We start from the raw sequence: 72,089 nt of genomic DNA on the forward strand, positions 1-72,089 counted from the left end.
GGAGCCCAGGAAGAAGTGGAGGACGAACTGATGGAAGACTCATCAGATGAGGGAGACCTTGATCACATTTCTGTTGTGCGAGGTTGGGGGGAGAGGACAGAGGAAGGAAGCATGATTGCTACCTCGCCACCAACACAACAGGGACTTGGTGCTCCTGGATGCGCAACACACATGAGTGCCTTCTTGCTGCACTACCTGCAACATGACCCTCGAATTGTGAGAATTAGAAATAATCCTGACTACTGGGTTGCCACACTGTTAGATCCCCGGTACAAAAGTAAATTTGCAGAAATTATTCCTGCCATAGAAAGGGATGCACGCATGCAGGAGTATCAGCAGAGACTGTTGCAGAATCTTACATGTGCTTTTCCACAAAATACCAGTGGTGCACGTAGTGAATCTCACAGTTCCAACTTGCCAACCGTGGGACTGTCAAGTGTTCAGCACTCAAACCGTAACAGAACCACAGTATCTGCTGGTAACATCAATTTTGCGGAATCATTTCACCACTTTTTTAGCCCATCCTTTGCAAGGCCACAGGAGACAAGAAGTCTGACACATAGTCAACGCCTAGAGACGATGGTACAGGAGTATCTCCAAGTAAACATTGAAGCCACGACTGTGTCACTGGACCCTTGCTCTTTTTGGGCTTCCAATCTGGATAAATGGCCGGAGCTAGCCACTTACGCCTTGGAGATCTTGTCATGCCCCACAGCCAGCGTTCTGTCTGAACGTGTGTTCAGCGCTGCTGGTGGTGTGCTGACAGATAAGCGCACGCGGCTCTCCACTGATAATGTAGACAGACTCACGTTCATAAAGATGAACAAATCATGGATCCGAAACGACTTTTCTACCCCTGTGTCATCCTGGGGAGAGTAAAAGCTTGATGATTGGTTAAAATCACCCTACCAACCGTTTTAAGCTTTCAAATTACTAATCATGTTTATCTGTATCTTGACTGGAAAATAATTTGGGCTTTGTAGCAGTGTGCAGCACTGATCCTATTAGGCCATCTATAATAAGCTTCACCAGATTTAAAATTAAAAATAATTTTTAGCTGCATCTAGCCCGGAAAATAATTTTGGGGCTCCGAGATGCGCAAAACACATAAGTGCCTTCTTGCTGCACTACCTGCAGCATGACCCTCATATTGTCAGAATTCGAAGTAATCATGACTACTGGGTTGCCACACTCTTAGATCCCCCAAACTTTTCGATCAACCTTTTCATTTTAATAAAGACCAAAAAAATGGTCATTTTTGAAATTATAAGCATTAGCAGGTTGTTAGAAACTGAAATCAAACAGTTTTCAACTCAAAACTTTATTCTAGGTGATGTTACATTTTCACATAGGACCCCTTGTTCGAAAGGAGCTTCTGAACTCTCTCGTCCATTGAATTTGTCAGGTTTTGGATGGTTTCTGCTTCAATTGTTTTGCATGAGGACAGAATACCCTCCCAGAGCTGTTGCTTAGATGTGAACTGCCTCCCGCCATCATAGACACTCCTTTTAATGATGCTCCAAAGGTTCTGAATGGGGTAGAGGTCAGGGGAGCATGGGGGTCACACCATAAGTTTGTCCCCTTTTATGCCCATATCAGCCAGAGATGCAGATGTTTTATGTGCAGCATGAGATGGTGCATTATCATGCAGAAAAATGATCTTGCTGTGAAATAGACGGTTCTTCTTCTTGAACCATGGCAGGAAGTGCTGTTTGAGAAAATCCACATACATTATGGAGTTCATCTTTAGCGCCTTCAGGGATCCTAAAGGGGCCGACAATCTCTCTCCCCATGATTCCAGCCCAAAACATTACTCCACCTCCTCCTTGTTGGCGCTGTAGCCGTGTTTGCGTGGGGTGTCCATCAACCAGCCATCCTCCACTCCATTCATCTGGACCATCGAGCGCTGCACGGCACTCATCCGTGAACAAAACAGTTTTGAAATCAGTCTTCATGTAATGTTTGGCCCACTGGAGCCGTTTCTGCTTGTGTGAAGTGGATAGAGGAGGTCGACAGGATGGCATATGCACAGCTGCAAACCTCTGAAGGACCCTGCATCTTGTTGTTCGGGGGACGTTGGAGGCACAAGCAGCTTCAAAAACTTGTCTGCTGCTATGACAAGGCTTTTTTGCCACGGCTGTTTCAACCTGACGTAATTGCCTGTAGGAAAGAGTCCTCAATTTGCCCTTATCAGCACGCACACGTGTGTACTGTGAATCAGCTACATACTTCTTGATTGCCAAGACACTTCATCCTGATCATCGCACAATGTTGATTGTAGTCATGCCTTGACCTAAACACTCCACAATTTGTTGCTTCTCAGCAGCCGACACATCCTTTTTCTTTCCCATTTTGGCAGAAAATGTAGGCTGCTTAATAATGTGAGAGAGCCTTCTTAAGTAGTCTTGCCTTTCATTGGACACACCTGCCAAACTAATTAGCACAGGTGTCTGCAATTGCTTACAGTGATATAAAGAGCCCTGACACACATCACCATCAATGAGTTTAACTGACAAACAAACAAATTCTTCCCTTATCACTCCTAAACACTTTTTGCATAATAATTTGGAACGCGGTGTACATGTGCTTTTCCACAAAACACCAGTGGTTCACGTAGTGAATCTTACAGTTCTAACTTGCCAACCATGGTCTGTATGGAATTGTTCAATAAAGGGCCCAAAATTAAGATAACATAGATGGGAGAGGTCTCTATGAATAGGAATTCCTAAGTATTTGATACCCTGTGAGGGCCAGGCAAAGGGAAAGTTGGACTGGATGGAATCCTATATGGATTTAGGGAGGGAGACATCGAGGGCCTCAGACTTCGCTGCATTGATTTTAAAATTTTACCATGTAACAAAGTGATCTATTTCAGCCATAACAGCAGGGATGGATATATGTGATTGAGTGATATATACTAGGACATCATCAGCAAATAGAGAGCACTTGTACTCGGTGCCTCCCACCTCAATCCACCTAATATTGGGGTTATGGCGAATTGATGAGAGCAGGTGCTCCGTCACTAGGATGTATAAGAGAGGGGACAGAGGACATCCCTGCCTTGTCCCATTGGTGATTGTGAAAGGTGATGAAAATGTTCTGACGCACCCCCTGGGCCTTGGGACACCCGGAGCCGGACCCTTTTTGGTGGATGCTGGTGGTTGTAGTCTTCGTGGCGGCGATCCGGTTCCGTGGCTCAGGGCGGTCAAACCAGTGGCGGAACTATTTATGTGGTTTTGATGTTTAAATGTCCGACTACGCCACCCGTGGATTGCGGTCAGAGTGAACCGCCGCTACAGGGCAGACCTCTAAGGCTGGTGTTGTGGGTGCAGCAGAGCGTAGCATAACTCCCCACGGGAGGAGTATAGCCTCAGGGCAGTGTATGCGGAGGATGGGGGTGATGGTGCAGGGCAGCAGCAGTAACGACACGGAGTCAGTGATGCAGTTCAGGGCCTTTACTCACAGTTCTTATTATCCAGACCACGTCTGCAGGTAACGGCTGCCCACGTCGTACTGTGCTCACCAGGTGAGGGGCTCAGACAACTCCCAGATAACTTTGGAGCGCTTCACAGGACCCCCTTTGTGTGTCCTTTGTCTGGCCTTTCTTACCAACACTTCTGTCCGGCTGCCTCGGGCCTCCTCTTGGTAAACTTGGCGCCAGTTTCCCTGACCCTATGTGGTGCCTTCCTAGCGGGTGGAGCAAGGGGCTGCGCCACATAAAATGTCAGAGCCTCCGGTTTCTAGCTGAGGGTCGTTTCCTGCCTCCACTAGTTCGGGGACCGGTCTCCCCCTTTGGCCTGACCCCTCCACGCAGGTGGATTCGGGCGTGCGGTGGCGACTCGCCCGTCCGCACCCCTGGGATCCCTTCATTCCTCGTTCCTGGAGCCTTCTCCGCTCCTCTTCCTTCCTTCTCCCTCTTGCAGGCCTGGGCCTCTGTTACTAGGCCCGCCTCCGGAGCAGAGCTCATGCAGAGCCCCTGCTCCCTGCCACTTCTGCTCAGACTTCTCTGCACTGAACTAAGATGGTGCCCACCTTTTATACTCCCTTCTCAATGCACCCAGGAACTGCTTCCTCCCTGCTCCTGCACTGCAGGGTTCCCCTTCCTCAGTGTTCCCTCCCCCCACTCCAGCCAGGGACAGGGACTGTCGTGCCCATCTCAGGGGCATATTGGTCGCCCTGCCCCACGGCAATGTGGTGTAATGCATGCAGGTGTCGGGTCCTGATCCACACTCCATCCTTATCTGAGAGTGAGATATCACACCTCTGGGTGAGGTGCAATACGTCTGTAGCAACCGAGCCCTCGGTGCTACAGTTCCATTTATCTTCAGCCTAGGTGACGTATTGTGATACAGGGCCGTGATTTTGGCTATAAAAGGGTCCCCTAGACCCCTACCCCAAGCTTTTTAAGAGAATCATATATGGCGTGCCAGGATACTCTATGGAATGCTTTCTCAGCATCCAACGAGAGTATCTACTTACAAATTTTTAACTGCATCTAGCCCAGGAAATACTTTGTGCCTAGTAGCAGTGTCTGCTAGTCAGCGGATTATCCCGGCTGTTAAGCAAGCTACACCACCTGTAGTTTGGACACTTAATTTTTTCAAAGGAAATGCTTCGGGACCACGGGATACTTAGTGAAGAGCATCAGGAGGCACCCCAAGGCATAGGGGCTGGGACTGGCACTAGGATGCCTTGCGGTGGACAGCCGAGCTCGATCCTTATAAAAGCTTTTTAACTGCAGCAGCTTTAGTGGACGCTACTGGAGCTGGAATTACGCGGCTGCTGGCATGAGACTTGCAATCCAATAGATCCTTGTAAATGGATTTAAAGTGTATTCATTCAAATTAGAGGGACAATTTAAATTAAAAAGCTTAGAGCTGCCTCCACCACAGGGGGGCTCTCTCGACCCACCAGCGGACAGGCACCAGTATTGGGAGAGGGGGGCTGGCCGTCAGGGTTCACCGCGGCTCTGGCACAAACCCGGCGACACGGAGGTGGCACGGGCAGGAGCGGACTGGCCGTCTCGGCTTCTCACTTTTTGGATTTTAGAAGGGCATGACATGCCTATATCTGTGTCTCCCCCTCCTTTTACTCCTCCACCTCTTTTCTTTTCGCATGACTATATGTACTTGTCACTTTTCCATGTGTTAGTTGTGTCTTCTGAGCAGTTTGTCAGCTTTTGGACACCTTTGAAGGTGTTTTCTATGTGTTTCTATGTGTTTTTGTTTGCCTGCCATTGGTTTTAACGGTGTTCGAAGGTGTTCGACGAACAGTTCGGCGAACACACGGGTGTTCGACGAACCGAACCGAACTCGAACACTACGGGGGTGGCTCAACACTAATCTTGTTAAGGTACTGCGACCTCCACCACTCTTCCAAGGGGCATTGATATTGTCTTTTTAATACCACTGCGACCTCCACCACTTTTCCAAGGGGCATTAAAACCGTCTTGATAAGCTACTGCGACTTCCACCACTTTTCCAAGTGGCATTAAAACCATCTTTTTAAGCTACTGCGCCTTCCACCACTTTTCCACTGGGCATTAAAACCATCTTGTTAAGCTACTGCGACCTCCATCGCTCTTCCAAGGGGCATTAAAACTATCTTATAAGCTACTGCGACCTCCAACACTCTTCTAAAGGGCATTAAAACCGTCTTGCTAAGCCACTGCGACCTCAATCGCTCTTCAAAGGGGCATTAAATCCATCTTGTTAAGCTACAGCGACCTCCACCACTCTTCCAAGGGGCATTAAAACAGTCTTGTTAAGCTACTGCGACCTCCACTGCTCTTCCAAGAGGCATTAAAACAGTCTTGCTAAGCTACTGCGACCTAAAGCACTCTTCCAAGGGGCATTGATATCATCTTTTTTTACCACTGCGACCTCCACCACTTTTCCAAGGGGCATTAAAACCGTATTATTAAGCTTTTGCGACCTCCGCCACTTTTCCAAGGGGCATTAAAACCGTCTTGTTAAGCTACTGCGACCTCCACCACTATTCCAAGGGGCATTAAAACCATCTTGTTAAGCTATTGCGACCACCACTGCTCTTCCAAGGGGCATTTAAACCATCTTGTTAAGCTATTGCGACCTCCACTGCTTTTTCAAGGGACATTAAAACTGTCTTGTTAAGCTACTGCGACCTCCACCGCTCTTCTAAGGGGCATTAAAAGCGTCTTGTTAAGCTACTGCGACCTCCACCGCTCTTTCAAGGGGCATTAAAACCATTTTGTTAAGCTACTGCCACCTCCATTACTCTTCCAAGGGGCATTAAAACCGTCTTGTTAAGCTACTGCGACCTCCACCACTCTTCCAAGGGGCATTGATATTGTCTTTTTATTCCACTGCGACCTCCACCACTTTTTCAAGGGGCATTAAAACCGTCTTGTTAAGCTACTGCGACCTCCACGACTTTTCCAGGGGGCACTTTAATCGGCTGGTTAAGCTACTGTGACCTCCACCGCTCTTCTAAGTTGCATTAAGATCGTCTTGTTTAGCTACTGCGACCTACACCAATCTTCCAAGGGGCATTAAAACCGTCTTGTTAAGCTACTGCGTCCTCCACCGCTCCTCCAAGGGGCATTAAATCCATCTTGTTAAGCTACTGCGACCTCCACCACTCCTCCAAGGGGCATTGAATTGTCTTCTTACTCCACTGCGACCTCCACCACTTTTCCAAGGGGCATTAAAACCGTCTTGTTAAGCGAATGCGACATCCACCACTTTTCCAAGGGGCATGAAAACCGTCTTTTTAAGCTACTGCGACCTCCACCACTTTTGCAAGGGGCATTAAAACCGTCTTGTTTTGCTTCTGCGACGTCCACCACTTTTTCAAGGGGCATTAAAACCGCCTTTTTAAGCTAATGAGACCTCCACCACTCTTCCAAGGGGCATTGATATTGTCTTTTTATTCCACTGCGACCTCCACAACTTTTCCAAGGGGCATTAAAACCATTTTGTTAAGCTACTGCGACCTCCACGACTTTTCCAGGGGGCATTATAACCGGCTTGTTAAGCTACTGTGACCTCCACCGCTCTTCCAAGGAGCATTAAGACGGTCTTGTTTAGCTACTGCGACCTACACCAATCTTCCAAGGGGCATTAAAACCGTCTTGTTAAGCTACTGCGTCCTCCACCGCTCCTCCAAGGGGCTTTAAATACGTCTTGTTAAGCTACTGCGTCCTCCACCACTCCTCCAAGGGGCATTGAATTGTCTTCTTACTCCACTGCGACCTCCACCACTTTTTCAAGGGGCATTAAAACTGTCTTGCTAAGCTACTGCGACATCCACCACTTTTCCAAGGGGCATGAAAACCATCTTGTTAAGCTACTGCGACCTCCACCACTTTTTTCAAGGGGCATTAAAACCATCTTGTTAAGCAGCTGCGACCACAAACGCTCTTCCAAGGGGCATTAAAACTGTCTTGTTAAGCTACTGAGACCTCCACCACTCTTCCAGGGGGCATTAAAACTGTCTTGTTAAGCTACTGCGACCTCCACCACTCTTCCAAGGGGCATTAAAATCATCTTGTTAAGCTATTATGACCTCCACCGCTATTCCAAGAGGCATAAAAACCAACTTGTTAAGCTATTGCGACCTCCACCACTATTCCAAGGTGCATTAAATCCATCTTGTTAAGTAACTGCGACCTCCACAGCTCTTCTAAGGGGCATTAAAACCATCTTGTTAAGCTTCTGCGACCTCCATCGCTCTATCAAGAGGCATTAAAACCATCTTGTTAAGTTACTGCGACTTCCACCACTTTTCCAAGTGGCATTAAAACCATCTTTTTAAGCTACTTCGACTTCCACCACTTTTCCACGGGGCATTAAAACCATCTTGTTAAACTACTGCGACCTCCATCGCTCTTCCAAGGGGCATTAAAACCGTCTTGTTAAGCTACTGCGACCTCAACCACTCTACCAAAGGGCATTAAAACCGTCTTGTTAAGCCACTGCGACCTCAGTCGCTCGTCAAAGGGGTAATAAATCCTTCTTGTTAAGCTACTGCGAATACCACCACTCTTCCAAGGGGCATTAAAACAGTCTTGTTAAGCTACTGCGAACTCCACCACTCTTCCAATGGGCATTAAAACTGTCTTGTTAAGCTACTGAGACCTAAATCACTCTTCCAATGGGCATTGATATTATCTTTTTTTACCACTGCAACCTCCACCACTTTTCCAAGGGGCATTAAAACCATATTATTAAGCTTTTGCGACCTTCACCACTTTTCCAAGGGGCATTAAAACCGTCTTTTTAAGCTACTGCGACATCCACCACTATTCCAAGGTGCATTAAAACCATCTTGTTAAGCTATTGCGACCTCCACCGCTCTTCCAAGGGGCATTTAAACCATCTTGTTAAGCTATTGCGACCTCCACCACTCCTCCAAGGGGCATTGAATTGTCTTCTTACTCCACTGCGAACTCCACCACTTTTCCAAGGGGCATTAAAACCGTCTTGCTAAGCTACTGCGACATCCACCATTTTTCCAAGGGGCATGAAAACCGTCTTGTTAAGCTACTGCGACCTCCACCACTTTTTTCAAGGTGCATTAAAACCGTCTTGTTTTGCTTCTGTGACCTCCACCACTCTTCCAAAGGGCATTAAAACCGCCTTTATAAGCTCATGAGACCTCCACCACTCTTCCAAGGGGCATTGATATTGTCTTATTATTCCACTGCGACCTCCACCTCTCTTTCAAGGGGCATTAAAACCGTCTTGTTAAGCGACGGCGACCTCCACAACTTCCCCAAGGGGCATTAAAACCGTCTTGTTAAGCTACTGCGACCTCCACCACTCTTCCAATGGGCATCAAAACTATCTTATTAAGCTACTGCGACCTCCACCACTCTTTCAAGGAGCATTGAAATTGTCTTTTTTTACCACTGCGACCTCCACCACTTTTCCAAGGGGCATTAAAACCGTATTGTTAAGCTTTTGCGACCTCCACCACTTTTCAATGGGGCATTACAACCGTCTTGTTAAGCTACTGCGACCTCCACCACTTTTCCAAGGGGCATTAAAACCGTCTTTTTAAGCTACTGCGACCTCCATCGCTCTTCCAAGCGGCATTAAAACCGTGTTGTTAAGCTACTGCGACCTCCACCACTTTTCCAAGGGGCATTAAAACCATCTTGTTAGGCTACTGCGACCTCCATCGCTCTTCCAAGGGGCATTAAAACCATCTTGTTAAGCTACTGCGACCTCCACCACTCTTCCAAGGGGCATTAAAACTGTCTTGTTAAGCTACTGCGACCTCCACAGCTCTTCCAAGGGGCATTAAAACCGTCTTGTTAAGCTACTGCGACCTCCACCACTCTTCGAATGGGCATTAAAACTATCTTATTAAGCTACTGCGACCTCCACCACTCTTTCAAGGAGCATTGAAATTGTTTTTTTTTACCACTGCGACCTCCACCACTTTTCCATGGGGCATTAAAACCGTATTGTTAAGCTTTTGCGACCTCCACCACTTTTCCATGGGGCATTACAACCATCTTGTTAAGCTACTGCGACCTCCACCACTATTCCAAGGTGCATTATGACCGACTTGTTAAGCTACTGCAACCTCCACCGCTCTTCCAATTGGCATTAAGACCGTCTTGTTTAGCTACTGCGACCTCACCCATCTTCCAAGGGGTATTAAAACCGTCTTGTTAAGATACTGTGTCCTCCACTGCTCTTCCAAGGGGCATTAAAACAGTCTTGTTAAGCTACTGCGACCTCCACTACTCCTCCAAGGGGCATTGAATTGTCTTCTTATTCCACTGCGACCTCCACCATTTTTCCAAGTGGCATTAAAACAGTCTTGTTAAGCTACTGCGTCCTCCACCACTTTTCCAAGGGGCATTAAATCCGTCATGTTAAGATACTGCGACCTCCACACTTTTCCAAGGGGCATTAAAACCGCCTTGTTTTGCTAATGCGACCTCCACGACTCTTCCAAGGGGCATTAAAACCGCCTTTTTAAGCTAATGAGACCTCCACCACTCTTCCAAAGGGCATTGATATTGTATTTTTATTCCACTGCGACCTCCACCACTCTTCCAAGGGGAATTAAAACTGTCTTGTTAAGCTACTGCGACCTCCACCGCTCTTCCATGGGGCATTAAAACCATCTTGTTAAGCTACTTCAACCTCCATCACTCCTCCAAGGGGCATTTAAACCGTCTTGTTAAGATACTGCCACCTCCACTGCTATTGCATGGGGCATTAAAACCGTCTTGTTAAGCGACGGCGACCTCCACCACTTTCCCAAGGGGCATTAAAACCGTCATGTTAAGCTACTGCGACCTCCACAAGTTTTCCAAGGGGCATTAAAACAGTCTTGTTAAGCTACTGCAACCTCCACCACTCTTTCAAGAGGCATTAAAATCCGTCTCTTAAGCTACTGCAACCTCCACCACTCTTCCAAGGGGTACTAATACCATCTTGTTAAGCTACTGCGACCTCCACCACTCCTCCAAGGGGCATACATATTGTCTTTTTATTCTACTGCAACCTCCACCACTTTTCCAAGGGGCATTAAAACCGTCTTGTTAAGCTACTGCAACCTCCATCTCTCTTCCAAGGGGCATTAAAACCGTGTTGTTAAGATACTGTGACCTCCACCACTTTTCCAAGGGGCATTAAGAACATCTTGTTAAGCTACTGCGACCTCCACCACTCTTCCAAGGGGCATTAAAACCATCTTGTTATGCTACTGCGACCTCAACCGCTCTTCAAAGGGGCATTAAATCAGTCTTGTTAAGCTACTGCGACCTCCACCACTCTTCCAAGGGGCATCAAAACCGTCTTGTTAAGCTACTTCGACCTCCACAGCTCTTCCATGGGGCATTAAAACCATCTTGTTAAGCTACTGCGACCTCCACCACTCTTCCAAGGAGCATTAAAACTGTCTTGATAAGCTACTGCGACCTCCACCACTCTTCCATGGGGCATTAATATTGTCTTTTTTTACCACTGCAACCTCCAACACTTTTACAAGGGGCATTAAAGCCGTATTGTTAAGCTTTTGCGACCTCAACCACTTTTCCAAGGGGCATTAAAACCGTCTTGTTAAGCTACTGCGACCTCCACCACTATTCCAAGGGGCATTAAAACCATATTATTACGCTATTGCGACCTCCACCACTCTTCCAAGGGGCATTAAAACCATCTTGTTAAGCTACTGCGACCTCCTCCACTCTTCCAAGGGGCATCAAAACAATCCTGTTATGCTACTGCGACCTCACCCACTCTTCCAAGGGGCATTAAAACCTTCTTGTTAAGCTACTGCGACCTCTACCACTTTTCCAAGGGGCATTAACACCGTCTTGTTAAGCCACTAAGACATCCACCGCTCTTCCAAGGGGCATTAAAACCTTCTTGTTAAGCTACTGCGACCTCCACCACATTCCCAAGGGGCTTTAAAACCATCTTGTTAAGCTACTGCGACCTCCACAACTTTTCCAAGGGGCATTAAATCCGTCTTGTTAAGCTACTGCGACCTCCACCACTGGTCCAAGGGGAATTAAAACCGTATTGTTAAGCTACTGCGACGCCCACCACTTTTCCAAGGGGCATTAAAACTGTCTTGTTAAGCTACTACGACCTCCATCGCTCTACCCAGGGCCATTAAAACCATCTTGTTAAGCTACTTCTACCTCCACAACTTTTCCAAGGGGCATTAAAACCATCTTGCTAAGCTACTGCGACCTCCACCGCTCTTCCAAGGGGCATTAAAACCATCTTGTTAAGCTAATACGACCTACACCACTCTTCCAACGGGCTTTAAAATCATTTTGTTAAGCTACTGCGACCTCCACCACTCTTCCAGGGGTATTAAAACTGTCTTGTTAAGCTACTGCGACCTTCACCACTCTTCCAAGGGGCATCAAAACCGTCTTGTTAAGCTACTTCGACCTCCACAGCTCTTCCATGGGGCATTAAAAAAATCTTGTTAAGCTACTGCGACCTCCACCACTCTTCCAAGGGGCATTAAAACTGTCTTGTTAAGCTACTGCGACCCACACAACTCTTCCAAGGGGCATTGATATTGTCTTTTTTACAACTGCAACCTCCACCACTTTTCCAAGGGGCATTAAAGCCGTATTGTTAAGCTTTTGCGACCTCCACGATTTTTCCAAGGGGCATTAAAACCGACTTGTTGAGCTACTGCGACCTCCACCACTTTTCCAAGGGACATTAAAACCGTCTTGTTAAGCTACTGCGACCTCCACCACTATTCCAAGGGGCATTAAAACCATATTGTTAAGCTATTGCGACCTCCACCACTCTTCGAAGGGGCATTAAAACCATCTTGTTAAGCTACTGCGACCTCCACCACTCTTCCAAGGGGCATCAAAACCATCCTGTTATGCTACTTTGACCTCCACCACTCTTCCAAGGGGCATTAAAACCACCTTGTTAAGCTACTGCGACCTCTACCACTTTTCCAAGGGGCATTAAAACCGTCTTGTTAAGCCACTGCGACATCCACCGCTCTTCCAAGGGGCATTAAAACCGTCTTGTTAAGCTACTGCGACCTCCACCACATTCCCAAGGGGATTTAAAGCCGACTTGTTAAGCCACTGCGACCTCCACCACTGGTCCAAGGGGAATTAAAACCGTCTTGTTAAGCTACTGCGACGCCCACCACTTTTCCAAGGGGCATTAAAACTGTCTTGTAAAGCTACTATGACCTCCATCGCTCTACCCAGGGGCATTAAAAACATCTTGTTAAGCTACTTCTACATCCACCACTTTTCCAAGGGGCATTAAAACCATCTTGTTACGCTACTGCGACCTCCACAGCTCTTCCAAGGGGCATTAAAACCGTCTTGTAAAGCTGATGCGACCTACACCAATCTTCCAAGGGGCATTAAAACCATCTTGTTAAGCTACTGCGACCTCCATCGCTCTTCCAAGGGGCATTAAACCATCTTGTTAAGCTGCTGTGACCTTCACCGCTCTTCCAAGCGGCATTAAAACCATCTTGATAAGCTACTGCGACCTCCACCACTCTTCCAAGGGGCATTAAAACCATCTTGTTAAGCTACTGCGACCACAACCACTCTTCCAAGGGGCATTAAAACAGTCTTGTTAAGCTACTGCGACCTCCACCACTTTTGCAGGGGGCATTAAAACCATCTTGTTAAGCTACTGCGACCTCCACCACTCTTCCAAGGGGCATTAAAATCATCTTGTTAAGCTATTAAGACCTCCACCGCTCTTCCAAGTGGCATTAAAACCATCTTGTTAAGCTATTGCAACCTCCACCGCTCTTCCAAGGGGTATTAAAACTGTCTTATTAAGCTACTGCGACCTCCATCGCTCTTCTAAGGGGCATTAAAACCATTTTGTTAAGCTACTGCGACCTCAACCACTTTTCAAAGGGTCATTAAAACCGTCTTGTTAAGCTTCTGCGACCTCCACCACTTTTCCAAGGGGCATTAAAACCGTCATGTTAAGCTAATGCGACCTCCACAAGTTTTCCAAGGGGCATTGAAACAGTCTTATTAAGCTACTTCGACCTCCATCACTCCTCCAAGGGGCATTGAAACAGTCTTGTTAAGCTACTTCGACCTCCATCACTCCTCCAAGGGGCATTAAAACTGTCTTGTTAAGATACTGCCACCTCCACTGCTAATGCAAGGGGCATTAAATCCGTCTTGTTAGGCGACGGCGACCTCCACCACTTTCCCAAAGGGCATTTAAACCGTCATGTTAAGCTACTGCGACTTCCCTAAGTTTTCCAAGGGGCATTAAAACAGTCTTGTTAAGCTACTGCGACCTCCACAACTCTTTCAAGTGGCATTAAAACCGTCTTGTTAAGCTACTGCGACCTCCACCACTTTTCCAAGGGGCATTAATACTCTCATGTTAAGCTACTGCGACCACCACAAGTTTTCCAAGGGGCATTAAAACAGTCTTGTTAAGCTACTTCGACCTCCATCACTCCTCCAAGGGGCATTAAAACCATCTTGTTAAGATACTGCCACCTCCACTGCTATTGCAAGGGGCATTAAAACCGTCTTGTTAAGCGACGGAGACCTCCACCACTTTCCCAAGGGGCATTAAAACCGTCATGTTAAGCTACTGCGACCTCCACAAGTTTTCCAAGGGGTATTAAAACAGTCTTGTTAAGCTACTGCGACCTCCACCACTCTTTCAAGAGGCATTAAAATTGTCTTTTTAAGCTACTGCAACCTCCACCACTTTTCCAAGTGGTATTAATACCATCTTGTTAAGCTACTGCGACCTCCATCGCCCTTCCAAGGGGCATTAAAACCATGTTGTTAAGCTACTGTGACCTCCACCACTTTTCCAAGGGGCATTAAGACCATCTTGTTATGCTACTGTGACCTCAACCGCTATTCAAAGGGGTATTAAATACATCTTGTTAAGCTACTGCGACCTCCACCACTCTTCCAAGGGGCATTAAAACCGTCTTGTTAAGCTACTTCGACCTCCACAGCTCTTCCATGGGGCATTAAAACCGTCTTGTTAATCTACTGCGACCTCCACCACTCTTCCAATGGGCATTAAAACCATCTTGTTAAGCTACTGCGACCTCCATCGCTCTTCCAAGGGGCATTAAAACCGTGTTGTTAAGCTACTGTGACCTCCACCACTTTTACAAGGGGCATTAAGACCATCTTATTATGCTACTGCGACCTCAACCGCTCTTCAAAGGGGTATTAAATCCGTCTTGTTAAGCTACTGCGACCTCCACCACTCTTCCAAGGGGCATTAAAACCATCTTGTTAAGCTACTTCGACCTGCACAGCTCTTCCATGGGGCATTAAACCGTCTTGTTAAGCTACTGCGACCTCCACCACTCTTCCAAGGTTCATTAAAACTGTCTTGTTAAGCTACTGCGACCTCCACCACTTTTCCAGGGGGCATTAAAACCATCTTGTTAAGCTACTGCGACCTCCACCACTCTTCCAAGCGGCATTAAAACCATCTTGTTAAGCTATTGCAACCTCCACCGCTCTTCCAAGGGGCATTAAAACTGTCTTATTAAGCTACTGCGACCTCCATCGCTCTTCTAAGGGGCATTAAAACCATTTTGTTAAGCTACTGCGACCTCCACCACTTTTCCAAGGGGCATTAAAACCGTCATGTAAAGCTACTGCGACCTCCACAAGTTTGCCAAGGGGCATTGAAACAGTCTTGTTAAGCTACTTCGACCTCCATCACTCCTCCAAGGGGCATTAAAACCGTCTTGTTAAAATACTGCCACCTCCACTGCTAATGCAAGGGGCATTAAAACCGTCTTGTTAGGCGACGGCGACGGCGACCTCCACCACTTTCCCAAAGGGCATTAAAACCGTCATGTTAAGCTACTGCGACTTCCATAAGTTTTCCAAGGGGCATTAAAACAGTCTTGTTAAGCTACTGCGACCTCCACAACTCTTTCAAGGGGCATTAAAACCGTCTTGTTAAGCTACTGCAACCTCCACCACTCTTCCAAGGGGTGTTAATACCATCTTGTTAAGCTACTGCGACCTCCACCACTCTTCCAAGGGGCACTCATATTGTCTTTTCATACCACTGCGACCTCCACCACTTTTCCAAGGGGCATTAAAACCATCTTGTTAAGCTACTGCGACCTCCATCACTCTTCCAAGGGGCATTAAAACCATGTTGTTAAGCTACTGTGACCTCTACCACTTTTCCATGGGGCATTAAGACCATCTTGTTATGCTACTGCGACCTCAACCGCTCTTCAAGGGGGTATTAAATCCATCTTGTTAAGCTACTGCGACCTCCACCACTCTTCCAAGGGGCATTAAAACCGTCTTGTTAAGGTACTTCGACCTCCACAGCTCTTCCATGGGGCATTAAAACCGTCTTGTTAAGCTACTGCGACCTCCACCACTCTTCCAAGGGGCATTAAAACTGTCTTATTAAGCTACTGCGACCTCCACCACTCTTCCAAGGGGCATTGATATTGTCTTTTTTAACACTGCAACCTCCATCAATTTTCCAAGGGGCATTAAAACCGTATTGTTAAGCTTTTGCGACCTCCACCACTTTTCCAAGGGGCATTAAAACCGTCTTGTTAAGCTACTTCGACTTCCACCACTATTCCAAGGGATATTAAAACCATATTGTAAAGCTATTGCGACCTCCACTGCTCTTCCAAGAGGCATTTAAACCATCTTGTTAAGCTATTGCGACCTCCACCGCTCTTCCAAGGGGCATTAAAACCGTCTTGTTAAGCTACTGCGTCCTCCACCGCTCTTACAAGGGGCATTAAAATCGTCTTGTTAAGCTACTGCGACCTCCACCACTCCTCCAATGGGCATTGAATTGTCTTCTTATTCCACTGTGACCTCCACCACTTTTTAAAGGGGCATTAAAACCGTCTTGTTAAGCTACATCGACATCCACCACTTTTCCAAGGGGCATTAAAACAGTCTTGTTAAGCTACTGCGACCTCCACCACTTTTCCAAGGGGCATTAAAACTGTCTTGATTAGCTACTGCGACATCCACCACTCTTCCAAGGGGCATTAAAACCACATTTTTAAGCTAATGCGACCTCCACCACTCTTCCAAGGGGCATTAATATTGTCTTATTATTCCACTGCGACATCCACCACTCTACCAGGGGGCATTAAAACCATCTTGTTAAACTACTGCGACCTCCACCACTCCTCCGAGGGGCATTAAAACCATCTAGTTAAGATACTGCCACCTACACCGCTATTGCAAGGGGCATGAAAACAGACTTGTTAAGCGACGGCGACCTCCACCACTTCCCCAAGGGGCATTAAAACCATCTTGTTATGCTACTGCGACCTCCACAACTTTTCCAAGGGGCATTAAAACACTCTTGTTAAGCAACTGCGACCTCCACCACTCTTCCAAGGGGCATTAAAACCGTCTTGCTAAGCTACTGCGACCTCCACCACTTTTCCAAGGGGCATTAAAACCATCTTGTTAAGCTACTGCGACCTCCACCACTCTTCCAAGGGGCATCAAAACCATCCTGTTATGCTACTGCGACCTCAACCACTCTTCCAAGGGGCATTAAAACCGTCTTGTTAAGCTACTGCGACCTCTACCACTTTTCCAAGGGGCATTAAGACCGTCTTGTTAATCTATTGCGACCTCCACAAGTCTTCCAAGGGGCATTAAAACCATCTTGTTAAGCCACTGCGACATCCACCACTCTTCCAAGGGGCATTAAAACCATCTTGTTAAGCTACTGTGACCTCCACCACAATCCCAAGGGGCTTTAAAACCGTCTTGTTAAGCTACTGCGACCTCCACAACTTTTCCAAGGGGCATTAAATCCATCTTGTTAAGCTACTGCGACCTCCACCACTGGTCCAAGGGGAATTAAAACCGTCTTGTTAAGCTACTGCGACGCCCACCACTTTTCCAAGGGGCATTAAAGCTTTCTTGTTAAGCTGCTTCTACCTCCACCACTTTTCCAAGGGGCATTAAAACCATCTTGTTAAGCTACTGCGACCTCCACCGCTCTTCCAAGGGGCATTAAAACCGTCTTGTTAAGCTAATTCGACCTACACCACTCTTCCAAGGTGCATTAAACCATCTTGTTATGCTACTGCGACCTCCATCTCTCTTCCAAGGGGCATTAAACCATCTTGTTAAGCTGCTGTGACCTTCACCGCTCTTCCAAGCGGCATTAAAACCATCTTGTTAAGCTACTGCGACCTCCACCACTCTTCCAAGGGTCATTAAAACCATCTGGTTAAGCTACTGCGACCACAACCACTCTTCCAAGGGGCATTAAAACCATCTTGTTAAGCAACTGTGACCTCCACCACTTTTCCAGGGGGCATTAAAACCATCTTGTTAACCTACTGCGACCTCCACCACTCTTCCAAGGGGCATTAAAATCATCTTGTTAAGCTATTACAACCTCCACCGCTCTTCCAAGGGGCAGTAAAACAATCTTGTTAAGCTATTGCAACCTCCACTGCTCTTCCAAGGGGCATTAAAACTGTCTTGTTAAGCTACTGTGACCTCCATCGCTCTTCTAAGGGGCATTAAAAGCATCTTGTTAAGCTACAACGACCTCCACCGCTCTTTCAAGGGGCGTTAAAACCATTTTGTTAAGCTACTGCGACCTCCACCACTCCTCCAAGGGGCATTGAATTTTCTTCTTATTCCACTGCGACCTCCACCACTTTTCAAAGGGTCATTAAAACCATCTTGTTAAGCTACTGCGACCTCCACCACTTTTCCAAGGGGCATTAATACTCTCATGTTAAGCTACTGCGACCACCACAAGTTTTCCAAGGGGCATTAAAACAGTCTTGTTAAGCTACTTCGACCTTCATCACTCCTCCAAGGGGCATTAAAACCATCTTGTTAAGATACTGCCACCTCCACTGCTATTGCAAGGGGCATTAAAACCGTCTTGTTAAGCGACGGAGACCTCCACCACTTTCCCAAGGGGCATTAAAACCGTCATTTTAAGCTACTGCGACCTCCACAAGTTTTCCAAGGGGTATTAAAACAGTCTTGTTAAGCTACTGCGACCTCCACCACTCTTTCAAGAGGCATTAAAACTGTCTTTTTAAGCTACTGCAACCTCCACCACTTTTCCAAGTGGTATTAATACCATCTTGTTAAGCTACTGCAACCTCCATCGCCCTTCAAAGGGGCATTAAAACCATGTTGTTAAGCTACTGCGACCTCCACCACTCTTCCAAGGGGCATTAAAACCGTCTTGTTAAGATACTTCGACCTCCACAGCTCTTCCATGGGGCATTAAAACCGTCTTGTTAAGCTACTGCGACCTCCACCACTCTTCCAATGGGCATTAAAACCATCTTGTTAAGCTACTGCGACCTCCAACACTCTTTCAAGGGGCATTAAAACCGTGTAGTTAAGCTACTGTGACCTCCACCACTTTTACAAGGGGCATTAAGACCATCTTGCTATGCTACTGCGACCTCAACCGCTCTTCAAAGGGGTATTAAATCCGTCTTGTTAAGCTACTGCGACCTCCACCACTCTTCCAAGGGGCATTAAAACCATCTTGTTAAGCTACTTCGACCTCCACAGCTCTTCCATGGGGCATTAAAACCGTCTTGTTAAGCTACTGCGACCTCCACCACTCTTCCAAAGTTCATTAAAACTGTCTTGTTAAGCTACTGCGACCTCCACCACTCTTCCAAGGGGCATTGATATTGTCTTTTTTTACCACTGCAACTTCCACCAATTTTCCAAGGGGCATTAAAACCGTATTGTTAAGCTTTTGCGACCTCCACCACTTTTCCAAGGGGCATTTAAACCATCTTGTTAAGCTATTGCGACCTCCACCGCTCTTCCATGCGGCACTAAAACAGTCTTGTTAAGCTACTGCGACCTCCACCGCTCTTCTAAGGGGCATTAAAAGTGTCTTGTTAAGCAAATTCGAACTCCACCGCTCTTTCAAGGGGCATTAAAACCATTTTGTTAAGCTACTGCGACCTCCACCACTACTCTAAGGGGCATTGAATTGTCTTCTTATTCCACTGCGACCTCCACCACTTTTCAAAGGGTCATTAAAACCATCTTGTTAAGCTACTGCGACCTCCTCCACTTTTGCAAGGGGCATTAAAACCATCTTGTTAAGCTACTGCGACCTCCACCACTTTCCCAAGGGGCATTAAAACTATCTTGTTAAGCTACTGCGACCTCCACGACTTTTCCAGGGGGCATTATAACCATCTTGTTAAGTTACTGCGACCTCCACCGCTCTTCCAAGGGGCATAAAGACCGTCATGTTTAGCTACTGCGACCTCCACCACTCTTCCAAGGGGCATTAAATCAGTCTTATTAAGCTATTGCGACCTCCACTGCTCTTCCAAGGGGCATTAAAACTGTCTTGTTAAGCTACTGTGACCTCCATCGCTCTTCTAAGGGGCATTAAAAGCATCTTGTTAAGCTACAACGACCTCCACCGCTCTTTCAAGGGGCGTTAAAACCATTTTGTTAAGCTACTGCGACCTCCACCACTCCTCCAAGGGGCATTGAATTTTCTTCTTATTCCACTGCGACCTCCACCACTTTTCAAGGGGTCATTAAAACCATCTTGTTAAGCTACTGCGACCTCCACCACTTTTCCAAGGAGCATTAATACTCTCATGTTAAGCTACTGCGACCACCACAAGTTTTCCAAGGTGCATTAAAACAGTCTTGTTAAGCTACTTCGACCTCCATCACTCCTCCAAGGGGCATTAAAACCATCTTGTTAAGATACTGCCACCTCCACTGCTATTGCAAGGGGCATTAAAACCGTCTTGTTAAGGGACGGAGACCTCCACCACTTTCCCAAGGGGCATTAAAACCGTCATGTTAAGCTACTGCGACCTCCACAAGTTTTCCAAGGGGTATTAAAACAGTCTTGTTAAGCTACTGCGACCTCCACCACTCTTTCAAGAGGCATTAAAACTGTCTTTTTAAGCTACTGCGACCTCCACCACTCCTCCAATGGGCATTGAATTGTCTTCTTATTCCACTGTGACCTTCACCACTTTTCCAAGTGGCATTAAAACCGTCTTGTTAAGCTACTGCGACATCCACCACTTTTCCAAGGGGCATTAAAACAGTCTTGTTAAGCTACTGCGACCTCCACCACTTTTCCAAGGGGCATTAAAACTGTCTTGATTAGCTACTGCGACATCCACCACTATTCCAAGGGGCATTAAAACCACATTTTTAAGCTAATGCGATCTCCACCACTCTTCCAAGGGGCATTAATATTGTCTTATTATTCCACTGCGACATCCACCACTCTACCAGGGGGCATTAAAACCGGCTTGTTAAGATACTGCCACCTACACCGCTATTGCAAGGGGGCATGAAAACAGTCTTGTTAAGCGACGGCGACCTCCACAACTTCCCCAAGGGGCATTAAAACCATCTTGTTATGCTACTGCGACCTCCACAACTTTTCCAAGGGGCATTAAAACACTCTTATTAAGCAAGTGCGACCTCCACCACTCTTCCAAGGGGCATTAAAACCGTCTTGTTAAGCCACTGCGACATCCACCGCTCTTCCAAGGTGCATTAAAACCGTCTTGTTAAGCCACTGCGACCTCCACCACTGGTCCAAGGGGAATTAAAACCGTCTTGTTAAGCTACTGCGACGCCCACCACTTTTCCAAGGGGCATTAAAACTGTCTTGTTAAGCTACTACGACCTCCATCGCTCTACCCAGGGGCATTAAAACCATCTTGTTATGCTACTGCGACCTCAACCGCTCTTCAAAGGCGTATTAAATCCGTCTTGTTAAGCTACTGCGACCTCCAGCACTCTTAAAAGGGGCATTAAAACCGTTTTGTTAAGCTACTTCGACCTCCACAGCACTTCCATGGGGCATTATAACCGTCTTGTTAAGCTTCTGCGACCTCCACCACTCTTCCAAGGTTCATTAGAACTGTCTTGTTAAGCTACTGCGACCTCCACCACTCTTCCAAGGGGCATTGATATTGTCTTTTTTTAATACTGCAGCCTCCACCAATTTTCCAAGGGGCATTAAAACCGTATTGTTAAGCTACTGCGACCTCCACCACTATTCCAAGGGTCATTAAAACCATATTGTTAAGCTATTGCGACCTCCACTGCTCTTCCAAGGGGCATTTAAACCATCTTGTTAAGCTATTGCGACCTCCACCGCTCTTCCAAGGGGCATTAAAACTGTCTTGTTAAGCTACTGCAACCTCCACCGCTCTTCAAAGGGGCATTAAAAGTGTCTTGTTAAGCAACTGCGAACTCCACCGCTCTTTCAAGGGGCATTAAAACCATTTTGTTAAGCTACTGCGACCTCCACCACTACTCCAAGGGGCATTGAATTGTCTTCTTATTCCACTGCGACCTCCACCACTTTTCAAAGGGTTATTAAAACCATCTTGTTAAGCTACTGCGTCCACCACCGCTCTTCCAAGGGGCATTAAAATCGTCTTGTTAAGCTACTGCGACCTCCACCACTCCTCCAATGGGCATTGAATTGTCTTCTTATTCCACTGTGACCTCCACCACTTTTCCAGGGGGCATTAAAACCGTCTTGTTAAGCTACTGCGACATCCACCACTTTTCCAAGGGGCATTAAAACTGTCTTGATTAGCTACTGCAACATCCACCACTCTTCCAAGGGGCATTAAAACCTTTTTAAGCTAATGCGACCTCCACCACTCTTCCAAGGGGCATTAATATTGTCTTATTATTCCACTGCGACATCCATCACTCTTCCAGGGGGCATCAAAACCATCTTGTTAAGCTACTGCGACCTCCACCACTCCTCCGAGGGGCATTAAAACCGTCTTGTTTAGATACTGCCACCTCCACCGCTATTGTAAGGGGCATGAAAACCGTCTTGTTAAGCGACGGCGACCTCCACCACTTTCCCAAGGGGCATTAAAACCATCTTGTTATGCTACTGCAACCTCCACAACTTTTCCAAGGGGCATTAAAACCATCTTGTTAAGCAACTGCGACCTCCACCACTCTTCCATGGTGCATTAAGACCGTCTTGTTAAGCTACTGCGACCTCCACCACTTTTCCAAGGGGCATTAAAACCATCTTGCTAAGCTACTGCGACCTCCACCACTCTTCCAATTGGCGTGAAAATCATCCTGTTATGCTACTGCGACCTCCACTACTCTTCCAAGGAGCATTAAAACCGTCTTGTTAAGCTACTGCGACCTCTACCACTTTTCCAAGGGGCATTAAAACTTTCTTGTTAATCTACTGCGACCTCCACCAGTCTTCCAAGGGGCATTAATGCCATCTTGTTAAGCCACTGCGACATCCACCGCACTTCCAAGGGGCATTAAAACCGTCTTGTTAAGCTACTGCGACCTCCACCACATTCCCAAGGGGCTTTAAAACCGTCTTGTTAAGCTACTGCGACCTCCACAACTTTTCCAAGGGGCATTAAATCCATCTTGTTAAGCTACTGCGATCTCCACCACTGGTCCAAGGGGAATTAAAACCGTCTAGTTAAGCTCCTGCAACGCCCACCACTATTCCAAGGGGCATTAAAACTGTCTTGTTAAGCTACTATGACCTCCATCGCTCTACCAGGGGCATTAAAACCGTCTTGTTAAGCTACTTCTACCTCCACCACTTTTCCAAGGGGCATTAAAAGCATCTTGTTAAGCTACTGTGACCTCCACCGCTCTTCCAAGGGGCTTTAAAACCGTCTTGTTAAGCTAATGCGACCTACACCACTCTTACAAGGGGCATTAAAACCATCTTGTTAAGCTACTGCGACCTCCATCGCTCTTCCAAGGGGAATTAAACCATCTTGTTAAGCTGCTGCGACCTTCACCGCTCTTCCAAGGGGCATTAAAACCATCTTGTTAAGCTACTGCGACCTCCACCACTCTTCCAAGGGTCATTAAAACCATCTTGTTAAGCTACTGCGACCACAACCACTCTTCCAAGGGGCATTAAAACCGTCTTGTTAAGCTAATGCGACCTCCACCACTTTTCCAGGGGGCATTAAAGCCTTCTTGTTAAGCTACTGCAACCTCCACCACTGTTCCAAGGGGCAATAAAATCATCTTGTTAAGCTATTAAGGACCTCCATCGCTCTTCCAAGGGGCATTAAAACCATCTTGTTAAGCTATTGCGACCTCCACCACTCTTCCAAGGTGCATTAAAACCGTATTGTTAAGCTACTGCGACCTCCACCGCTCTTCTAACGGTCATTAAAACCATCTTGTTAAGCTTCTGCGACGTCCAACGCTCTTTCAAGAGGCATTAAAACCGTCTTGTTAAGCTACTGCGACCTCCAACACTTTTCCAAGATGCATTAATACCGTCTTCTTAAGCTACTGTGACCTCCACCACTTTTCCAAGGGGCATTGATATTGTCTTTTTATTCCACTGCGACCTCCACCACTTTTCCAAGGGGCATTAAAACCGTCTTGTTAAGCTACTGCAACCTCCACCACTTTTCCAGGGGGCATTATAACCATCTTGTTAAACTACTGCGACCTCCACTGCTCTTCCAAGGGGCATTAAAACTGTCTTGTTAAGCTACTGCAACCTCCACCACTCTTCCAAGGGGCATTAAGACCGTCTCGTTAAGCTACTGCGACCTCCACTGTTCTTCCAATGGGCATTAAAACCGTCTTGTTAAGCTACTGCGACCTCCACCACTTTTCCAAGAGGCATTAAAACCATGTTGTTAAGCTACCGCGACCTCCACCACTCTTCCAAGCGCCATTAAAACCATCTTGTTATGCTACTGCGACCTCCACCACTCTTAAAGGGGGCATTAAAACCGTCTTGTTTAGCTACTGCGACATCCACCACTTTTCCAAGGGGCATTGACATTGTCTTTTTATTTCACTGCGACCTCCACCACTCTTACAAGAGGCATTAAATCCGTATTGTTAAGCTACTGCGAACTCCACCACTTTTCCAAGGGGCATTAAAACTGTCTTGTTAAGCTACTGCGACCTCCATGTCTCTTCCAATGGGCATTAAAACCGTCTTGTCAAGCTACTGCGAACTCCACCACTTTTCCAAGGGGCATTAAATTTGTTTTATAAAGCTACTGCGACCTCCACCGCTTTCCCAAGGGGCACAAAAACCGTCTTGTTAAGCTACTCCGACCAACACCACTCTTCAAAGGGGCATTAAAACCGTCTTGTAAAGCTACTGCGACCTCCACCCCTCTTCCAAAGGGCATTAAAACCATCTTGTTAAGCAACTGCGAACTCCACCACTTTCCCAAGGGGCTTTAAAAACATTTTGTTAAGCTACTGAGACCTCCACCACTCATCCAAGGGGAATTAAAACCGTCTCGTTAAGCTACTGCGACCTCCACCACTCATCCAAAGGGAATTAAAACCGTCTTGTTAAGCTGTTGCGACCTCCACTGCTCTACCTAGGGATATTAAAACCATCTTGTTAAGCTACTGCGACCTACACCACTTGTCCAAGGGGCATTAAAACCAGCTTGCTTAGCAACTGCGACCTCCACCACTTTTCCAAGGGGCATTAAAACCATCTTGTTAAGCTACTGCGACTTCCACCACTCTTCCAAGGGGCATTAAAACCATCTTGTTAAGCTGCTGCGACCTTAACCACTCTTCCAAGGGGCATTAAAATCATCTTGCAAAGCTATTGCGACCTCCACCGCTCTTCCAAGGGGCATTAAAACCAACTTGTTAAGCTATTGTGACCTCCACCGCTCTTCCAAGGGGCATTTAAACCGTGTTGTTCAGCTACTGCGACCTCCACCAATCTTCCAAGGGGCAATAAAACCTTCTTGTTAAGCTACTGCGACCTCCACCACTCTTCCAAGGGGCATAGATATTGACTTTTTATTCCACTGCGACCTCCACCACTTTTCCAAGGGGCATTAAAACCGTCTTGTTAAGCTACTGCGACCTCCACGACTCTTCCAAGGTGCATTAAAACCGTCTTGTTAAGCTACTGCGACCTCCACCACTCTTCCAAGGGGCATTAAGACCGTCTTGTTAAGCTATTGCGACCTCCACCACTCTTCCAAGGGGCATTAAAACTGTCTTGTTAAGCTACTGCAACCTCCACCACTCTTCCAAGGGGCATTAAGACCGTCTTGTTAAGCTACTGCGACCTCCACTGTTCTTCCAATGGGCATTAAAACCGTCTTGTTAAGCTACTGCGACCTCCACCACTTTTCCAAGGGGCAGTAAAACCGTGTTGTTAAGCTACCGCGACCTCCACCACTCTTCCAAGCGGCATTAAAACCATCTTGTTATGCTACTGCGACCTCCACCACTCTTCCAGGGGGCATTAAAACCGTCTTGTTTAGCTACTGCGACATCCACCACTTTTCCAAGGGGCATTGATATTGTCTTTTTATTTCACTGCGACCTCCACCACTCTTACAAGGGGCATTAAACCGTATTGTTAAGCTACTGCGAACTCCACCACTTTTAAAAGGGGCATTAAAACTGTCTTGTTAAGCTACTGCGACCTCCACGTCTCTTCCAAGGGGCATTAAAACCATCTTGTTAAGCTACTGCGAACTCCACCACTTTTAAAAGGGGCATTAAAACTGTCTTGTCAAGCTACTGCGATCTCCACCACTTTTCCAAGGGGCATTAAATCTGTTTTATTAAGCTACTGCGACTTCCACCGCTCTCCCAAGGGGCACTAAAACCATCTTGTTAAGCTACTGTGACCTCCACCACTCTTCAAAGGGGCATTAAAACCGTCTTGTAAAGCTACGGCGACCTCCACCACTTTTCCAAGGGGAATTTAAACCATCTTTTTAAGCTACTGCGAACTCCACCGCTCTTCCAAGGGGCATTAAATCCATCTTGTTAATATACTGCGAACTCCACCAATTTCCCAAGGGGCTCTAAAAACGTCTTGTTAAGCTATTGCGACCTCCACCACTTTTCCAAGGGGCATTAAATACGTATTGTTAAGCTACTGTGACCTCCACCACTCGTCCAAGGGGCATTAAAACCATGTTGTTAAGATACTGCGACTTCCACCGCTTTTCCAAGGGCCGTTAAAACCATCTTGCTAAGCTACTGCGACCTCCACCACTTTCTCAAGAGGCATTAAAACTGTCTGGTTAAGCTATTGCGACCGCCACCAGTTTTCCAAGGGGCATTAAAACAGTCTTGTTAAGGTCGTCGGACCTCCACCTCTTTTCCAAGGGGCATTAAAACCATCTTGTTAAGCTACTGCGACCTCCACCACTTTTCGAAGGGGCATTAAAACCATGTTGTTAAGCTACTGCGACCTCCACCACTCTTCCAAGGGGCATTAAAACCATATTGTTATGCTACTGCGACCTCAACCACTCTTCCAGGGGGCATTAAAACCGCATTATTAAGCTACTGCGATCTCCACCACTTTTCCAAGGGGCATTAAAACTGTCTTGTTAAGCTACTGCGACCTCCACGTCTCTTCCAAGGGGCATTAAAACCGTCTTGTTAAGCTACTGCGACCTCCACCACTTTTCCAAGGGGCATTAAATCTGTTTTATTAAGCTACTGCGACCTCCACCGCTTTCCCAAGGAGCAGTAAAACCGTCTTGTTAAGCTAATGCGACCTCCACCACTCTTCAAAGGGGAATTAAAACCGTCTTGTAAAGCTACTGCGACCTCCACCACTTTTACAAGGGGAATTTAAACCATCTTGTTAAGCTACTGCGACCTCCACCGCTCTTCCAAGGGGCATTAAATCCATCTTGTTAATATACTGCGAACTCCATCACTTTCCCAAGGGGCTTTAAAAACGTCTTGTTAAGCTTCTGCGACCTCCACCACTTTTCCAAGGGGCATTAAATCCGTCTTGTTAAGCTATTGCGACCTCCACCACTCGTCCAAGGGGCATTAAAACCGTCTTGTTAAGCTAATGCGACCTCCACCACTTTTCCAAGAGGCATTAAAACCATATTGTTAAGCTGTTGCGACCTATACCGCTCTTCCTAGGGGCATTAAAACCGTCTTGCTAAGCTACTGTGACCTCCACCACTTTATCAAGTGGCATTAAAACCATCTTGTTAAGCTACTGCGACCTTCACCACTTTTCCAGGGGGCATTAAAACCATCTTGTTAAGCTACTGTGTTATGCACACGCCCGGACTGACTGGCGTGTGCGGGTGTTGTGGTTCCACTGGACCATGGACCGGAGAGTGCCTGGAGGGGCGTGACTAAGTATCTGGCCGATCCGACCAAGGTGGCACGACGGCATACGACGCCAGTGCACCAGGGAGAAACCGGGCAGAGGGACCAGGTGCTACTCCAGGTCAAACTCCGGACACGGGGGTTGACCCACACTGGGATTACTGGAACAGGCAGGTTAGGCTGGCACAGACTGGTGGATGTAAGCAAACACGGCAGGTATGCAGATGGGTGGATACAGGCGAGTATGCAGGCAGGGAGGTACTGGCCGAAAGGACGGGCTGGAGCACAGAAAGGTTAAGACCCAGTACAGACTGGTCACAGAACCGCAGATGCGGTAGACAACCACAGCAGAGAGGGAATGCCCGAAGCGGTGGGCAAGAACAGAGCAGGACGGGGCTGCAGGAGCAGCGAGCACAAGCAGGGCAGGACAGGACTGCCGGAGCAGCGGGCAGAAGCAGGGCAGGACAGGACTGCCGGAGCAGCAGGCAGAAGCAGGGCAGGACAGGACTGCCGGAGCAGCGGGCAGAAGCAGGGCAGGACAGGACTGCCAGAGCAGCGGGCAGAAGCAGGGCAGGACAGGACTGCCGGAGCAGCGGGCAGAAGCAGGGCAGGACAGGACTGCCGGAGCAGCGGGCAGAAGCAGGGCAGGACAGGACTGCCGGAGCAGTGAGCAAAAGGGTCAGAGCGGAGCAAGGCTGCGGAGCAGTGAGCAAGGAGTCAGAGCAGGCTAGAACCGCCGGAGCGGTAAGCAAAGGAGTCAGAGCAGACTAGAACCGCCGGAGCGGTGAGCAAAGGAGTCAGAGCAGGCTAGAACTTCCGGAGCGGTGAGCAAAGGAGTCAGAGCAGGCTAGAACCACCGGAGCGGTGAGCAAAGGAGTCAGAGCAGACTAGAACCGCCGGAGCAGTGAGCAAAGGAGTCAGAGCAGGCAAGGCTGAGTAGGGGGGACAGGGCTCTGTTCACACGGAACAGACAGGAAGGGAAAGGCAGAGCCAGACACCCACAGGGTACTTGCAGAGAAGTAGCGAGTGGACCACAAACTCACAAACGGGAGTACAGAGACAACAAGCAGGAGTTAGGTACGAGTTCAGACTCTGCAGAAAAAGGAAGGGAACGGACATAGAGGCAAAACAGGTAAAGGATAGGAGAGAGTTCAGACTGGAACTGAGTGTATGGAGGAGACCGACACTGCAGCGGAATACAGGAGCGGGTCTGGGAATACGGCCCCCAGAGAGGCAGGACGAACAGGCAAGGAGCGTGTTCAGACAGGACAGACAAGATACAGGAGCGGGTCTAGGTAATCTGCCCCTAGAAGGCGGGAGGAACAGGCTAGGAGCGTGTTCAGACAGGTCAGACAAGATACAGGAACGGGTCTAGGTAATCGGCCCCTAGAAGGCAGGAGGAACAGGCTAGGAGCGTGTTCAGACAGGCCTGGAAATACAGCCTCCAGGATAGGCAGACAAGAGAACACAGAACGGGACCTGGCACCTTCAGAGTGCAAGCACACACTGAATGAAACACTATGCTCAGGCAGGAATAGATGGGAGCAGCTGAGCTATATACCAGGTGACAGACAGCAATAGGCTGAGGACGCACAAGGGGTGTGACCCACAGCAGGTACAAAAAGCAGGAAGTGATCGGGCGCCACCCTTAAGCAGCAGAAACAGACACAAACAGACAGCATGGAGGGAAGCCAGAGAGACATTCTGGACTGGAGATCAAGTGCGCGCTCTTGCACAGTGGGAGATGGACCACCATGCAAGGACGCCGCCAGGTATGTTACAGTACCCCCCCCCTTACGCCCCCTCTTCTTCAGGCCTGCCAGAATCTTCCGCAGGGAATTCGAGGACCAGTCGTTCACTTCAAGGAGATCACTTCCACTGTCCACAGGAAAAACTGATCTCATCTGGTTAGCTAGGATGCTACCTCCTATCCAGCCATCCTCAGCAACAGACGAAACGGGTGGAGTACCAGGAACAGCACACAAGGAAGTCTCTCTCCACATATTTTCAGGTGGCACCCCAGAGGGTACAGGAGACAACTGGAAGTCCTTCACCGGGTTGGAGGGGGACAGAGACTTGGGGGTAATCTCTGCTTCGAGGTACATCTTGTCAAGCTCACAGGAAGAAATAGACGGGTTATCAGGTACATAATGAGGAAAAGTCACTGTCTCTTTGTTATCTGGTGGTAATTCAGGAAACAACTGGAGGTCCTCCGCCGGGTCAGAAGAGTGCAGAGGCTCAGAGAAAACATCTGCTTCAGAGTACACTAGGTCGGGCTCACTGGAGGAAGCAGGCGAGGTATCGGGTACCGAGTATAGGAAAGTCTCTGTCCATTCACCACCAGGTGGCACCCCGAAGGGTTCTGGAGACAACTGGAGGTCCTCCACCTGGTCAGAGGGGTGTAGAGACTCAAGGGTAACCTCTGCTTCAGAGTACACAAGGTCGGACTCACTGGACGAAGCAAGCGAGGTATCAGATCCAGGATACAGGAAAGTCTCTGTCCATTCACCACCAGGTGGCACCCCGAAGGGTTCTGGAGACAACTGGAGGTCCTCCGCCTGGTCGGAGGGGTGTAGAGACTCGGGATTAACCTCTGCTTCGGAGTACACTAGGTTGGACTCACTGGACGAAGCGAGCGAGGTATCAGGTACAGAGTAAAGGAGAGTCTCTGTCCTTTCGCTACCAGGTAGCACCCCGAAGGGTTCTGGAGACAACTGGAGGTCCTCCGCCTGGTCGGAGGGGTGTAGAGACTTGGGATTAACCTCTGCTTCGGAGTACACTAGGTTGGACTCACTGGACGAAGCGAGCGAGGTATCAGGTACAGAGTAAAGGAGAGTCTCTGTCCTTTCGCTACCAGGTAGCACCCCGAAGGGTTCTGGAGACAACTGGAGGTCCTGCGCCTGGTCGGAGGGGTGTAGAGACTCGGGAGTAACCTCTGCTTCGGAGTACACTAGGTTGGACTCACTGGACGAAGCGAGCGAGGTATCAGGTACAGAGTATAGGAGAGTCTCTGTCCTTTCGCTACCAGGTAGCACCCCGAAGGGTTCTGGAGACAACTGGAGGTCCTCCGCCTGGTCGGAGGGGTGTAGAGACTCGGGGGTAACTACCACTTTGGGGTACCGATTGTCAGGCTCACAGGACGAAGCGGACAAAGTATCGAGTACCGAGTGTAGAGAAGTCTCTCTCCATTTGTCATCGAGTGGTATCCCGGAGGATTCAGGAGGCAACAGGGGGTCCTCCGTCAGGTAGTAGAGGTGCACAGACTCAGAGGTAACCACAGCTTTGGAGCATCCTTGGACATGCACACCGGTTAAAGTGGGTGAAGCATCTGATGCCGGGTGCAGGAAGTTCTCCTGTGTGGAGTCTGGATGGGCAGAAGTCTCTTCGGGCAGGAGAACCGGAGCACTACCCACGCACATTACCCGTTGGGGCTTCTCCGGGATACAGGGAGATGAAGCTTCAGTAGGGACTTCAAGGTTGGGGTGAGGAGGTTTCAGGGAGGACAGACCCTGGCGTGACGGCTTGCCTCTACGTCTAGCACGTCTGGACTGCCTCTTGAGGTTGGGAGATGTATTCCGGAAAGCGTAGTCACCCTGTGAAGATTCTGGGTGGACAGTAGTCTCATTGGGCTGGAGGACTATTGCGCTACCCACACACATTACCCATCGGGGCTGCTCCGGGATATTGGGAGGTGAAGCTTCAGCAGGAGCCTCCGGGTTAGGATAATCGAAGACCATTAGAAAGGCCACCAGGAAGGCCATTAGGTCCAGGAGGTTCGGATCCTGTGTTTCATATAGGGGGTTGATCCATTCCAAGGCATCACCCGCCAGGTAAGACATAATGAATGCCACCTTAACCCGATCGGTGGGAAAACATAGAGGGTAGAACTTGAAGTGTAGCATGCATTGCTCCACAAATGCACGACTTTGTCTTGGATCCCCATAGTAACGTGGCGGATCCGAAGGAACGAGAGCAGATAGATCCATCTGGACGGGTGCGTAATTCGCCTGGAACTCAGCTGAGAAAAAAAAAAAAATTTTATTTATTTATTTTTAATGCATGTATTCGCTGGAAAACTTCTCAGAGAGCGAAGGCCGTGGGGCTCAACGGGAACCATGGCCTGAGCATGCTGTTATGCACACGCCCGGACTGACTGGCGTGTGCGGGTGTTGTGGTTCCACTGGACCATGGACCGGAGAGTGCCTGGAGGGGCGTGACTAAGTATCTGGCCGATCCGACCAAGGTGGCACGACGGCATACGACGCCAGTGCACCAGGGAGAAACCGGGCAGAGGGACCAGGTGCTACTCCAGGTCAAACTCCGGACACGGGGGTTGACCCACACTGGGATTACTGGAACAGGCAGGTTAGGCTGGCACAGACTGGTGGATGTAAGCAAACACGGCAGGTATGCAGATGGGTGGATACAGGCGAGTATGCAGGCAGGGAGGTACTGGCCGAAAGGACGGGCTGGAGCACAGAAAGGTTAAGACCCAGTACAGACTGGGTCACAGAACCGCAGATGCGGTAGACAACCACAGCAGAGAGGGAATGCCCGAAGCGGCGGGCAAGAAGAGAGCAGGACGGGGCTGCAGGAGCAGCGAGCACAAGCAGGGCAGGACAGGACTGCCGGAGCAGCGGGCAGAAGCAGGGCAGGACAGGACTGCCGGAGCAGCAGGCAGAAGCAGGGCAGGACAGGACTGCCGGAGCAGCGGGCAGAAGCAGGGCAGGACAGGACTGCCGGAGCAGCGGGCAGAAGCAGGGCAGGACAGGACTGCCGGAGCAGCGGGCAGAAGCAGGGCAGGACAGGACTGCCGGAGCAGCGGGCAGAAGCAGGGCAGGACAGGACTGCCGGAGCAGTGAGCAAAAGGGTCAGAGCGGAGCAAGGCTGCGGAGCAGTGAGCAAGGAGTCAGAGCAGGCTAGAACCGCCGGAGCGGTAAGCAAAGGAGTCAGAGCAGACTAGAACCGCCGGAGCGGTGAGCAAAGGAGTCAGAGCAGGCTAGAACCGCCGGAGCGGTGAGCAAAGGAGTCAGAGCAGGCTAGAACCGCCGGAGCGGTGAGCAAAGGAGTCAGAGCAGACTAGAACCGCCGGAGCAGTGAGCAAAGGAGTCAGAGCAGGCAAGGCTGAGTAGGGGGGACAGGGCTCTGTTCACACGGAACAGACAGGAAGGGAAAGGCAGAGCCAGACACCCACAGGGTACTTGCAGAGAAGTAGCGAGTGGACCACAAACTCACAAACGGGAGTACAGAGACAACAAGCAGGAGTTAGGTACGAGTTCAGACTCTGCAGAAAAAGGAAGGGAACGGACATAGAGGCAAAACAGGTAAAGGATAGGAGAGAGTTCAGACTGGAACTGAGTGTACGGAGGAGACCGACACTGCAGCGGAATACAGGAGCGGGTCTGGGAATACGGCCCCCAGAGAGGCAGGACGAACAGGCAAGGAGCGTGTTCAGACAGGACAGACAAGATACAGGAGCGGGTCTAGGTAATCTGCCCCTAGAAGGCGGGAGGAACAGGCTAGGAGCGTGTTCAGACAGGTCAGACAAGATACAGGAACGGGTCTAGGTAATCGGCCCCTAGAAGGCAGGAGGAACAGGCTAGGAGCGTGTTCAGACAGGCCTGGAAATACAGCCTCCAGGATAGGCAGACAAGAGAACACAGAACGGGACCTGGCACCTTCAGAGTGCAAGCACACACTGAATGAAACACTATGCTCAGGCAGGAATAGATGGGAGCAGCTGAGCTATATACCAGGTGACAGACAGCAATAGGCTGAGGACGCACAAGGGGTGTGACCCACAGCAGGTACAAAAAGCAGGAAGTGATCGGGCGCCACCCTTAAGCAGCAGAAACAGACACAAACAGACAGCATGGAGGGAAGCCAGAGAGACATTCTGGACTGGAGATCAAGTGCGCGCTCTTGCACAGTGGGAGATGGACCACCATGCAAGGACGCCGCCAGGTATGTTACATACTGCGACCTCCACCACTCTTCGAAGGGGCATTAGAACCATATTCTTAAGCTACTGCGACCTCCACCACTTTTCCAAGGGGCATTAAAAAAGTCTTGGTAAGCTACTGTGACCTCCACCACTTTTCCTTGGGGGAGTAAAACCGTCTTGTTAAGCTACTGCGACAACCAAAACTTTTCTAAGGGGCATTAAAACCTTCTTGTTTAGCTACTGCGACCTCCACCACTCTTCCGAGGGGCATTAAAACCGTCTTTTTAAGCTAATGCAACCTGCACCACTCTTCGAAGTGGCATTGAAATTGTCATTCTATTTCACTGCGACCTCCACCACTCTTTCAAGGGGCATTAAAACCGTCTTGTTAATCTAATGCGACCTCCCCTGCTCTTCCAAGGGGCATTAAAACCATCTTGTTAAGCTACTGCGAACTCCACCACTCTTCCAAGTGGCATTAAAACCGTCTTGTAAATATACTGCGACCTCCACCGCTTTTCCAAGGGCCATTAAAACTGACTTGTTAAGCTACTGAGACCTCCACCACTTTCCCAAGAGGTATTTAATCTGTCTTCTTAAGCTACTGCAACCTCCACCAGTTTTCCAAGGGCATTAAATCAGTCTTGTTCAGCTACTCGGACCTCCACCACTTTTTCAAGGGGCATTAAAACCGTCTTGTTAAGCTACCGCGACCTCCACCACTTTTCCAAGGTGCATTAAAACCGTGTTTTTAAACTACTGCGACCTCCACCACTCTTCCAAGGGGCATTAAAACCATCTTCTTGTGCTACTGCGACCTCCACCACTCTTCTAAGGGGCATTAAAACCGTCTTGTTAAGCTACTGCGACATCCACCACTTTTAGTAGGGGCTTTGATATTGTCTTTTTATTCCACTGCGACTTCCACCACTCTAACAAGGGGCAATAAAACCGTCTTGTTAAGCTACTGCGACCTCCACCACTTTTCCAAGGCCCATTAAAACCGTCTTGTTAAGCTACTGCGACCTCCACGTCTCTTCCAAGGGACATTAAAACCTTCTTGTTAAGCTACTGCGACCTCCACCACTTTTTCAAGGGGCATTAAATCAGTTTTATTAAGCTACTGTGACCTCCACTGCTTTTCCAAGGGGCACTAAAACTGTCTTGTTAAGCTACTGCGACCTCCACCACTCTTCCAAGGGGCATTAAAACCGTCTTGTTAAGCAACTGCGACCTCCACCACTCTTCCAAGGGGCATTAAAACCGTCTTGTTTAGCTACTGCGACCTCCTCCACTCTTCCAATGGGCATTGATATTATCTTTTTATTCCACTGCGACCTCCACCACTTTTCCAAGGGGCAGTAAAACTATCTTGTTAAGCTACTGCGACCTCCACGTCTCTTCCAAGGTGCATTAAAACCATCTTGTTAAGCTACTGCGACCTACACCACTCTTCCAAGTGCATTGATATTATCTTTTTATTCCACTGCGACCTCCACCACGTTTCCATTTGGCATTAAGACCATGTTGTTAAGCTACTGTGACCTCCACCACTTTTCCAGGGGGCATTAGAACCATCTTGTTAAGCTACTGCGACCTCCACCGCTCTTCTAAGGGGCATTAAAACATCTTCTTAAGCTTCTGCGACCTCCACCACTCTTTCAAGAGGCATTAAAACCGTCTTGTTAAGCTACTGCGACCTCCAACACTCTTCCAAGGGGCAATAATATCGTCTTGTTAAGCTACTGCGACCTCCACCACTCTTCCAAGGTGCATTGAATTGTCTTCTTATTCCATTGCGACCTCCACCACTTTTCCTAGGGGCATTAAAAACGTCTTGTTAAGCTACTGCGACCTCCACCACTTTTCCAAGGGGCAATAAAACCGTCTTGTTAAGCTACTGCGACAACCACCACTTTTCCAAGAGGCATTAAAACCATCTTGTTTAGCTACTGCGACCTCCACCACTCTTCCAAGGGCATTGATATTATCTTTTTATTCCACTGCGACCTCCACCACGTTTCCAATTGGCATTAAGACCATCTTGTTAAGCTACTGCGACCTCCACCACTTTTCCATGGGGCATTAGAACCATCTTGTTAAGCTACTGCGACCTCCATTGCTCTTCTAAGGGGCATTAAACCGTCTTCTTAAGCTTCTGCGACCTCCACCGCTCTTTCAAGAGGCATTAAAACCTTCTTGTTAAGCTACTGCGACCTCCAACACTCTTCCAAGAGGCATTAATATCGTCTTGTTAAGCTACTGCGACTTCCACCACTCTTCCAAGGTGCATTGCATTGTCTTCTTATTCCATTGCGACCTCCACCACTTTTCCTAGGGGCATTAAAAACGTCTTGTTAAGCTACTGCGACCTCCACCACTTTTCCAAGGGGCAATAAAACCGTCTTGTTAAGCTACTGCGACAACCACCACTTTTCCAAGGGGCATTAAAACCATCTTGTTTAGCTACTGCGACCTCCACCACTCTTCCAAGGGGCATTAAAACCATCTTTTTAAGCTAATGCAACCTCCACCACTCTTCGAAGTGGCATTGAAATTGTCTTTTTATTTCACTGCGACCTCCACCACTCTTCCAAGGGGAATTAAAACAGTCTTGTCAAGCTACTGCGACCTCCCGTGCTCTTCCAAAGGCATTAAAACCATCTTTTTAAGCTACTGCGACCTCCACAACTCTTCCAAGGGGCATTAAACCCGTCTTGTTAAGATACAGCGACCTCCACCGCTTTTCCCAGGGCCATTAAAACCGTCTTGTTAACCTACTGCGACCTCCACCACTTTCTCAAGAGGCATTAAAATTGTCTTGTTAAGCTACTGAGACCGCCACCAGTTTTCCAAGGGGCATTAAAACCGTCTTGTTAAGCTACTGCGACATCCACCAATTTTCCAAGGGGCATTTAAACCGTGTTGTTAAGCTACCGCGACGTCCACCACTCTTCCAAGCGGCATTAAAACCATCTTGTTATGCTACTGCGACCTCCACCACTCTTCCAGGGGGCATTAAAACCGTCTTGTTTAGCTACTGCGACATCCACCACTTTTCCAAGGGGCATTGATATTGTCTTTTTATTTCACTGCGACCTCCACCACTCTTACAAGGGGCATTAAAACCGTATTGTTAAGCTACTGCGAACTCCACCACTTTTCCAAGGGGCATTAAAACTGTCTTGTTAAGCTACTGCGACCTCCACATCTCTTCCAAGGGGCATTAAAACGATCTTGTCAAGCTACAGCGATCTCCACCACTTTTCCAAGGGGCATTAAATCTGTTTTATTAAGCTACTGTGACCTCCACCGCTCTCCGAAGGTGCACTAAAACCATCTTGTTAAGCTACTGCGACCTCCACCACTCTTCAAAGGGGCATTAAAACCGTCTTGTAAAGCTACTGTGACCTCCACCACTTTTCCAAGGAGAATTTAAACCATCTTGTTAAGCTACTGCGACCTCCACCGCTCTTCCAAGGGGCATTAAATCCATCTTGTTAATATACTGCGAACTCCACCACTTTCCCAAGGTGCTCTAAAAACGTCTTGTTAAGCTACTGCGACCTCCACCACTCTTCAAAGGGGCATTAAAACCGTCTTTTTAATCTACTGCGAACTCCACCACTTTTCCAAGGGGAATTTAAACCATCTTGTTAAGCTACTGCGACCTCCACCGCTCTTCCAAGGGGCATTAAATCCATCTTGTTAATATACTGCGAACTCCATCACTTTCCCAAGGGGCTTTAAAAACGTCTTGTTAAGCTTCTGCGACCTCCACCACTTTTCCAAGGGGCATTAATTCCGTCTTGTTAAGCTATTGCGACCTCCACCACTCGTCCAAGGGGCATTAAAACCGTCTTGTTAAGCTACTGCGACCTCCACCACTTTTCCAAGAGGCATTAAAACCATATTGTTAAGTTGTTGCGACCTCCACCGCTCTTCCTAGGGGCATTAAAACCGTCTTGCTAAGCTACTGTGACCTCCACCAATTTATCAAGTGGCATTAAAACCATCTTGTTGTAACGGGTCTGGGAGGCGGAACCTCTGAGCTACTATACAAGGGTGCAGTCCTTGTAAGGGAGCGGGTGGCGACCAGGCAGGCAGTCACAGCAGGTGACCGGGACAGTCTCTGGAAGAACGGGCAGGAGATCACGACAAGTGACTGGGGCAGTCTCTGGGTGAACGGGCAGAAGGTCACGGCAAGTGACCGGGACAGTCTCTGGAAGAACGCACAGGAGATCACGGCAAGTGACTGGGGCAGTCTCTGGGTGAACGGGCAGGTGGTCACGGCAAGTGACCGGGGCAGTCTCTGGGTAAAGGGTTGGTACGACCTGTGGCGGCTGATGGTAGACTTGAGCTCCCAGGTGAGCAGGCGAGAGTCTCTGGATAAACGGGTGGTCACAGCATGTGACGGCGGAGCCTCCAGGAAGACCAACAGACAGGCGGCAGATGAGCGCTCCCAGGAGAGCGGGCAGAAGTCTCTGGACAGGCGGGTGGTCACAGCACGTGACGGCAGAGCCTCCAGGTAGGCTAGCAGACAGGCAGCAGATGAGCGCTCCCAGGTGAGCGAGCAGGAGTCACTGGACAGGCAGGTGGTCACAGCATGTGACGGCGGAGCCTCCACGTAGACTAGCAGGCAGGTAGCAGGTGAGCGCTCCCAGGTGAGCGGGCAAGCTGTCCATAGACAGACTGACGGGAGTAGGAAGGCAGACCGTCGGACCTCAGGCAAGCAGGCAGGTGGCTGGTGTGCGCTCCCAGGTGAGCGGGCAGGCTGGTCCTTAGACAGACTGACAGGAGTAGCAAGGCAGACCGTCGGACCTCAGACTAGCAGGCAGGTAGCAGATAATCAGGCAGGAATCTGGCAGGTAACTGGCAGGTAACTGGCAGGTAACTGGCAACGGGACCTGAGGGCTGAAGCAGAGTAGTGAACAGTGCAACAACATTGCTCGGGCACCTCCATTTTGGAGGAGGTGCCTTATATATGGTAAAGTCCTCCGGCCATTGGCCGGGGACTCCTTAGGACGGCGCGCGCGGCCCCTTTAAGAGGGAGGGAGAGCGCGCGCGCGCGCCCTAAGCACAGTGGCCGGGAAGGAGCGTGCGCTGCCAGCAGAGCGGGAGAGGGACGCCGGGCACGGAGCAGAGCGGTGAGGGGAACAGCGTCCCTGCCTAGCAGAGGGCAGGGACGCCGGCACTACAGTACCCCCCCCTTTAGGCCCCCCCTTTTTTTAGGCCAGATAGAAATTTAGCTAGGATGAGAGGGGCATGGATGTTCTCCCGGGGCTCCCACGTTCTCTCCTCAGGACCAATCCCCTTCCAATCTACCAGAAAAAAGGTCTTTCCTCTTACCCTTTTGGTGGCAAGAATGTTCTCTACCTCAAACTCGTCCTCAGCAGAAACCGGAGCAGGAGGCGTACCTGTAGACTTGGAAAAAGAGTTAAGCACCACGGGTTTGAGGAGAGATACATGGAAGGAGTTAGGGATCCGTAAGTTGGCCGGGAGTTTCAATTTATAGGCCACGGGGTTGATCTGACTGATGACCTCCAGAGGACCGATGAACCGAGGCCCTAACTTGTAAGAAGGTATCTTGAGTCGAACATATTTAGATGAGAGCCAGACTTTATCTCCTGGACGAAATTGTGGAGGATCCAGGCGTTTTTGTCAGCGTGTCTTTTCATACGCTCGGATGACAGAAGGAGTGCGGACCGGGTACTCTCCCATATGGAGGAAAATTTGCTAACGAGAGATTCCGCAGCCGGGTTGTCCACAGAGGTGGAGACAGGAAAAGGAATCCGAGGATGCTGACCAAAGACTACAAAAAACGGGGATTTGGAGGAGGATTCGCTCTCGTGATTATTATAAGAGAACTCGGCCCATGGTAGGAGATCCACCCAGTCAGAATGGTGGGCATTAACGAAGTGCCGGAGGTAACTGGTCAGGTTCTGATTGATCCGCTCCACTTGACCATTGGACTGTGGGTGGTAAGCGGAAGAGAAGTCCAGGGTGACGTCTAGTAGTTTACAAGTGGCTCTCCAGAAACGTGAGGTGAACTGTACCCCACGATCCGACACGATGTGGAGGGGCAGGCCATGAAGACGGAAGATGTGGCGGATAAAGTCTTTAGCCAGCTCGGGTGCAGACGGAAGGCCTGGCAGGGGAATAAAGTGAGCCATCTTGGAAAAGCGGTCAGCGACCACCCAAATGACCGTACAACCGGCAGAGACGGGAAGATCTGTTATAAAGTCCATTGCTATATGCTGCCAGGGGGCAGCAGGTACAGGAAGCGGAAGGAGGCGTCCGGCTGGCAGATGTCTCGGGACTTTGTTGCGGGCGCAGGACACACAGGCAGAAACAAAGTCTATTATGTCCTTGTGCAGGGTAGGCCACCAATAGTGCCGGGCAATAAGCTGGAGGGTCTTTTTCTGACCGGCGTGGCCAGCTAGTTTAGACGAATGGCCCCAGTGTAGGATCTTCTCCCGATCAGGTACTGAAACAAAATTCTTACCGGGAGGGAGACGATTTAGACTCACGGGAGCCACCTGCATTACTCTGGCGGGATCGATGATATGTTTAGGTTCTTCCTCGAGATCGGACACCAGAAAGGATCGGGACAAGGCGTCTGCTTTGACGTTTTTGTCAGCCGGGCGAAAATGAAGAACAAAATCAAAGCGAGCAAAAAACAAGGACCACCGGGCTTGGCGCGGGTTAAGTCTCTGGGCATGCTGGAGGTAAGCCAAGTTCTTGTGGTCAGTGTAAATTATTACCGGATGAAGAGCCCCCTCGAGTAGGTAACGCCACTCCTCCAACGCCAGCTTGATGGTCAATAACTCTCGGTCTCCTATGGAATAGTTGCGCTCAGAAGAGGAGAAGAGTTTGGAGAAGAAGCCACAAGTTACCATTCTCCCGGAAGATGATTTTTGAGTAAGTACCGCTCCGGCTCCAGAGGAGGAGGCGTCAACTTCCAGGAAGAACTGCTTGTTGCCGACCGGGCGATGCAGCACCGGGGCGGAAGAGAAGGCCTGTTTTAGGGAAAGAAAGGCCTCCTCTGCTTCGGGCGGCCACTCTTTGGGATTAGTACCCTTACGGGTGAGCGCGGAAATTGGGGCAGTCCGGGAAGAGAAGTGCGGGATGAAGAGGCGGTAATAGTTGGCGAAGCCTAGGAACCGTTGAATAGCCTTCAACCCCTCTGGTCGGGGCCATTTCTCGATGGCAGACAGTTTCTCAGGATCCATTTGTAGGCCGGCCTGAGAGATAATGTAGCCCAGAAACGGAAGCGAGGTCTGCTCAAAGAGGCACTTCTCATATTTAGCGTAGAGATGGTTCTGCCTGAGCCTGAGCAGGACCTGACGAACATCCCTCCGGTGAGTCTGGAGATCCGGAGAGAAGACCAAGATGTCGTCCAGGTACACCACTATGCAGGAGTAGAGAAGGTCCCGGAAGATGTCATTGACCAACTCTTGAAAGACGGCAGGAGCGTTACAGAGGCCAAAGGGCATTACCAGATATTCATAGTGGCCGTCCCGGGTGTTGAATGCCGTCTTCCATTCATCCCCCTGACGGATACGAACCAGGTTGTAAGCCCCACGGAGGTCCAGTTTGGTGAAGATTCTAGCCCCTCTCAGACGATCAAATAACTCCGGAATGAGCGGAAGGGGGTACTTATTTTTCACGGTGATCTGGTTAAGGCCTCTATAGTCTATACAGGGACGGAGAGAGCCGTCCTTCTTTTTTACGAAGAAGAAGCCTGCTCCCGCCGGGGAGGTAGACTTCCGGATGAATCCCCTGGCCAGATTCTCCTCAATATATTCGGACATCGACCGGGTTTCAGCAGCGGATAATAGATAAATACGCCCACGGGGAGGAGTAGGACCGGGTAACAAGTCGATAGGGCAGTCGTATGGTCTATGAGGGGGTAGTGTCTCTGCTTCCTTTTTATTAAAGACATCAGCATAAGACCAATAAGGAATCGGAAGTCCAGGTAGATTAGCTGGGGTAGGAGAAGGACGGACGGGATGGACGGGAACCAGACAGGTCTTATGGCAGTCCTGTCCCCAGCGAAGGACTTCTCCGGTCTGCCAGTCAAGCACGGGTGCATGTCTCTGGAGCCAAGGTAGACCTAGCAGGAGGGCGTGAAAGAGTCCAGGCAGAACATGAAAGGAGATACTCTCAGAATGCAGCATTCCCACTTGCAGAGTAATGGATTCGGTGATGAGTTGGATGGGGCGTGGTAAGAGACCCCCATCCACGGCAGCAACAGACAAGGGTACAGCCAGAGGTTTGGTGGGGATGCGGTACTTCTCTACCAGGGACTGTGAAATAAGATTCCCGGCTGCTCCAGAGTCCAGTTGGGCTAGTTCGAAATAACGGTTCTCCCCGCAGACGATTGAAACTGACAGCAGCAGAGATGGAGAGGATTTATTCTTGTCTAGGTCGACCTCTCTGAGCGAACCTAGACACAGGCGTTTCCCGACCTCTCTGGGCAGGCACGGATCCGGTGCTCCTTACTGCCACAGTAGAAGCAGCTCCCCTCGGCACGGCGTAAATCCTGACGGGTTTTGACCATCTTGGTCTGGTCGACCTGCATAGGCTCAGGAGAGTGTACCTGGGGAGAGACGGAGGGAGTGACGGGTTTCTGAAAAGTAGGAGCTAGACGTGGAAACCTCCTCTCACGGGTGACCTCTTTGGCACGCTCCTGGAACCGTAGGTCAATCCGGGTGGCAAGAGTTATTAGGTCATCGAGAGTGGTAGGAACGTCCCGACCGGCAAGTTCATCTTTAATACGGCCGGACAGACCCTCCCAGAAGACGGATACCAGAGCGTCGTTATCCCAGGCCAGCTCCGAGGCAAGGGTATGGAACCGTATGGCATATTGGACCACGGTGAGACTTCCCTGACGGAGGCGTAGCAGAGACGATGCGGATGAGGTCTTCCGTCCGGGTTCATCGAAGACTTTCCGGAAAGCCGTGAGGAAGGCAGGCAGGTCGGACACCAGGGGGTCTCCTCTCTCCCATAGAGGATTTAGCCAGGCCAGGGCCTCCCCGGTGAGATGGGACATGATGAAGGCAATTTTGGCCCGGTCGGAGTTAAACTGGTGGGACAATAGTTCAAAGTGCAGGGTGCACTGATTAATGAAGCCCCGAGCCTGGGCGGGGTCGCCTCCGAAGCGAGAAGGTGCAGAAAGCCGGGGTCCAGGGTAGGATACCATGGTATTGGTGGGCAGCGGAGCTGCCGGGTTGCGAGTCATGGCACTGGCGGTGGTTGCTGGTGGAGCAGTCAGAGTGTCCAGGCGAGAATTGACATTCCGCAGGTGACCCAGGATGGACTCCTGTTGGGACCTCTGACGGGACAGTTCATGACAGAGGTCCGAGAGCGAGGGAGCTTGGGTGCCACCGGGTTCCATGGCCCGAGCAAACTGTAACGGGTCTGGGAGGCGGAACCTCTGAGCTACTATACAAGGGGGCAGTCCTTGTAAGGGAGCGGGTGGCGACCAGGCAGGCAGTCACAGCAGGTGACCGGGACAGTCTCTGGAAGAACGGGCAGGAGATCACGACAAGTGACTGGGGCAGTCTCTGGGTGAACGGGCAGATGGTCACGGCAAGTGACCGGGACAGTCTCTGGAAGAACGGGAAGGAGATCACGGCAAGTGACTGGGGCAGTCTCTGGGTGAACGGGCAGGTGGTCACGGAAAGTGACCGGGGCAGTCTCTGGTTAAAGGGTTGGTACGACCTGTGGCGGCTGATGGTAGACTTGAGCTCCCAGGTGAGCAGGCGAGAGTCTCTGGATAAACGGGTGGTCACAGCATGTGACGGCGGAGCCTCCAGGAAGACCAACAGACAGGCGGCAGATGAGCGCTCCCAGGAGAGCGGGCAGAAGTCTCTGGACAGGCGGGTGGTCACAGCACGTGACGGCAGAGCCTCCAGGTAGGCTAGCAGACAGGCAGCAGATGAGCGCTCCCAGGTGAGCGAGTAGGAGTCACTGGACAGGCAGGTGGTCACAGCATGTGACGGCGGAGCCTCCAGGTAGACTAGCAGGCAGGTAGCAGGTGAGCGCTCCCAGGTGAGCGGGCAAGCTGGTCCATAGACAGACTGACGGGAGTAGGAAGGCAGACCGTCGGACCTCAGGCAAGCAGGCAGGTGGCTGGTGTGCGCTCCCAGGTGAGCGGGCAGGCTGGTCCTTAGACAGACTGACAGGAGTAGCAAGGCAGACCGTCGGACCTCAGACTAGCAGGCAGGTAGCAGATAATCAGGCAGGAATCTGGCAGGTAACTGGCAGGTAACTGGCAACGGGACCTGAGGGCTGAAGCAGAGTAGTGAACAGTGCAACAACATTGCTCGGGCACCTCCATTTTGGAGGAGGTGCCTTATATATGGTAAAGTCCTCCGGCCATTGGCCGGGGACTCCTTAGGACGGCGCGCGCGGCCCGTTTAAGAGGGAGGGAGGGCACGCGCGCGCGCCCTAAGCACAGTGGCCGGGAAGGAGCGCGCGCTGCCAGCAGAGCAGGAGAGGGACGCCGGGCACGGAGCAGAGCGGTGAGGGGAACAGCGTCCCTGCCTAGCAGAGGGCAGGGACGCCGGCACTACACTTGTTAAGCTACTGCGACATTCACCACTTTCCACGGGGCATTAAAACCATCTTGTTAAGCTACTGCGACCTCCACCACTCTTCCAAGGGGCAATAAAAAAGTCTTGTTAAGCTACTGTGACCTCCACCACTTTTCCATGGGGCATTAAAACCGTCTTGTTAAGCTACTGCGACAACCACCACTTTTCTAAGGGGCATTAAAACCTTCTTATTTAGCTACTGCGACCTCCACCACTCTTCCGAGGGGCATTAAAACCGTCTTTTTAAGCTAATGCAACATCCACCACTCTTCGATGCGCATTGAAATTGTCTTTTTATTTCACTGTGACCTCCACCACTCTTCCAAGGGCATTAAAACCGTCTTGTTAAGCTAATGCGACCTCCCCTGCTCTTCCAAGGGGCTTTAAAACAAACTTGTTAAGCTACTGCGAACTCCACCACTCTTCCAAGGGGCATTAAAACCGTCTTGTAAAGATACTGTGACCTCCACCGCTTTTGCAAGGGCCAGTTAAACGGTCTTGTTAAGCTACTGAGACCTCCACCACTTTCCCAAGGGGTATTTAATCTGTCTTGTTAAGCTACTGCAACCTCCACCAGTTTTCCAAGGGCATTAAAACAGTCTTTTTAAGCTACTCGGACCTCCACCACTTTTCCAAGGGGCATTAAAACCGTCTTGTTAAGCTACTGTGACCTCCACCACTTTTCCAAGGTGTATTAAAACCGTGTTTTTAAGCTACTGCAACCTCCACCACTCTTCCAAGGGGCATTAAAACCATCTTCTTGTGCTACTGCGACCTCCACCACTCTTCCAAGGGGCATTAAAACCATCTTGTTAAGCTACTGCGACATCCACCACTTTTTCAAGGGGCTTTGATATTGTCTTTTTATTCCACTGCGACTTCCACCACTCTAACAAGGGGCATTAAAACCGTCTTGTTAAGCTACTGCGACCTCCACCACTTTTCCAAGGCGCATTAAAACCGTCTTGTTAAGCTACTGCGACCTCCACGTCTCTTCCAATGGACATTAAAACCTTCGTGTTGAGCTACTGCGACCTCCACCACTTTTCCAAGGGGCATTAAATCAGTTTTATTAAGCTACTGCGACCTCCACCGCTTTTCCAAGGGGCACTAAAACTGTCTTGTTAAGCTACTGCGACCTCCACCACTCTTCCAAGGGGCATTAAAACCGTCTTGTAAAGCTACTGCGACCTCCACCACTTTTCCAAGGGGCATAAAAACCATCTTGTTAAGCTACTGCAAACTCCACCCCTCTTCCAAGGGGCATTAAAACCATCTGGTTAAGCTACTGCGAACTCCACCACTTTCCCAAGGGGCTTTAAAAACATCTTGTTAAGCTTCTGCGACCTCCACCACTTTTCCAAGGGGCATTAAATCCGTCTTGTTTAGCTATGGCAACCTCCACCACTCATCCAAGGGGAATTAATACCGTTTTGTTAAGCTACTGCGACCTCCACCACTTTTCCAAGGGGCATTAAAACTATCTTGTTAAGCTGTTGCGACCTCCACCGCTCTACCTGGGGGCATTAAAACCGTCTTGTTAAGCTACTGCGACCTCCACCACTTTTCCAAGGGGCATTTAAACCATCTTCTTAAGCTACTGCGACCTCCACCACTCTTCCAAGGGGCATTAAAACCATCTTGTTAAGCTACTGTGACCTCAACCACTCTTCCAAGGGGCATTAAAATCATCTTGTTAAGCTACTGCGACCTCCACCGCTCTTCCAAGGGGCATTAAAACCAGCTTGTTAACCTATTGCGACCTCCACCGCTCTTCCAAGGGGCATTAAAACCATCTTGTTAAGCAACTGCGACCTCCACCTCTCTTCCAAGGGGCATTAAAACCGTCTTGTTTAGCTACTGTGACCTCCACCACTCTTCCAATGGGCATTGATATTGTCTTTTTATTCCACTGCGACCTCCACCACATTTACAAGGGGCATTAAAACCATCTTGTTAAGCAACTGCGACCTCCACCTCTCTTCCAAGGGGCATTAAGACCATCTTGTTAAGCTACTGCGACCTCCACCACTTTTCCAGGGGGCATTAGAACCATCTTGTAAAGCTACTGCGACCTCCACCGCTCTTCTAAGGGGCATTAAAACCGTCTTCTTAAGCTTCTGCGACCTCCACCGCTCTTTTAAGAGGCATTAAAACCGTCTTGTTAAGCTACTGCGACCTCCACCACTCTTCCAAGGGGCATTAATATCATCTTGTTAAGCTACTGCGACCTCCACCACTCTTCCAAGGTGGAATGAATTGTCTTCTTATTCCATTGCGACCTCCACCACTTTTCCAAGGGGCATTAAAACCGTCTTGTTAAGCTACTGCGACCTCCACCACTTTTCCAAGGGGCATTAAAACCGTCTTGTTAAGCTACTGTGACAACCACCACTTTTCCAAGGGGCATTAAAACCATCTTGTTTAGCTACTGCCACCTCCACCACTCTTCAAAGGGGCATTAAAACCATCTTTTTAAGCTAATGCAACCTCCACCACTCTTCGAAGTGGCATTGAAATTGTCTTTTTATTTCTCTGCGACCTCCACCACTCTTCCAAGGGGAATTAAAACAGTCTTGTCAAGCTACTGCGACCTCCCGTGCTCTTCCAAGTGGCATTAAAACCATCTTGTTAAACTACTGCGACCTCCACAACTCTTCCAAGGGGCATTAAAACCGTCTTGTTAAGATACTGCGACTTCCACCGCTTTTCCCAGGGCCATTAAAACCGTCTTGCTAAGCTACTGCGACCTCCACCACTTTCTCAAGAGGCATTAAAACTGTCTTGTTAAGCTACTGCGACCGCCACCAGTTTTCCAAGGGGCATTAAAACAGTCTTATTAAGCCAGTCGGACCTCCACTACTTTTCCAAGGGGCATTAAAACTGTCTTGTTAAGCTACTGTGACCTCCACCACTTTTCCAAGGGGCATTAAAACCGTGTTGTTAAGCTACCGCGACCTCCACCACTCTTCTAAGCGGCATTAAAACCATCTTGTTATGCTACTGCGACCTCCACCACTCTTCCAGGGGGCATTAAAACCGTCTTGTTTAGCTAATGCGTACTCCACCACTTTTCCAAGGGCATTAAAACTGTCTTGTTAAGCTACTGCGACCTCCACGTCTCTTCCAAGGGGCATTAAAACCGTCTTGTCAAGCTACTGCGATCTCCACCACTTTTCCAAGGGGCATTAAATATGTTTTATTAAGCTACTGCGACCTTCACCGCTCTCCCAAGGGGCACTAAAACCGTCTTGTTAAGCTACTGCGACCTCCACCACTCTTCAAAGGGGCATTAAAACCATCTTGTAAAGCTACTGCGAACTCCACCACTTTTCCAAGGGGAATTTAAACCATCTTGTTAAGCTACTGCGACCTCCACCGCTCTTCCAAGGGGCATTAAATTCATCTTGTTAATATACTGCGAACTCCACCACTTTCCCAAGGGGCTCTAAAAACGTCTTGTTAAGCTACTGCAACCTCCACCACTTTTCCAAGGGGCATTAAATACATCTGGTTAAGCTACTGCGACCTCCACCACTCGTCCAAGCGGCATTAAAACCATCTTCTTAAGATACTGCGACGTCCACCGCTTTTCCAAGGGACAATAAAACCGTCTTGCTAAGCTACTGCGACCTCCACCACTTTCTCAAGAGGCATTAAAACTGTCTGGTTAAGCTACTGCGACCGCCAACAGTTTTCGAAGGGGAATTAAAACAGTCTTATTAAGCTAGTCGGACCTCCACATCTTTTCCAAGGGGCACTAAAACCGTCTTGTTAAGCGACTGCGACCTCCACCACTTTTCGAAGGGGCATTAAAACAGTGTTGTTAAGCTACTGCGACCTCCACCACTCTTCCAAGGGGCATTAAAACGATCTTGTTATGCTACTGCGACTTCAACCACACTTCCAGGGGGCATTAAAATCGTCTTGTTTAGCTACTGCGACATCCACCACTTTTCCAAGGAGCATTGATATTGTCTTTTTATTTCACTGCGACCTCCACCACTCTTACAAGGGGCATTAAAACCGTATTGTTAAGCTACTGCGAACTCCACCACTTTTCCAAGGGGCATTAAAACTGTCTTGTTAAGCTACTGCGACCTCCACGTCTCTTCCAAGGGGCATTAAAACCGTCTTGTTAAGCTACTGCGACCTCCACCACTTTTCCAAGGGGCATTAAATCTGTTTTATTAAGCTACTGCGACCTCCACCGCTTTCCCAAGGGGCACTAAAACCGTCTTGTTAAGCTACTGCGACCTCCACCACTCTTCAAAGGGGCATTAAAACCGTCTTGTAAAGCTACTGCGACCTCCACCACTTTTCCAAGGGGAATTTAAACCATCTTGTTAAGCTACTGCGACCGCTCATCCAAGGGGCATTAAATCCATCTTGTTAATATACTGCGAACTCCATCACTTTCCCAAGGGGCTTTAAAAACGTCTTGTTAAGCTTCTGCGACCTCCACCACTTTTCCAAGGGGCATTAAATCCATCTTGTTAAGCTACTTCGACCTCCATCACTCGTCCAAGGGGCATTAAAACCGTCTTGTTAAGCTACTGCGACCTCCACCACTTTGCCAAGAGGCATTAAAACCATATTGTTAAGCTGTTGCGACCTCCACCGCTCTACCTAGGGGCATTAAAACCGTCTTGTTAAGCTACTGTGACCTCCACCACTTTATCAAGTGGCATTAAATCCATCTTGTTAAGCTTCTGCGACCTCCACCACTTTTCCAAGGGGCATTAAAACCATCTTGTTAAGCTACTGCGACCTCCACCACTCTTCCAAGGGGCATTAGAACCATCTTCTTAAGCTACTGCAACCTCCACCACTTTTCCAAGGGGCATTAAAAAAGTCTTGTTAAGCTACTGTGACCTCCACCACTTTTCCATGGGGCATTAAAACCGTCTTGTTAAGCTACTGCGACAACCACCGCTTTTCTAAGGGGCATTAAAACCTTCTTGTTTAACTACTGCGAACTCCACCAGTCTTCCGAGGGGCATTAAAACCATCTTTTTAAGCAAATGCAACCTCCACCACTCTTCGAAGTGGCATTGAAATTGTCTTTTTATTTCACTGCGACCTCCATCACTCTTCCAAGGGGCATTAAAACCGTCTTGTTAAGCTAATACAACCTCCCCTGCTCTTCCAAGGGGCATTAAAATTATCTTGTTAAGCTACTACGAACTCCACCATTCTTCCAAGGGGCACTAAAACCGTCTTGTAAAGATACTGCGACCTCCACTGCTTTTCCAAGGGCCATTAAAACCGTCTTGTTAAGCTACTGCGACCTCCACCACATTCATAAGGGGTATTTAATCTGTCTTGTTAAGCTACTGCGACCTTCACCAGTATTCCAAGGGCATTAAAACAGTCATGTTAAGCTACTCGGACCTCCACCACTTTTCCAAGGGGCATTAAAAACGTGTTTTTAAGCTACTGCGACCTCCACCACTCTTCCAAGGGGCATTAAAACCATCTTCTTATGCTACTGCGACCTCCACCACTCTTTCAAGGGGCATTAAAACCGTCTTGTTAAGCTACTGCGACATTCACCACTTTTCCACGGGGCTTTGATATTGTCTTTTTATTCCACTGCGACTTCCACCACTCTAACAAGGGGCATTAAAAACGTCTTGTTAAGCTACTGCGACCTCCACCACTTTTCCAAGGGGCATTAAATCAGTTTTATTAAGCTACTGTGACCTCCACCGCATTTCCAAGGGGCACTAAAACTGTCTTGTTAAGCTACTGCGACCTCCACCACTCTTCCAAGGGGCATTAAAACCGTCTTGTAAAGCTACTGAGACCTCCACCACTTTTCCAAGGGGCATAAAAACCATCTTGTTAAGCTACTGCGACCTCCACCCCTCTTCCAAGGGGCATTAAAACCATCTTGGTAAGCTCCTGCGAACTCCACCACTTTACCAAGGGGCTTTAAAAATGTCTTGTTAAGCTTCTGCGACCTCCACCACTTTTCCAAGGGGCATTAAATTCGTCTTGTTTAGCTACGGCAACCTCCACCACTCATCCAAGGGGAATTAATACCGTCTTGTTAAGCTACTGCGACCTCCACCACTTTTCCAAGGGGCATTAAAACCATCTTGTTAAGCTGTTGCGACCTCCACCGCTCTACCTGGGGGCATTAAAACCGTCTTGTTAAGCTACTGCAACCTCCACCACTTTTCCAAGGGGCATTTAAACCATCTTGTTAAGCTACTGCGACCTCCACCACTCTTCCAAGGGGCATTAAAACCATCTTGTTAAGCTACTGTGACCTCAACCACTCTTCCAAGGGGCATTAAAATTATCTTGTTAAGCTACTGCGACCTCCACCGCTCTTCCAAGGGGTATTAAAACCAACTTGTTAAGCTATTGCGACCTCCACCGCTTTTCCAAGGGGCATTAAAACCGTCTTGTTAAGCAACTGCGACCTCCACCATTCTTCCAAGGGGCATTAAAATCGTCTTGTTTAGCTACTGCGACCTCCACCACTCTTCCAAGGGGCATTGATATTGTCTTTTTATTCCTCTGCGACCTCCACCACTTTTCCAATGGGCAGTAAAACCATCTTGTTAAGCTACTGCGACCTCCACGTCTCTTCCAAGGTGCATTAAAACCGTCTTGTTAAGCTACTGCGACCTCCACCACTCTTCCAAGGGCATTGATATTATCTTTTTATTCCACTGCGACCTCCACCACGTTTCCAAGGGGCATTAAGACCATCTTGTTAAGCTACTGCGACCTCCACAACTTTTCCAGGGGGCATTAGAACCATCTTGTTAAGCTACTGCGGCCTCCACCGCTCTTCTAAGGAGCATTAAAACCGTCTTCTTAAGCTTCTGCTACCTCCACCGCTCTTTCAAGAGGCATTAAAACCATCTTGTTAAGCTACTGCGACCTCAAACACTCTTCCTAGGAGCATTAATATTGTCTTGTTAAGCTACTGCGACCTCCACCACTCTTCCAAGGTGCATTGAATTGTCTTCTTATTCCATTGCGACCTGCACCACTTTTCCAAGGGGCATAAAAACCATCTTGTTAAGCTACTGCGACCTCCACAACTCTTCCAAGGGGCATTAAAACCGTCTTGTTAAGATACTGCGACTTCCACCGCTTTTCCCAGGGCCATTAAAACCGTCTTGCTAAGCTACTGCGACCTCCACCACTTTCTCAAGAGGCATTAAAATTGTCTTTTTAAGCTACTGCGACCGCCACCAGTTTTCCAAGGGGAATTAAAACAGTCTTATTAAGCTAGTCGGACCTCCACTACTTTTCCAAGGGGCATTAAAACCGTCTTGTTAAGCTACTGCGACCTCCACCACTTTTCCAAGGGGCATTAAAACCATGTTGTTAAGCTACCGCGACCTCCACCACTCTTCCAAGCGGCATTAAATCCATCTTGTTATGCTACTGCGACCTTCACCACTCTTCCAGCGGGCATTAAAACCGTCTTGTTTAGCTACTGCGACATCCACCACTTTTCCAAGGGGCATTGATATTGTCTTTTTATTTCACTGCGACCTCCACCACTCTTACAAGGGGCATTAAAACCGTTTTGTTAAGCTACTGCGAACTCCACCACTTTTCCAAGGGGCATTAAAACTGTCTTCTTAAGCTACTGCGACCTCCACGTCTCTTCCAAGGGGCATTAAAACCATCTTGTCAAGCTACTGCGATCTCCACCACTTTTCCAAGGGGCATTAAATCTGTTTTATTAAGCTACTGCGACCTCCACCGCTCTCCCAAGGGGCACTATAACCGTCTTGTTAAGCTACTGTGACCTCCACCGCTCTTCAAAGGGCCATTAACACCATCTTGTAAAGCTACTGCGACCTCCACCACTTTTCCAAGGGGAATTTAAACCATCTTGTTAAGCTACTGCGAACTCCACCACTTTCCCAAGGGACTCTAAAAAAGTCTTGTTAAGCTACTGCGACCTCCACCACTTTTCCAAGGGGCATTAAATACGTCTTGTTAAGCTACTGCGACCTCCACCACTCGTCTAAGGGGCATTAAAACCATCTTGTTAAGATACTGCGACGTCCACCGCTTTTCCAAGGGCCAATAAAACCGTCTTGCTATGCTACTGCGACTTCCACCACTTTCTCAAGAGGCATTAAAACTGTCTGGTTAAGCAACTGCGACCGCCACCAGTTTTCCAAGGGGCATTAAAACAGTCTTGTTAAGCTAGTCGGCCCTTCACCTCTTTTTCAAGGGGCATTAAATACGTCTTGTTAAGCTACTGCGACCTCCACCACTCGTCTAAGGGGCATTAAAACCATCTTGTTAAGATACTGCGACGTCCACCGCTTTTCCAAGGGCCAATAAAACCGTCTTGCTATGCTACTGCGACTTCCACCACTTTCTCAAGAGGCATTAAAACTGTCTGGTTAAGCAACTGCGACCGCCACCAGTTTTCCAAGGGGCATTAAAACAGTCTTGTTAAGCTAGTCGGCCCTCCACCTCTTTTTCAAGGGGCACTAAAACCGTCTTGTTAAGCTACTGCGACCTCCACCACTTTTCGAAGGGGCATTAAAACCGTGTTGTTAAGCTACTGCGACCTCCACCACTCTTCCAAGGGGCATTAAAACCATCTTGTTATGCTACTGCGACCTCAACCACTCTTCCAGGGGGCATTAAAACCGTCTTGTTTAGCTACTGCGACATCCACCACTTTTCCAAGGAGCATTGATATTGTCTTTTTATTTCACTGCGACCTCCACCACTCTTACAAGGGGCATTAAAACCGTATTGTTTAGCTACTGCGAACTCCACCACTTTTCCAAGGGGCATTAAAACTGTCTTGTTAAGCTATTGCGACCTCCACGTCTCTTCCAAGGGGCATTAAAACCGTCTTGTTAAGCTACTGCGACCTCCACCACTTTTCCAAGGGGCATTAAATCTGTTTTATTAAGCTACTGCGACCTCCACCGCTTTCCCAAGGGGCACTAAAACCGTCTTGTTAAGCTACTGCGACCTCCACCACTCTTCAAAGGGGCATTAAAACTGTCTTGTAAAGCTACTGCGACCTCCACCACTTTTCCAAGGGGAATTTAAACCAACTTGTTAAGCTACTGCGACCTCCACCTCTCTTTCAAGGGGCATTAAATCCATCTTGCTAATATACTGCGAACTCCATCACTTTCCCAAGGGGCTTTAAAAACGTCTTGTTAAGCTTCTGCGACCTCCACCACTTTTCCAAGGGGCATTAAATCCATCTTGTTAAGCTACTTCGACCTCCACCACTCGTCCAAGGGGCATTAAAACCGTCTTTTTAAGCTACTGCGACCTCCACCACTTTTCCAAGAGGCATTAAAACCATATTGTTAAGCTGTTGCGACCTCCACCGCTCTACCTAGGGGCATTAAAACCGTCTTATTAAGCTACTGTGACCTCCACCACTTTATCAAGTGGCATTAAAACCATCTTGTTAAGCTACTTCGACCTCCACCACTTTTCCAAGGGGCATTAAAACCATCTTGTTAAGCTACTGCGACCTCCACCACTCTTCCAAGGGGCATTAGAACCATCATCTTAAGCTACTGCTACCTCCACCACTTTTCCAAGGGGCATTAAAAAAGTCTTGTTAAGCTACTGTGACCTCCACCACTTTTCCATGGGGCATTAAAACCGTCTTGTTAAGCTAGTGCGACAACCACCGCTTTTCTAAGGGCATTAAAACCTTCTTGTTTAACTACTGCGACCTCCACCACTCTTCCGAGGGGCATTAAAAACGTCTTTTTAAGCTAATGCAACCTCCACCACTCTTCGTAGTGGCATTGAAATTGTATTTTTATTTCACTGCGACCTCCACCACTCTTCCAAGGGGCATTAAAACCATCTTGTTAAGCTACTGTGAACTCCACCGCTTTTCCAAGGGCCATTAAAACCGTCTTGTTAAGCTACTACAACCTCCACCACTTTCTCAAGGGGTATTTAATCTGTCTTGTTAAGCTACTGCGTCCTCCATCAGTTTTCCAAGGGCATTAAAACAGTCTTGTTAAGCTACTCGGACCTCCACCACTTTTCCAAGGGGCATTAAAACCGTCTTGTTAAGCTACTGCGACCTCCACCACTTTTCAAAGGTGCATTAAAACCGTGTTTTTAAGCTACTGCGACCTCCACCACTCTTCCAAGGGGCATTAAAACCATCTTCTTATGCTACTGCGACCTACACCACTCTTCCAAGGGGCATTAAAACCATCTTGTTAAGCTACTGCGACATCCACCACTTTTCCAAGGGGCTTTGATATTGTGTTTTTATTCCACTGCGACTTCCACCTCTCTAACAAGGGGCATTAAAACCGTCTTGTTAAGCTACTGCGACCTTCACCACTTTTCCAAGGCGAATTAAAACCGTCTTGTTAAGCTACTGCGACCTCCACGTCACTTCCAAGAGACATTAAAACCGTCTTGTTAAGCTACTGCGACCTCCACCACTTTTCCAAGGGGCATTAAAACCATCTTGTTAAGCTGTTGCGACCTCCATCGCTCTACCTGGGGGAATTAAAACCGTCTTGTTAAGCTACTGCGACCTCCACCACTTTTCCAAGGGGCATTTAAACCATCTTGTTAAGCTACTGCGACCTCCACCACTCTTCCAAGGGGCATTAAAACCATATTGTTAATCTACTGTGACCTCAACCACTCTTCCAAGGGGCATTAAAATCATCTTGTTTTGCTACTGCGACCTCCACCGCTCTTCCAAGGGGCATTAAAACCAACTTGTTAAGCTATTGCGACCTCCACCGCTCTTCCAAGGGGCATAAAAACCATCTTGTTAAGCAACTGCGACCTCCACCACTATTCCAAGGGGCAATAAAACCGTCTTGTTTAGCTACTGCGACCTCCACCACTTTTCCAAGGGGCATTGATATTGTCTTTTTATTCCACTGCGACCTCCACCACTTTTCCAAGGGGCATTAAAACCATCCTGTTAAGCTACTGCGACCTCCACGTCTCTTCCAAGGTGCATTAAAACCGTCTTGTTAAGCTACTGCGACCTCCACCACTCTTCCAAGGGCATTGATATTATCTTTTTATTCCACTGCGACCTCCACCACGTTTCCAAGGGGCATTAAGACCATCTTGTTAAGCTACTGCGACCTCCACCACTTTTTCAGGGGGCATTAGAACCATCTTGTTAAGCTACTGCGACCTCCACCGCTCTTTCAAGGGGCAATAAAACCGTCTTGTTAAGCGACTGCGACCTCCTCCACTCTTCCAAGGGGCATTGATATTGTCTTTTTATTACACTGCGACCTCCATCACTTTTCCAAGGGGCATTAAAACCGGTTTTGTTAAGCTACGGCAACCTTCACCACTCATCCAAGGGGAATTAATACCGTCTTGTTAAGCTACTGCGACCTCCACCACTTTTCCAAGGGACATTAAAACCATCTTGTTAAGCTTTTGCGACCTCCACCGCTCTATCTGGGGGCATTAAAACCGTCTTGTTAAGCTACTGCGACCTCCACCACTTTTCCAAGGGGCATTTAAACCATCTTGTTAAGCTACTGCGACCTCCACCACTCTTCCTAGGGGCATTAAAACCATCTTGTTAAGCTACTGTGACCTCAACCACTCTTCCAAGGGGCATTAAAATCATCTTGATTTGCTACTGCGTCCTCCACCGCTCTTCCAAGGGGCATTAAAACCAACTTGTTAAGCTATTGCGACCTCCACCGCTCTTCCAAGGGGTATAAAAAACCGTCTTGTTAAGCAACTGCGACCTCCACCACTCTTCCAAGGGGCATTAAAACCGTCTTGTTTAGCTACTGCGACCTCCACCACTCTTCCAAGGGGCATTGATATTGTATTTTTATTCCACTGCGACCTCCACCACTTTTCCAAGGGGCATTAAAACCATCTTGTTAAGCTACTGCGACCTCCACGTCTCTTCCAAGGTGCATTAAAACCGTCTTGTTAAGCTACTGCGACTTCCACCACTCTTCCAAGGGCATTGATATTATCTTTTTATTCCACTGCGACCTCCACCACTCTTCCAAGGGCATTGATATTATCTTTTTATTCCACTGCGACCTCCACCACGTTTCCAAGGGGCATTAAGACCATCTTGTTAAGCTACTGCGACCTCCATCACTTTTCCAGGGGGCATTAGAACCATCTTGTTAAGCTACTGCGACCTCCACCGCTCTTTCTAGGGGCATTAAAATCGTCTTGTTAAGCGACTGCGACCTCCTCCACTCTTCCAATGGGCATTGATATTGTCTTTTTATTCCACTGCGACCTCCATCACTTTTCCAAGGGGCATTAAAACCGGTTTTGTTAAGCTACTGCGACCTCCACCACTCTTCCAAGGGGCATTAAAACCGTCTTGTTAAGCTACTGCGACCTCCACCTCTCTTACAAGGGCATTGAAATTGTCTTTTTATTCCACTGCGACCTCCACCACTTTTCCAAGGGGCATTAAAACCGTCTTGTTAAGCTGCTGCGACCTCCACCACTTTTCCAAGGGGCTTTATAACCATCTTGCTAAGCTACTGCAACCTACACCGCTCTTCCAAGCGGCATTAAAACCGTCTTGTTAAGCTACTGCAACCTCCACCACTCTTCCAAGGGGCATTAAGACCGTCTTGTTAAGCTACTGCGACTAGTGTTGAGCCACCCCCGTAGTGTTCGAGTTCGGTTCGGTTCGTCGAACACCCGTGTGTTCGCCGAACTGTTCGTCGAACTGTTCGTCGAACACCTTCGAACACCGTTAAAACCAATGGCAGGCAAACAAAAACAAATAGAAACACATAGAAAACACCTTGTCCAAAAGCTGACAAACTGCTCAGAAGACACAACTAACACATGGAAAAGTGACAAGTACATATAGTCATGCGAAAATAAAAGAGGTGGAGGAGTAAAAGGAGGGGGAGACACAGATATAGGCATGTCATGCCCTTCTAAAATCCAAAAAGTGAGAAGCCGACACGGCCATTCCACTCCTGCCCGTGCCACCTCCGTGTCGCCGGCTTTGTGCCAGAGCCGCGGTGAACCCTGATGGCCAGCCCCCCTCTCCCAATACTGGTGCCTGTCCGCTGGTGGGTCGAGCGAGCCCCCCTGTGGTGGAGGCAGCTCTAAGCTTTTTAATTTAAATTGTCTCTCTAATTTGAATGAATACACTTTAAATCCATTTACAAGGATCTATTGGAGGGCAAGTCTCATGCCAGCAGCCGCGTAATTCCAGCTCCAGTAGCGTCCACTAAAGCTGCTGCAGTTGAAAAGCTTTTATAAGGATCGAGCTCGGCTGTCCACCGCAAGGCATCCTACTGCCAGTCCCAGCCCCTATGCCTTGGGGTGCCTCCTGATGCTCTTCACTGAGTATCCCATGGTCCCGAAGCATTTCCTTTGAAAAAATTAAGTGTCTAAACTACAGGTGGTGTAGCTTGCTTAACAGCCGGGATAATCCGCTGACTAGCAGACACTGCTACTAGGCACAAAGTATTTCCTGGGCTAGATGCAGTTAAAAATTTGTAATTAGATACTCTCGTTGGATGCTGAGAAAGCATTCCATAGAGTCTCCTGGCACGCCATATATGATTCTCTTAAAAAGCTTGGGGTAGGGGTCTAGGGGACCGTTTTATAGCCAAAATCACGGCCCTGTATCGCAATACGTCACCTAGGCTGAAGATAAATGGAACTGTAGCACCCTGAGGGCTCGGTTGCTACAGACGTATTGCACCTCACCCAGAGGTGTGATATCTCACTCTCAGGTAAGGATGGAGTGTGGATCAGAACCCGACACCTGCATGCATTACACCACATTGCCGTGGGGCAGGGCGACCAATATGCCCCTGAGATGGGCACGACAGTCCCTGTCCCTGGCTGGAGTGGGGGGAGGGAACACTGAGGAAGGGGAACCCTGTAGTGCAGGAGCAGGGAGGAAGCAGTTCCTGGGTGCATTGAGAAGGGAGTATAAAAGGTGGGCACCATCGTAGTTCAGTGCAGAGAAGTCTGAGCAGAAGTGGCAGGGAGCAGGGGCTCTGCATGAGCTCTGCTCCGGAGGCGGGCCTAGTAACAGAGGCCCAGGCCTGGAAGAGGGAGAAGGAAGGAAGAGGAGCGGAGAAGGCTCCAGGAACGAGGAATGAAGGGATCCCAGGGGTGCGGACGGGCGAGTCGCCACCGCACGCCCGAATCCACCTGCGTGGAGGGGTCAGGCCAAAGGGGGAGACCGGTCCCCGAACTAGTGGAGGCAGGAAACGACCCTCAGCTAGAAACCGGAGGCTCTGACATTTTATGTGGCGCAGCCCCTCACTACACCCGCTAGGAAGGCACCACATAGGGTCAGGGAAACTGGCGCCAAGTTTACCAAGAGGAGGCCCGAGGCAGCCGGACAGAAGTGTTGGTAAGAAAGGCCAGACAAAGGACACACAAAGGGGGTCCTGTGAAGTGCTCCAAAGTTATCTGGGAGTTGTCTGAGCCCCTCACCTGGTGAGCACAGTACGACGTGGGCAGCCGTTACCTGCAGACGTGGTCTGGATAATAAGAACTGTGAGTAAAGGCCCTGGACTGCATCACTGACTCCGTGTCATTACTGCTGCTGCCCTGCACCATCACCCCCATCCTCCGCATACACTGCCCTGAGGCTATACTCCTCCCGTGGGGAGTTATGCTACGCTCTGCTGCACCCACAACACCAGCCTCAGCGGTCTGCCCTGTAGCGGCGGTTCACTCTGACCGCAATCCACGGGTGGCGTAGTCGGACATTTAAACATCAAAACCACATAAATAGTTCCGCCACTGGTTTGACCACCCTGAGCCACGGAACCGGGTCGCCGCCACGAAGACTACAACCACCAGCATCCACCAAAAAGGTTCCGGCTCCGGGTGTCCCAAGGCCCAGGGGGTGCGTCAGAACATTTTCATCACCTTTCACAATCACCAATGGGACAAGGCAGGGATGTCCTCTGTCCCCTCTCTTATACATCCTAGTGATGGAGCACCTGCTCTCATCAATTCACCATAACCCCAATATTAGGTGGATTGAGGTGGGAGGCACCGAGTACAAGTGCTCTCTATTTGCTGATGATGTCCTAGTATATATCACTCAATCACATATATCCATCCATGCTGTTATGGCTGAAATAGATCACTTTGTTACATGGTAAAATTTTAAAATCAATGCAGCGAATTCTGAGGCCCTCGATGTCTCCCTCCCCAAATCCATATAGGATTCCATCCAGTCCAACTTTCCCTTTGCCTGGCCCTCACAGGGTATCAAATACTTAGGAATTCCTATTCATAGAGACCTCTCCCATCTATGTTATCTTAATTTTGGGCCCTTTATTGAACAATTCCATACAGACCACGGTTGGCAAGTTAGAACTGTAAGATTCACTACGTGAACCGCTGGTGTTTTGTGGAAAAGCACATGTACACCGCGTTCCAAATTATTATGCAAAAAGTGTTTAGGAGTGATAAGGGAAGAATTTGTTTGTCAGTTAAACTCATTGATGGTGACGTGTGTCAGGGCTCTTTATATCACTGTAAGCAATTGCAGACACCTGTGCTAATTAGTTTGGCAGGTGTGTCCAATGAAAGGCAAGACTACTTAAGAAGGCTCTCTCACATTATTAAGCAGCCTACATTTTCTGCCAAAATGGGAAAGAAAAAGGATGTGTCGGCTGCTGAGAAGCAACAAATTGTGGAGTGTTTAGGTCAAGGCATGACTACAATCAACATTGTGCGATGATCAGGATGAAGTGTCATGGCAATCAAGAAGTATGTAGCTGATTCACAGTACACACGTGTGCGTGCTGATAAGGGCAAATTGAGGACTCTTTCCTACAGGCAATTACGTCAGGTTGAAAGAGCAGCGGCAAAAAAGCCTTGTCATAGCAGCAGACAAGTTTTTGAAGCTGCTTGTGCCTCCAACGTCCCCCGAACAACAAGATGCAGGGTCCTTCAGAGGTTTGCAGCTGTGCATACGCCATCCTGTCGACCTCCTCTATCCACTTCACACAAGCAGAAACGGCTCCAGTGGGCCAAACATTACATAAAGACTGATTTCAAAACTGTTTTGTTCACGGATGAGTGCCGTGCAGCGCTCGATGGTCCAGATGGATGGACTGGAGGATGGCTGGTTGATGGACACCCCACGCAAACATGGCTACAGCGTCAACAAGGAGGAGGTGGAGTAATGTTTTGGGCTGGAATCATGGGGAGAGAGATTGTCGGCCCCTTTAGGATCCCTGAAGGCGCTAAAGATGAACTCCATAATGTATGTGGATTTTCTCAAACAGCACTTCCTGCCATGGTTCAAGAAGAAGAACCGTGTATTTAACAGCAAGATCATTTTTCTGCATGATAATGCACCATCTCATGCTGCACATAAAACATCTGCATCTCTGGCTGATATGGGCATAAAAGGGGACAAACTTATGGTGTGACCCCCATGCTCCCCTGACCTCTACCCCATTCAGAACCTTTGGAGCATCATTAAAAGGAGTGTCTATGATGGCGGGAGGCAGTTCACATCTAAGCAACAGCTCTGGGAGGGTATTCTGTCCTCATGCAAAACAATTGAAGCAGAAACCATCCAAAACCTGACAAATTCAATGGACGAGAGAGTTCAGAAGCTCCTTTCGAACAAGGGGTCCTATGTGAAAATGTAACATCACCTAGAATAAAGTTTTGAGTTGAAAACTGTTTGATTTCAGTTTCTAACAACCTGCTAATGCTTATAATTTAAAAAATGACCATTTTTTTGGTCTTTATTAAAATGAAAAGGTTGATCGAAAAGTTTGGGGGATCTAAGAGTGTGGCAACCCAGTAGTCATGATTATTTCGAATTCTGACAATATGAGGGTCATGCTGCAGGTAGTGCAGCAAGAAGGCACTTATGTGTCTTGCGCATCTCGGAGCCCCAAAATTATTTTCCGGGCTAGATGCAGCTAAAAATTATTTTTAATTTTAAATCTGGTGGAGCTTATTATAGATGGCCTAATAGGATCAGTGCTGCACACTGCTACAAAGCCCAAATTATTTTCCAGTCAAGATACAGATAAACATGATTAGTAATTTGAAAGCTTAAAACGTTTGGTAGGGTGATTTTAACCAATCATCAAGCTTTTTCTCTCCCCAGGATGACACAGGGGTAGAAAAGTCGTTTCGGATCCATGATTTGTTCATCTTTATGAACGTGAGTCTGTCTACATTATCAGTGGAGAGCCGCGTGCGCTTATCTGTCAGCACACCACCAGCAGCGCTGAACACGCGTTCAGACAGAACGCTGGCTGCGGGGCATGACAAGATCTCCAAGGCGTAAGTGGCTAGCTCCGGACATTTATCCAGATTGGAAGCCCAAAAAGAGCAAGGGTCCAGTGACACAGTCGTGGCTTCAATGTTTACTTGGAGATACTCCTGTACCATCGTCTCTAGGCGTTGACTATGTGTCAGACTTTTTGTCTCCTGTGGCCTTGCAAAGGATGGGCTAAAAAAGTGGTGAAATGATTCCGCAAAATTGATGTTACCAGCAGATACTGTGGTTCTGTTACGGTTTGAGTGCTGAACACTTGACGGTCCCACGGTTGGCAAGTTGGAACTGTGAGATTCACTACGTGCACCACTGGTATTTTGTGGAAAAGCACATGTAAGATTCTGCAACAGTCTCTGCTGATACTCCTGCATGCGTGCATCCCTTTCTATGGCAGGAATAATTTCTGCAAATTTACTTTTGTACCGGAGATCTAACAGTGTGGCAACCCAGTAGTCAGGATTATTTCTAATTCTCACAATTCGAGGGTCATGTTGCAGGTAGTGCAGCAAGAAGGCACTCATGTGTGTTGCGCATCCAGGAGCACCAAGTCCCTGTTGTGTTGGTGGCGAGGTAACAATCATGCTTCCTTCCTCTGTCCTCTCCCCCCAACCTCGCACAACAGAAATGTGATCAAGGTCTCCCTCATCTGATGAGTCTTTCATCAGTTCGTCCTCCACTTCTTCCTGGGCTCCTGCACCTTCCTCACTAGTTTGGCTGCTACCATGCGCCCTGGTAAAACCATCTCCCCCACCCTCACATGCCTGCCGCCTTGGTGCTGCCGACCTTCTGGACCTTGCAGATGTTAGCCCTTCCGCATACAACTCCTCCTCCTCTACTTCCTCCACCTCCTCTTGTGCCACCACCTGACTCCGAATTCTGTTTAACATGTGCTCCAGCATGTAAGTCACCGGAATAGTCATGCTGATAATGGCATCGTCAGCACTAAACATCTTCGTCGCCATTTCAAAACTGTGCAGAAGGGTGCATAGGTCCCTGATCTGAGACCACTCCTCCAGCGTGATTTGCCCCACCTCTGAATCTCGTTGTCCCAGGCTATACGTCAGAAAGTATTGCACCAGGGCTTGTCGGTGCTGCCACAGTCGCTGCAACATGTGCAGAGTTGAATTCCACCGGGTAGGCACATCGCATTTTAGCCGGTGAAGTGGCAGGCCCAACGACTTCTGTAGAGATGTAAGTCGCTGAGCTGCGGGATGAGAACGGCGGAAGTGAGCACACAGCGACTGTGCCCTCTGCAGAAGGCCATCTAGTCTGGGATAGTGGGCTAAAAATTGCTGGACAACCAGGTTCAACACGTGAGCCATACAAGGCACGTGTGTGACATTGCCCCGGCGAAGGGCCGCACCCAGGTTTGCAGCATTGTCGCACACGGCCTTCCCTGGTTTCAGGTCCAGTGGAGACAACCATTCATGAAATTGGTTCTCCAGAGCTGACCACAACTCCTCAGCTGTGTGACTCACATTTCCCAGACATTTCAATGTAAAAACCGCCTGATGACGTTGAGCCCTACTGCCAGCATAGTAAGGAGGTGTGCAGGATCCCTTCTGCGCAGTTAGAAAGCTTGTGGCATGACCAGACAGGCTTTGGGTGCAGGTGGAAGACCGAGAGGAGGTTGAGGAGGCAGAAGCAGTGGAGGAACTTTGACATAAAGAGGATTGACGCACAACTCGTGGGGACGGCAAGACTTGGACAGCAGCCCCTTGTCCTGCTGTCACCATAGTTACCCAGTGCCCAGTCAGCGACATGTAACGCCCCTGTCCATGCCTACTCGTCCAAGTGTCTGTGGTGAAATGCACCCTGTCACACACAGAGTTTCTCAAAGAAGCGGTGATGTTGTGTGCGACATGCTGGTGGAGCGCAGGCACACCTTTCTTTGAGAAGTAGTGCCGACTGGGCATCTGGTACTGGGGCACTGCGACGGACATAAGGTCTCGAAAATCCTCTGTGTCCACCAGGCGGAAAGGCAGCATTTCTGTAGCCAAGAGCTTGCAGATGGTGAAATTCAACCTCTTAGCTTTCTCATGGCAAGGAGGAAATGGTCTTTTACTTGTCCACATCTGAGGGACCGAGGGCTGGCTATTGTGCTTAGACGGGGTTGATAAGGTTGTCCCCGGCAAACTGCCGGTCTGTGAGGAAGATGCAGGCGGACATGTTAGGTTGCCTTCATCCAAAGGTGGTGCTATCGATGTCGGACAGCGCTCAACACCAGCTGGTGTTACCACCTCCAAAGAAAATGATGACCTGCCAATCACGCTGGCTGTTGCGGGTAAAGAGGTGGCAGGTCTGCGCCCCAAAACAGGTGTGACTGCTGTCCCCCCAGTCACAGAGGATTAAGAGGCCGCGGATGCACAAGATATGGCAGACGGTGGTTGGCCCGGCCGGCTAGGCCGCATTGTAGCACACTGAGCTTCCCACTGCAACTTATGCTTCATGTCCATGTGCCGGTTCATGCATGAAGTACTCAAACTATGTATTTTTTGGCCTCTACTTAGCTTTTGCTGACAAATGTTACAGATAACACGAGTTGGGTCATCTTTATCGATCTGAAAAAATGCCCAGGCTATGCAAGGCTTAGCACCCATGCGACCTGAAGAGCCACCACGACTTGTGGTGAGAGGCAGAGTTGTGTTTGAGGATGCAGTTGTTGACGTGCTTCCAGTACTATGTCTCTGTCCAGGAAGGCGCAACCTGACCTCGTCGTCAATAGCATCTTCCTCCACCTCCTCTGCTGACCTCATCTCTTGGCTGACTGTGGGTTGACAGTAAGTGGGATCTCCGACCTCATCATCATCACCCTGTGCGTTATCACACCCGTCGTCCTCAGAGCCAACCTGTTCCTGCCCTGACAAAAAACTAAAGTTGTCGCTCCAATCAGGTATTTGAGTCTTATCATCGTCTTCCTCATTGTCTCCACCAACAGGAGTTACAGTTTGGGAATGAGGGTCTACATTATGGTCAGAACCTTCTGCGTCTGGTCCTGGATCCGACTCATAAAGATTCTGGGCATCAGTGCAGATCATTTCCTCGTCTGGATTCACAGAAGCGCTGGAGTCGACCTCTGATTCCCAGGCTATAGTATGAGTAAACAGCTCTGCAGACTCAACCATCTGTTCTACCTCATACTCAGACGGGCAGCTGGAGATTTGGGAGCTGTGAGGAAGCAAGTGCGATTTGGGTGACACCTTTGAGGACTGGAGTATTTGTGATGTTGAAGTTGATGTGGAGGAGAGCCCACTTAAAGGAGCACTTGATATCCGTTGAAGCACCTGCTGTTTTTGTGCCTCATCTGGAATTTGTAGCGATTGGCGTGGCCGTAAGAAAGGGATCTTATCACATTGTCCGCTAAAAGAAGTAGACATTTTAGTTTGGCTGGAAGATGGTCTTTCTTCTGCAGATGTTACTGTTGCTTTAACACCTACCCCACGGACACAACCTTTTTTCCCCTTCCCAACACGCCTATTCCCCTTTCCACCAGCAGCAGGCCTTTTTCCACTCATTTTGGTGGTTAACTAATTCACAACTCTGGAGTTGTTTGCACAAAAAAACAATGGATGGTAACCGAGCAGAGCTGAGTGGCCAAACTGTGGTATTAGGCCAAAACTATTGGCTGGGTTAGATGCAGAAAAAAATTATTTTGAATTTGCAACCTGATGGAGGTCAGTATAGATGGACTAATAGAGAAAGTCCGACACACTACTAGAAGGCCAAATATTTTTTCAGAGGTAGATGCAGAAAAAAATATATTCAGTTTGCAACCTGATGGAGGTCAGTATAGATGGATTAATAGAACAAGACCCACACACAGCTAGAAGCCCAATATTTTTTCATAGGTAGATGCAAACTGAATATATTTTTTTCTGCATCTACCTCTGAAAAAATATTTGGCCTTCTAGTAGTGTGTCGGACTTTCTCTATTAGTCCATCTATACTGACCTCCATCAGGTTGCAAATTAAAACTATATTCAGTTTGCAACCTGATGGAGATCAGTATAGATGGACTAATAGAACAAGTCCCACACACTGCTAGAAGCCCAAATATTTTTTCAGAGGTACTGTAGATGCAGATAAAAATGTGTTTTAATTTGCAACCTGATGGAGGTCAGTATAGATGGACTAATAGAGAAAGTCCGACACACTACTAGAAGGCCAAATATTTTTTCAGAGGTAGATGCAGAAAAAAATATATTCAGTTTGCAACCTGATGGAGGTCAGTATAGATGGATTAATAGAACAAGACCCACACACAGCTAGAAGCCCAATATTTTTTCAGAGGTAGATGCAGAAAAAAATATATTCAGTTTGCAACCTGATGGAGGTCAGTATAGATGGACTAATAGAACAAGTCCCACACACTGCTAGAAGCCCAAATATTTTTTCAGAGGTACTGTAGATTCAGATAAAAATTAGTTTTAATTTGCAACCTGATGGAGGTCAGTATAGATGGACTAATAGAGAAAGTCCGACACACTACTAGAAGGCCAAATATTTTTTCAGAGGTAGATGCAGAAAAAAATATATTCAGTTTGCAACCTGATGGAGGTCAGTATAGATGGACTAATACAACAAGTCCCGCACACAGTTAGAAGCCCAAATATTTTTTCAGAGGTACTGTAGATGCAGATAAAAATTATTTTTAATTTGCAACCTGATGGAGGTCAGTATAGATGGACTAATAGAGAAAGTCCGACACACTGCTAGAAGGCCAAATATTTTTTCAGAGGTAGATGCAGAAAAAAATATATTCAGTTTGCAAGCTGATGGAGGTCAGTATAGATGGACTAATACAACAAGTCCCACACACAGCTAGAAGCCCAAATATTTTTTCAGAGGTACTGTAGATGCAGATAAAAATTAGTTTTAATTTGCAACCTGATGGAGGTCAGTATAGATGGACTAATAGAGAAAGTCCGACACACTACTAGAAGGCCAAATATTTTTTTGAGAGCTAGATGCAGAAAAAAATTATATTCAGTTTGCAACCTGATGGAGGTCAGTATAGATGGATTAATAGAACAAGACCCACACACAGCTAGAAGCCCAATATTTTTTCATAGGTAGATGCAGAAAAAAATATATTCAGTTTGCAACCTGATGGAGGTCAGTATAGATGGACTAATACAACAAGTCCCACACACTGCTAGAAGCCCAAATATTTTTTCAGAGGTACTGTAGATCCAGATAAAAATTAGTTTTAATTTGCAACCTGATGGAGGTCAGTATAGATGGACTAATAGAGAAAGTCCGACACACTACTAGAAGGCCAAATATTTTTTCAGAGCTAGATGCAGAAAAAAATATATTCAGTTTGCAACCTGATGGAGGTCAGTATAGATGGACTAATACAACAAGTCCCGCACACAGCTAGAAGCCCAAATATTTTTTCAGAGGTACTGTAGATGCAGATAAAAATTATTTTTAATTTGCAACCTGATGGAGGTCAGTATAGATGGACTAATAGAGAAAGTCCGACACACTACTAGAAGGCCAAATATTTTTTCAGAGGTAGATGCAGAAAAAAACATATTCAGTTTGCAACCTGATGGAGGTCAGTATAGATGGACTAATACAACAAGTCCCACACACTGCTAGAAGCCCAAATATTTTTTCAGAGGTACTGTAGATGCAGATAAAAATTTATTTTAATTTGCAACCTGATGGAGGTCAGTATAGATGGACTAATAGAGAAAGTCCGACACACTACTAGAAGGCCAAATATTTTTTCAGAGCTAGATGCAGAAAAAAATATATTCAGTTTGCAACCTGATGGAGGTCAGTATAGATGGACTAATACAACAAGTCCCGCACACAGCTAGAAGCCCAAATATTTTTTCAGAGGTACTGTAGATGCAGATAAAAATTATTTTTAATTTGCAACCTGATGGAGGTCAGTATAGATGGACTAATAGAGAAAGTCCGACACACTACTAGAAGGCCAAATATTTTTTCATAGGTAGATGCAGAAAAAAATATATTCAGTTTGCAACCTGATGGAGGTCAGTATAGATGGACTAATACAACAAGTCCCACACACAGCTAGAATCCCAAATATTTTTTCAGAGGTACTGTAGATGCAGATAAAAATTAGTTTTAATTTGCAACCTGATGGAGGTCAGTATAGATGGACTAATAGAGAAAGTCCGACACACTACTAGAAGGCCAAATATTTTTTCAGAGCTAGATGCAGAAAAAAATTATATTCAGTTTGCAACCTGATGGAGGTCAGTATAGATGGACTAATAGAGAAAGTCCGACACACTACTAGAAGGCCAAATATTTTTTCAGAGGTAGATGCAGAAAAAAATATATTCAGTTTGCAACCTGATGGAGGTCAGTATAGATGGATTAATAGAACAAGACCCACACACAGCTAGGAGCCCAATATTTTTTCAGAGGTAGATGCAGAAAAAAATATATTCAGTTTGCAACCTGATGGAGGTCAGTATAGATGGACTAATAGAACAAGTCCCACACACTGCTAGAAGCCCAAATATTTTTTCAGAGGTACTGTAGATTAGAGATGAGCGTTGTTCTACTCGAACTGTTCGCCAATCTCAAATTCGAGCTGTTTTGGGCGGTGTTCGAGCCGGTCGGCGAACACGAACAATTTGAGAAAAATTCGGCTGTTCGAGGTTATGTTCGATAACTGTTCGTGCACCAAAATCATAACTGGATTTTTTCTCAGTTATGATGAAAATTAATGTTAATACGCAGTTTGAGTGTACAGCGGGGCGGGGGGAGGGGCAGGGGATGGATCTCTGCAGGAACAATGAAGATCTCCATTTTTTTTTCTCTTTCCCGCTTTTGCAGTGGGGAGGTGCAATCTGTCAGCCTATCAGCAGCGCACACACGGAGCGAAGTGCTTTTTTTCACACAAGCAAGGGCATGTGTGATTGGCAGTGTATGTCACATGTCCTTGCCCTATAAGACCAAGCCATTTTCCCCGTCGCCACCATTTTCTCACTGCTGCAGCTGCGTGTTAGACGGCACCGCTGTTGCTGTGTGCGCTATACCTTGTTAATTTCAAGCCAATTTTCGCACAAATATACAGATAGCTTGGGAGTAGGGAATAGTTGTGATTGCAGTCCTTTTAAGGACTAGGTTACAGCATTTCCTACGACTTTTATCAGGCAGGTCTGTGCTCTTAAATAGATAGATTGTGGGAGTAAAGACTAATTGTAATTGGAGTCCTTTTCAGGACTAGGTTACATCAGTTCCTATCAGTTTTTGCCAGGCAGGTCTGTGCCAGTGCTGTGCAAGTTTTTTTCACAGCATTTGGCTGAATCTAGCAAAGCTAATCCTTTTTGGCCTATTGCAGAGTGTGTTAGTCAGTGGAGTAGCCTATCTGTGTTGCAAGATATACCACCTGTGTATAGAATACCAATTTTTTTACTGCACCTAGTGAAGTAAAATCTTTTGGGCATAGCATCATTCTATTAGTCCATCTATACTGACCTCCATCAGGTTGCAAATTAAAAATAATTTTTTTCTGCATCTAGCTCTGAAAAAATATTTGGGCTTCTAGCAGTGTGTGGGACTTGGTCTATTAGTCCATCTATACTGACCTCCATCAGGTTGCAAATTAAAAATAATTTTTTTCTGCATCTAGCTCTGAAAAAATATTTGGGCTTCTAGCAGTGTGTGGGACTTGGTCTATTAGTCCATCTATACTGACTTCCATCAGGTTGCAAACTAAAAATAATTTTTTTCTGCATCTAGCTCTGAAAAAATATTTGGGCTTCTAGCAGTGTGTGGGACTTGGTCTATTAGTCCATCTATACTGACCTCCATCAGGTTGCAAATTAAAAATAATTTTTTTCTTCATTTATCTCTGAAAAAATATTTGGGCTTCTAGCAGCGTGTGGGACTTGTTCTATTAGTCCATCTATACTGACCTCCATCAGGTTGCAAATTAAAAATAATTTTTTTCTGCATCTAGCTCTGAAAAAATATTTGGGCTTCTAGCAGTGTGTGGGACTTGGTCTATTAGTCCATCTATACTGACCTCCATCAGGTTGCAAATTAAAAATAATTTTTTTCTGCATCTAGCTCTGAAAAAATATTTGGGCTTCTAGCAGTGTGTGGGACTTGGTCTATTAGTCCATCTATACTGACCTCCATCAGGTTGCAAATTAAAAATAATTTTTTTCTTCATTTAGCTCTGAAAAAATATTTGGGCTTCTAGCAGTGTGTGGGACTTGTTCTATTAGTCCTTCTATACTGACGTCCAGCAGGTTGCAAATTGAATATAATTTTTTTCTGCATCTAGCTCTGAAAAAATATTTGGGCTTCTAGCGGTGTGTGGGACTTGGTCTATTAGTCCATCTATACTGACCTCCATCAGGTTGCAAATTAAAAATAATTTTTTTCTGCATCTAACCCAGCCAATAGTTTTGGCCTAATACCACAGTTTGGCCACTCAGCTCTGCTCGGTTACCATCCATTGTTTTTTTGTGCAAACAACTCCAGAGTTGTGAATTAGTTAACCACCAAAATGAGTGGAAAAAGGCCTGCTGCTGGTGGAAAGGGGAATAGGCGTGTTGGGAAGGGGAAAAAAGGTTGTGTCCGTGGGGTAGGTGCAGAAGAAAGACCATCTTCCAGCCAAACTAAAATGTCTACTTCTTTTAGCGGACAATGTGATAAGATCCCTTTCTTACGGCCACGCCAATCGCTACAAATTCCAGATGAGGCACAAAAACAGCAGGTGCTTCAACGGATATCAAGTGCTCCTTTAAGTGGGCTCTCCTCCACATCAACTTCAACATCACAAATACTCCAGTCCTCAAAGGTGTCACCCAAATCGCACTTGCTTCCTCACAGCTCCCAAATCTCCAGCTGCCCGTCTGAGTATGAGGTAGAACAGATGGTTGAGTCTGCAGAGCTGTTTACTCATACTATAGCCTGGGAATCAGAGGTCGACTCCAGCGCTTCTGTGAATCCAGACGAGGAAATGATCTGCACTGATGCCCAGAATCTTTATGAGTCGGATCCAGGACCAGACGCAGAAGGTTCTGACCATAATGTAGACCCTCATTCCCAAACTGTAACTCCTGTTGGTGGAGACAATGAGGAAGACGATGATAAGACTCAAATACCTGATTGGAGCGACAACTTTAGTTTTTTGTCAGGGCAGGAACAGGTTGGCTCTGAGGACGACGGGTGTGATAACGCACAGGGTGATGATGATGAGGTCGGAGATCCCACTTACTGTCAACCCACAGTCAGCCAAGAGATGAGGTCAGCAGAGGAGGTGGAGGAAGATGCTAGTGACGACGAGGTCAGGTTGCGCCTTCCTGGACAGAGACGTAGTACTGGAAGCACGTCAACAACTGCATCCTCAAACACAACTCTGCCTCTCACCACAAGTCGTGGTGGCTCTTCAGGTCGCATGGGTGCTAAGCCTTGCATAGCCTGGGCATTTTTTCAGATCGATAAAGATGACCCAACTCGTGTTATCTGTAACATTTGTCAGCAAAAGCTAAGTAGAGGCCAAAAAATACATAGTTTGAGTACTTCATGCATGAACCGGCACATGGACATGAAGCATAAGTTGCAGTGGGAAGCTCAGTGTGCTACAATGCGGCCTAGCCGGCCGGGCCAATCGCCGTCTGCCATATCTTGTGCATCCGCGGCCTCTTCATCCTCTGTGACTGGGGGGACAGCAGTCACACCTGTTTTGGGGCGCAGACCTGCCACCTCTTTACCCGCAACAGCCAGCGTGATTGGCAGGTCATCATTTTCTTTGGAGGTGGTAACACCAGCTGGTGTTGAGCGCTGTCCGACATCGATAGCACCACCTTTGGATCAAGGCAACCTAACATGTCCGCCTGCATCTTCCTCACAGACCGGCAGTTTGCCGGGGACACCCTTATCAACCCCGTCTAAGCACAATAGCCAGCCCTCGGTCCCTCAGATGTGGACAAGTAAAAGACCATTTCCTCCTAGCCATGAGAAAGCTAAGAGGTTGAATTTCACCATCTGCAAGCTCTTGGCTACAGAAATGCTGCCTTTCCGCCTGGTGGACACAGAGGATTTTCGAGACCTTATGTCCGTCGCAGTGCCCCAGTACCAGATGCCCAGTCGGCACTACTTCTCAAAGAAAGGTGTGCCTGCGCTCCACCAGCATGTCGCACACAACATCACCGCTTCTTTGAGAAACTCTGTGTGTGACAGGGTGCATTTCACCACAGACACTTGGACGAGTAGGCATGGACAGGGGCGTTACATGTCGCTGACTGGGCACTGGGTAACTATGGTGACAGCAGGACAAGGGGCTGCTGTCCAAGTCTTGCCGTCCCCACGAGTTGTGCGTCAATCCTCTTTATGTCAAAGTTCCTCCACTGCTTCTGCCTCCTCAACCTCCTCTCGGTCTTCCACCTGCACCCAAAGCCTGTCTGGTCATGCCACAAGCTTTCTAACTGCGCAGAAGGGATCCTGCACACCTCCTTACTATGCTGGCAGTAGGGCTCAACGTCATCAGGCGGTTTTTACATTGAAATGTCTGGGAAATGTGAGTCACACAGCTGAGGAGTTGTGGTCAGCTCTGGAGAACCAATTTCATGAATGGTTGTCTCCACTGGACCTGAAACCAGGGAAGGCCGTGTGCGACAATGCTGCAAACCTGGGTGCGGCCCTTCGCCGGGGCAATGTCAC

Source organism: Phyllobates terribilis, unplaced genomic scaffold, assembly GCF_046119375.1.
Source record: "Phyllobates terribilis strain yellow unplaced genomic scaffold, ASM4611937v1 Scaffold_11__3_contigs__length_659146591, whole genome shotgun sequence".
NCBI lineage: Eukaryota > Metazoa > Chordata > Amphibia > Anura > Dendrobatidae > Phyllobates > Phyllobates terribilis.